The 71,709-nt window shown below is 39.0% G+C and overlaps 3 protein-coding genes, 1 long non-coding RNA gene and 5 other non-coding genes across 10 annotated transcripts; 6 read left to right on the top strand and 3 right to left on the bottom strand.

Annotated features, from left to right (window-relative positions):
* The first annotated feature begins 42,981 nt into the window (after positions 1-42,981).
* Positions 42,982-45,756, top strand: c9h11orf65 (chromosome 9 C11orf65 homolog). Of its 2 annotated transcripts, none has more exons than XM_087846028.1 (9): positions 42,982-43,067; positions 43,847-43,928; positions 44,024-44,116; positions 44,188-44,241; positions 44,356-44,565; positions 44,742-44,872; positions 45,090-45,260; positions 45,364-45,419; positions 45,587-45,756. In XM_087846028.1, the coding sequence occupies exons 1-9, from the start codon at positions 43,063-43,065 to the stop codon at positions 45,673-45,675; spliced, it is 891 nt and encodes a 296-aa protein (XP_087702154.1). In that variant the 5' UTR covers positions 42,982-43,062; the 3' UTR covers positions 45,676-45,756. The 2 variants fall into 2 exon arrangements, with proteins under 2 accessions (XP_087702154.1, XP_006809482.1); XM_006809419.3 differs by having other exon boundaries at positions 45,621-45,710.
* A 499-nt stretch (positions 45,757-46,255) lies between these two features.
* On the bottom strand, positions 46,256-46,327 carry trnac-gca (transfer RNA cysteine (anticodon GCA)). The gene has a single exon. It is a non-coding gene; the product is annotated as a tRNA-Cys (tRNA).
* A 166-nt stretch (positions 46,328-46,493) lies between these two features.
* On the top strand, positions 46,494-48,067 carry LOC102785961 (proteasome maturation protein). Its single transcript, XM_087846031.1, has 6 exons — positions 46,494-46,600; positions 46,920-47,017; positions 47,147-47,207; positions 47,401-47,502; positions 47,590-47,683; positions 47,779-48,067. The coding sequence occupies exons 1-6, from the start codon at positions 46,523-46,525 to the stop codon at positions 47,844-47,846; spliced, it is 501 nt and encodes a 166-aa protein (XP_087702157.1). The 5' UTR covers positions 46,494-46,522; the 3' UTR covers positions 47,847-48,067.
* Positions 48,068-49,022: 955 nt separating this feature from the next.
* Positions 49,023-49,094, top strand: trnap-agg (transfer RNA proline (anticodon AGG)). Its single transcript has one exon. It is a non-coding gene; the product is annotated as a tRNA-Pro (tRNA).
* A 7,039-nt stretch (positions 49,095-56,133) lies between these two features.
* LOC148101321 (uncharacterized) lies at positions 56,134-58,235 on the top strand. The gene has a single exon (XM_087846025.1). The coding sequence runs from the start codon at positions 56,197-56,199 to the stop codon at positions 57,871-57,873; it is 1,677 nt and encodes a 558-aa protein (XP_087702151.1). The 5' UTR covers positions 56,134-56,196; the 3' UTR covers positions 57,874-58,235.
* Positions 58,236-66,032: 7,797 nt separating this feature from the next.
* Positions 66,033-67,639, top strand: LOC148101319 (uncharacterized). Its single transcript, XR_015719616.1, has 4 exons — positions 66,033-66,301; positions 66,706-66,828; positions 67,149-67,246; positions 67,375-67,639. It is a non-coding gene; the product is annotated as an uncharacterized LOC148101319 (long non-coding RNA).
* On the bottom strand, positions 66,496-66,567 carry trnac-gca (transfer RNA cysteine (anticodon GCA)). Its single transcript has one exon. It is a non-coding gene; the product is annotated as a tRNA-Cys (tRNA).
* A 976-nt stretch (positions 67,640-68,615) lies between the features above and the next one.
* Positions 68,616-68,687, top strand: trnap-agg (transfer RNA proline (anticodon AGG)). The gene has a single exon. It is a non-coding gene; the product is annotated as a tRNA-Pro (tRNA).
* An 878-nt stretch (positions 68,688-69,565) lies between these two features.
* On the bottom strand, positions 69,566-69,654 carry trnat-agu (transfer RNA threonine (anticodon AGU)). Its single transcript is given in 2 exon segments — positions 69,566-69,601; positions 69,617-69,654. It is a non-coding gene; the product is annotated as a tRNA-Thr (tRNA).
* Between the last annotated feature and the right edge of the window lie 2,055 nt (positions 69,655-71,709).

Below are 71,709 nucleotides of genomic sequence, written 5' to 3'. Positions count from 1 at the left end.
GCAATTTTTAAGAGGTTTTGAGCAACAGTTCTCCAGGCTTTCAACGATATTTTTCCTTTGGACACTGGCTGCTTTTTCTTTCTCTGACTGTGTGTGAAAATAGTCACATACAGTGGGGCAAAAAAGTATTTAGTCAGCCACCGATTGTGCAAGTTCCCCCACTTAAAATGATGACAGAGGTCAGTAATTTGCACCAGAGGTACACTTCAACTGTGAGAGACAGAATGTGAAAAAAAAATCCATGAATTCATATGGTAGGATTTGTAAAGAATTTATTCGTAAATCAGGGTGGAAAATAAGTATTTGGTCACCTCAAACAAGGAAAATCCCTGGCACTCACAGACCTGTAACGTCTTCTGTAAGAAGCTTTTCTGTCCCCCACTCGTTACCTGTATGAATGGCACCTGTTTGACCTCATCATCTGTATAAAAGACACCTGTCCACAGCCTCAACCAGTCAGACTCCAAACTCCGCCATGGCCAAGACCAAAGAGCTTTCGAAGGACACCAGGAAAAGAATTGTAGACCTGCACCAGACTGGGAAGAGTGAATCTACAATAGGCAAGCAGCTTGGTGTGAAAAAATCAACTGTGGGAGCAATCATCAGAAAATGGAAGACATACAAGACCACTGATAATCTCCCTCGATCTGGGGCTCCACGCAAGATCTCATCCCGTGGGGTCAAAATGATCATGAGAACGGTGAGCAAAGATCCCAGAACCACACGGGGGGACCTGGTGAATGACCTGCAGAGAGCTGGGACCAAAGTAACAAAGGTCACCATCAGTAACACACTACAACGGCAGGGAATCAAATCCCGCAGTGCCAGACGTGTTCCGCTGCTGAAGCCAGTGCATGTCCAGGCCCGTCTGAAGTTTGCCAGAGAGCACATGGATGATACAGCAGAGGATTGGGAGAATGTCATGTGGTCAGATGGAACCAAAGTAGAACTTTTTGGTATAAACTCAACTCGTCGTGTTTGGAGGAAGAAGAATACTGAGTTGCATCCCAAGAACACCATACCTACTGTGAAGCATGGGGGTGGAAACATCATGCTCTGGGGCTGTTTTTCTGCCAAGGGGACAGGACGACTGATCCGTGTTAAGGACAGAATGAATGGGGCCAAGTATCGTGAGATTTTGAGCCAAAACCTCCTTCCATCAGTGAGAACTTTGAAGATGAAACGAGACTGGGTCTTCCAACATGACAATGATCCAAAACACACCGCCCGGGCAACAAAGGAGTGGCTCCGTAAGAAGCATTTGAAAGTCCTGGAGTGGCCTAGCCAGTCTCCAGACCTCAACCCCATAGAAAATCTGTGGCGGGAGTTGAAAGTCCGTGTTGCTCGGCGACAGCCCCAAAACATCACTGCTCTTGAGAAGATCTGCATGGAGGAATGGGCCAAAATACCAGCTACTGTGTGTGCAAACCTGGTAAAGACCTATAGTAAACGTTTGACCTCTGTTATTGCCAACAAAGGTTATGTTACAAAGTATTGAGTTGTATTTTTGTTATTGACCAAATACTTATTTTCCACCCTGATTTACGAATAAATTCTTTACAAATCCTACCATGTGAATTCATGGATTTTTTTTTCACATTCTGTCTCTCACAGTTGAAGTGTACCTCTGGTGCAAATTACTGACCTCTGTCATCATTTTAAGTGGGGGAACTTGCACAATCGGTGGCTGACTAAATACTTTTTTGCCCCACTGTACACTCCCTGTATGTGACTATTTTCAGCCAAATGCTGTTTTTGGTGTTGTCATTGTTGTTTGCTAAAGCACCTACCACTGACCTAAGTGTAGCAGCCTGTTGCAAAACACATAATTTGTTCCACTTTCTGTAGCTAAATCTATGAAAAGCGCCAGCGACAACAGTATAACAGACATAAACTAGTGTTTTTGTATCAACAAGCTGAATCCCAGTGTTAATAGCTGAAAACGTGGTGCATCTTAGCAGAGTGTGCACTGTGTCCTTAGAAAATCGGAGGAAAAGTGAAGGACAAAAAAATGCAGCATGCCTAAAAAACTATCTACAGCAGACGAACAGTATCTGAAAGTCATGTCTTAAAGAAACAGGAGAACCCTGCTGACAATCTGAGTTCAGTCGATAGATGAGCCTGATGAATACTGGATCTAGATGTTTCATAATGCCTCTGTAATCCTATAACACTAAACCTTTAAGCCTGATTTAAACAATAAACAGTCCAGAATTGTTATTGTTTTTTTCCCTGTTCATTGCTGTATTTTTCTTTCCTTTCATCACCACAGTGTCCTGTCATGTTGTAGTTCCCATGTGCTGGCGGTATGGATGGATGAGGTCAAAATCCAGTCACTTGCATTTAACTGTAAACGTTTTTCTCACAGTGGTCACTCTTCCGTCTTCATTTCCGATCAGATGTGTGCTGTTCAGAAGGAACAATAATGAGTGATAATCACTACGCTCATGCTGTTAAAGAATAGTGTGTGTGTGTGTGTGTGTGTGTGTGTGTTTAGTCACATAATGAATCAAACTTTACCCTTTCCCATGCATGCTTGGTTCAGACGACCCTTCAGTGACTACACACACTCACACATGTTATGAACTGATAGACTGTGATGAAAAGTAACCCATGAATTTATAAACATCAAGCATTATTTATTCGATTTTACAAGCCCCACTTTTCTCTTCTTACGCTTCAGCTGGTTTGACCCTAATGACTCGTGTTTTGCATTTTTCACTTGGAGCAGAAATCTAAACCAGCTTGATTACAGGAAACATGTATCTAGAGATTAGTTCTCATCAAAGAACATTAACACTAAAGCATAGTCGCAAATTCCCATTTCTTTTACGAGTGTGCTTTGTAACAGACTTTACACTGAATCTAGTCTATTAACTCAGTCGTAGTTTGCCTTTTATGTTGTGGGATGAAAAGTGGTAATGTGGGCATCTCTGTGCGAACATTATTACGAATAAGACAAAGCATTAGTGTGACTCTAGGGAGAAATCAGATTTTCAGTTCTAATCTTACGAAAAATAGGTCGATAAAAGGCATTTCATTATGAGACCAAAGTTATATTTCAGTGTTGTGCTGTGTATTACAGTAATCCTTCAAGTAAACGCCCTCTAGAATGACACGTACAAACATTAAAAAAAGATATATTTACACTATTTGGCTTCAATAAGTCTAGCAAGCACAATCATCAGCCAACATTATATTACTTTACTGTATTGGCGAACTTGTTATTTTCTGTGAATAGGATTAAGCATGTTCACATGAAAGAGGCACTGTTGCTGCCAGATGACCATGTTATGTACAACCTGTCATGATTCTCAGGGACTCAAACATTGACATTTTATGAAGACCACAGCAATCTCAGAGGTATTGGGTGCACTTGGGAGTCATGGCAACCCTGCCAAGAGAGAACCGTCCATCTCTTCTGTTGGGCTTCAGCCACACTGGGGAAAACAGTGGTTGTAGACTGCAGCATGACCAACATTAAAATGGCTGTGTACAATGAACTTGTATCCCTTGTATCTCCATCACTCGCAGCAAGTTACCATCTTCAAAGTGACTTTGGTGCATCAAGATAGCAATAAAATGGTATTAAGACAAGTCTGCTATCAGTTTGCTATGAGTTTGTTATTGAATGAGGTCAAAATGGCAATTACAGTACATAAAATCTATTTTAAGCAATATAGCAATTAGGTACAACAGATTGTCAAAAATTAAAAATCTTTTGCCATCTGTTGTAAATCTGTTGCCTCCTGCCGACAAAGGAATTGATATTCTTAAACTTACATTTCAGCCAGAACCTCACAAATTTGATGAGTGGGACTCATCTGCAAAATGTCTTACTGAGACTGAGTGCACTGTGTTGGCAATTTGTCTCTGATTATAAATTATATGGCAATTATTTGCTTAGAATAAAAACACTATTATCCACATTGAAAGGAGCCAGTTGAGGTGGTTTGGGCATGTGACTAAAATGCCTCCTAGGTGCTTCCCGAGTGAGGTGCTCCAGGCATGTACTACTGGGGAGATCTGGGAGCTGTTGGAGAGATTACACTTCTCGACAGGCCTGGGAATGTTCCCCTTGGATTGGAGGAAGTAGCTGGGTAGAGAGGGGTCTGGGTTACTCTGCTCAGGCTTCTGTCCCTGTGACTCGGCCTTGGATAAGCAGAAGTTGAGGGATGGATGGATGGATGGATATTTGCAAAGCTTTACAAATTTAAGCACCACTCTCAATTGGACTGCACTAGTTGATGTTTGCAGTCAACTGGTCACTCACTTCTTGCAATGAGTCAAAGCTGGGTAACCACTGATTTTTTTCCCCAGTCACAAGGAGGTTGCCATCCAATTTTTTTCTCTACTGTGGCGGAGTCATGAAACACTCATCTATCAGGATTGTTTGGGATGTGCAGCCTGGCTGACTGTGACTGAGAAATGGAGTACACCCCTGACAGGTCACCCGCTTATCACAGAGATAAGGCAGACACACAGGCAACCATTCACACCTTTAGACTCACCACTGTTCTGGCTGCAAGCCCTCCTGTATGAATTGGAGATTATGTATCGGAATTTCAGGAGCGGGACCACCCCTCCAAACAGGCTTCTTCTGGTTGTCATCTATATAGGTTCCCCCAGTTCTGCAAGCTGTTCATTCTACGTGCCCCACCCTCCCTCCCTTCTTGTTTTCAGTTCTTTAACTTCTTCATTTCTATTTAGTGCACGGGGATCTGCCAGGCCCAGGCGCCGTCGCCAGTCCCCTTCGAGGCCTTCCCCAAACCGCAGCTCCATTCATGTCAAAGCAGTCACTTTTACCTACTAAAACACTGTCAAAGCTAAATGAAAACATGGCCACAGCTAGTGAATCCCCCTAAAATGCCAGGAGCTTCAATTGTGGTGTTAATCCCAGGACTGTCCCATAGACTTTTTTTCAGACTCTGTGTTCTGTTTTGGATTTTCCTCTTTGCTTTCACGCTCTTTAGTTTTGTATAGTTAGGTTTGGGCTGGAATACAGCAGCACCGCCTGCACACATAAAAATTACCCTGATGTAATACAACGCTGATGCAAGGGGTAATCTCCATATGGCAGACCGGCTTCGGCATAGGCTCGTATTTTATTTAATTATTTTTGGTTGTTTGTTTTGTTTTAAACTAAGTAATAAGATCTAGATCCAGTTACTCAGACTGACTGTCTGATCTGTACCTGCAGCACAAGTTTACTTTTACCTTTTTGCTGAGCTGTGACAAACGGTTGTATCCACATGCGAGTGATGGACTTCTGCTGCAAACGTAACTGCTAAAAGAAGAAGCTATAATAGCTATGATGCAATAAAACTTCTTCTATTCTATTTTTGGTTCTTCCAACATGAAAAAAGTACAAAGATGGAAATAAGAATGCAGTTTGGATGGATAGCAGATAAAAAAAGAGGAGAAATATGAAACAAAGTTCCGAGTTCAGCAAATATTTTGAGTGGAAAAATGAGCGCTAGACAGAACAAAAAAGACAAACAGTGTTTGTGTGTGTGTGTGTGTGTGTATATGAAGCCCTCCATCCAGCTGGCTTTTCTCCCCCAGTTTTTCCAATAACCATTCATTCTCCCGCCACCTCTGAACATTTTTCTCTACACAGCTTGCATTATTCAGTCATTATCCCCCTGCAAAATATGACTTATGAACACCATTGTGACAAATGCTTCACAACACACCCAAAGGAGTTCAGCCAGATGGATGTGAACCCACAATGCAATGAACCCACAATGCATACAGTTTGGAGTGAAAAATGACACGACATTAAAGTGTCTCTCATTTCAGATTTAAAGATGGAGATATTTACATGTTGCTGGTGATGCTGCATCAACAATAAACTGCTTTTTAAATGATGCTATTAAATTGATTGAACATCTTTTTTAATCATTGTTCCTTTATTGTCTTAATTGGCTTCTGTCTTCAGCTTTTATCCTCTTTTTACAAGGTTTAAAAAACTATAATATAAATCTCTTTATTCAAGCACTGAGATGATGATGAATCTTGTCTCTTAACAACGTTTCCTCTGTTATGTGCAGAGTAATGTGATGTGTGGAGGTATGACAAGCCTCTGCACATCAGGTTGTGCAGGGCCGCTCTGTCATCCTCGATTCCTCTTCCCTCTTCCTCCTGAACTCTTTGTCTTTCTCTTAACATGTGCAAATCTTCTAATCCCTCTCTCTATCTGGAGCTGGATTTCCATGTGAGTGTGTCATGCAAATTATGATGAACGCAAACTGACAAACTGCAGGATTCTGGGGATGAGCTAAAAAAAAAAGCCTGCGTTTTTCTTTCGTTTGTTTTTTTGCTTGTTATATATGGTAATATGGTAATATGTTATGCCCTTGTCACAACCCCTGAATGTCTCAAACAGTGTTGGTCAAGTTACTTGAAAAAAGTAATCAGTAATTAATTACTGATTACTTCCCCAAAAAAGTAATCCCGTTACTTTACTGATTACTTATTTTCAAAAGTAATTAATTACTTAGTTACTTAGTTACTTAGTTACTTTTTAAAAACATGATTTACAACCTGAATAGGCGATAAAGCGATAGATCTTTCAGCCCAATTCTACTTTTTCTACATAATCCATCATACAAAATGTAATCAAATGGAAAAGTCTCTTTTTAAAACTTGTTTTGTTAGTTTTAATCTTTTAACTTTATGCATGAAGCAAAATTTTAATTATATGCACCATTCTCTGACTGGAAGAAATTAGTTTAACATTTAAACCTATTTTCTGCACATTCCAGCACATAATATATATATATATATATATATATATATATATATATATATATATATATATATATATATATATATATATATATATATATATTGTTTACCTTCACTCTTTCAGATGCAAGTAAAACACAGCAGAAAATAAATAAAGTCAAAGACTAGCGGTCCTTTTGCTCTATTTTCACCTGTAAAGCAGGAGTAGGGTAGGCGGAGGGTTATCCTGGTGCAGGTGTGCCACAGCGGTCAGTGGAAGGATACCGCAGTTTCTCTGTGAGTTTCCCATTACGTCGTAGCGCACTCGGTGCTTGCTTGGAAGTTTAGGGGTTTTTTTTCGCTGTAAAAAGAAGTTTTCTTCCCACGCACAACGGACACTAATGTTTTTGTCACTTTTTATGGAATCAAACTCAAAGTAAGGTCAGTACTTCCACGCTTTAAACGCTGCACGCTCATACTCTCTCCAGCACTCGATATATGATCCATTGTTGATCTGCACACAGCTGTTGTCACACACGTCGCACTCGCTTACGTCACTGTCATGAGACATTGTCGCAAGAAAATCACGGTTTTAGTAACGCAGTAACGCAGCGTTCCTACGGGAAAGTAACGGTAATCTAATTACCGTTTTTGCAATAGTAATCCCTTACTTTACTCGTTACTTGAAAAAAGTAATCGGATTACAGTAACGCGTTACAAGTAACGCGTTACTGCCCATCTCTGGTCTCAAATTCTATTAACTTTATTGTATGAAGTTAATAAACTAGAGCTGATCTAGCTGTGTATATGTATGTAATGTAATGTAAAGCCAATGTGGCTGAAGCTCTGTGGCTAAGTTGGATAAGCAGTGTATACCAAAGCAGCGTGTCATTTCAGTACGCTATTCCATCTAATGTAAGACCTGATTATTTCATATTCATCAGTATGCATACTAACTTTTTAATGGTTAAAAATGACTTAAAAACCCTAGCAAGCTTCTATGTGAATAAAATAAAGCTTATTTATATGCTTCATGTACAGTGCTCAGCATAAATGAGTACACCCCACTACATTTGTCAAAAACCTTTAGTTTCCTTTCAGAATCAACATTTTCTATGAGGTACTATAAAACACTCCCACAAATGTGGGGCATTGATTGCAAACAATATTTGTTAATTTGCACACACAAAAAAGTGATTTTCCTAACAAATTCATTCAAGCCCATGTCGCAAAAATGAGTACATCCCAATTATAGTCTTGGGAGAAAAGCCACACTTAAGACTACAAAATTCAAATTAACAGGCATTCAACCACAGGTGAGTCTAATGATTCATTTAAGAGGTGTCCAGCAGACAGGTGACTATAAAAGGGCATTACTTAACAAAGAAAAGCCCTTCACATTTCATGCTGTCAGCAATGGCTCCACATGGAAGAGAAATGTCACAAAATCTGAGAAAGGAAATCATTTCTTTACGAAAAAAGAAGGTGAGGGCTACAAGATCAGCAAAGCTTTACATATCAGTCAAAATACTGTAGCAAAAGTGATCCAAAAATTTAAGAAAGATGGAAGTGCAACCATCTTACAGAGACGTCCAGGCCGTCCACAGAAGTTAACATCTTGACAGGAGCGTCTTCTGATGAGAAGGGTTGAAGAAAATCACCATGGAAGTTCACTGCAGTTAGCTAAAGCAGTAGAAAGCTAAACTGGAGAGACCGTTTCCTGTGACACAGCGCACACTGCAGAGGAATGGCATGTATGGGTATCGTCCACGAAAGAAGCCTCTCCTAAAGCCCAAAAAGATGAAGACTACTGGAACTCTATGCTCTGGAGTGATGAGACAAAGATCACTGTTTTTAGAACTAAGGGTTTCAAAACTGTATTGCGTCATAAATGTGAGGATTTTAAAGAGAAATGCATGGTGCCTACAGTGAAACATGGTGGTGGCAGTGTCCTTATGTGGGGCTGCATGAGTGCTGCTGGTGTTGGGGAGCTGCATTTCATTGATGGTGTCATGAACTCTACTGCTCTATGCTGCCATCACTCTGTGCACTTGGTCGTCGTGCACTTTTCCAACACGACAATGATCCAAAACACACATCTAAAGCTACTGTTGCATTTCTGAAGAAGAACAGGATGAAGGTGATTGAATGGCCAAGTGTGTCTCCTGATCTGAACCCAATCGAACACCTTTGGGGAATTCTGAAGTGACAAGTTGAGCATCACTCTCCATCCAGCATCCAGGCTCTAAAAGACGTTATTCTTGAAGAACAGAAAAAGATAGATGTTGCAACATGTCGCCAACTTGTTCATTCCATGCCTAGAAGAGTTGGTGCTGTCCTTGAAAATCACAGTGGTCATACAAAATACTAGATGTAGTCGTTTTTGTTGCTTCAACCAATTTGAGTAAAACTGAAGATTTTGTGACGTAAGTTATATTATTAACCTTAATTTCATGTTATGGAGTTAAACAAATGTTCAATAAAACTCAGCCTTGTGAAAATTTTGGAAATTGTTCTTTTGTTCATTGAGCTACTAATTAAATTAGTACTTTTTAAAGTGGGTGTACTCATTATGCTGAGCACTGTATAAGAGGCTAGTACAGATGCTCCTGAAGGGCTGGAGCACCTGAAAAAAACACCAACTCAGCTCATTTAAAGACAACTGGTTTTCACCAAAGTGCTGTGCAAAAGATAAAACAGATTAAAAAAATATATAAGGGAATAGATAAGAAATAAGTAAAAAAAAAAAAACATGTTAGAAGGTGGAAACATTTATACAATTGTGGCTGAAAAAGGCACAAGAGACACAATAAGGTAATCAGACAGACTCAGATGGTCTCCCTGACTTCACATCTAGAGCAGGGGATGGTCAGAAGCATCTAATTATCTGACCTGGAAGGTAAGCAGGGATTTAAGAACCAACCTGAAATGATTATTTTAATTTACAGTGCATGCGGTATGTGGTATCTGCCACTCAAACCAATTCATTAAAGCTATTAAAACAGTGGTTTGCAAATTTCAGCCTTTAATTTCAGACTAAATGAGAGAGACAAAGGCAGCCTTTCATTTCTATATTGTTAACATGAAATTCAGCCCTATTTACACTTCACGAATCTTGAAAACTTATTTCATGAATTAGAAGAAAAGGCTTATAAGACAGAGTAATTGAGAAGGCTGTGAAAATAGCCACCCACTGTCTGGTTTTCTAAAGGAACAATAATGTGCCTCCTCTGTCTGTCTGAAAAAGGCACTTAGTCACTGCTCTCTGCCTTATTACAGAACTGAGAAAAATACACCTCTTGTGGTTTCTACATCATATAGTGTGAGCAGCTTTTCCAGTCCTTGTTAAGATATTATATTTTAACAAGGACCATTCTGTGTGGATATGGCACTAATCTAAACATTTAATCTCTGGCAGGTCATAAACATGAAATAGAAAGTTCACCCTCTTTCAATTTTAAGGTTTTATGTCTCTGGACATAATGAATCTGGTCCTTAGCGGGTTTTGAAATAACATAAGTACAACCTCAGATGAACAATCACATATTACATGTTAATAATTTAACAAAACTAAGCCAAAATGCAGAAGCAGTGTGTCAAATGCACACTGCTACACATTTATTGCTGCTAAGTGCACCTTTACTGCTTCCACAAGAATTAAGAGGGTAAGTAGCAGCCAGGTGCTGCAGTCTGTAAAAGCAAAGTTTTGGCAGTTTGTTGATCTGGAGCATTCAGGTGTATTAATACAATGTCAAGAAGGAAAGACATCAGCAAAGATCACAGAGGAAAAAGTTGTTGCTGACCATCAATCCGGAAAGGGTTATAAGGCCATTTCCAGGCAATCTGAAGTCCATCTTTCTACAGGGAGAGCAATTATTCACAAGTGGAAAACATTCGAGACAGCTGAGTCTTCCCAGAACTTGATATCCAAGCAAAGTGACCCCAAGGTAAGACCATGTAATGCTCACAGAAATTGCAAAAACAGAGGATCTGAGGCTCTACAGCCTTCAGTTAGCATGTTAAATGTTAAAGTTCATGACAGCACAATTAGAAAAAGACTGAAGAAGTATGGCTTGTTTGGAAGGGCTGCAATGAAAGAAAAACAAGGCTTAGGTTTGCAAAGTCACATTGAAACAAACAAGAAGACTCCTGGAACAAAGTGCAGATTTTTAGCAATCATACACATTGCCACTTTGGTGAAACTAAACACATCATATCAGCTGTCAAGCACGGTGGTGGAGTAGTTTGTTCTACCCGCACAGTACCTGGGAACCTTGCAGTCAGTGTATCCACCATGAACCTTTCTGTATACCAAATGTATTCTAAAGTCAATTATGAGGCTGCCTGTTCAACTGCTAAAGCTTGGTCAAAACTTTTAGTTCTGCCTGCAAACCTCAATAAAGTAAAACAACGTAAAGACGTGTAGCCAGAATCTCTCTATAAAAATGTGAGACCCTGATAAAGTCATAGCCATAAGCTACAGAATGATGGCATGAAGTTAATTTTGGACACACTTTATCTGTGTTTTAGTTTAGTTTTTATTAAATAAGTAATGACATGATGTGTTGTTGCTTAGTATATAGCCTGATTTGTAAAACCTTGAAAGATGGTATACCCTCGGTGTCCAGTTATGTTAGTTTAATTTTTTTATTCATTTGTTTTATTCGGGTCATATTTAGTTCATTGTATTAACATAATAAAAACAGCAAACCCACCGAGATAAAGTTCAGCAAGCCTGACACTTACTCGCTTCAGGACACGGAGTATTTCTGAAGTCTGGCGTAGTGCAGACTCAAATGAGGCATATTTAACCAACTGTCTGAGGATTAAGAACTAGAAGTTCATAATTCATCATTAGTGGGACAATCAAAGAAGATTTCAAACGTCCCACAGGGATTTGTTCCTGGTGTTTTAGAGGCTTTTCCACTTCACAATCCAACATCCAGCTATTAGAACAAACAGCAAGAGGAAATCTATTATGAAGATGGCAGGTTCAACTGAGAAACTGAATTATAGCATACTGACAATGAGTCATCCTCATTAGAGACCATTACAATTTGGTTGGAGGCAGAAGATATTTAGCTCAGCATAATTAGTGGAATATCAAACACAGCCACAATAATCTTTTCAATGAACAGATTCAATGATTAGTTTTATATTAATTTACAAATTTTCATTTTAAATAAATCTGTGATCAGTAAATGGTAAATAGATTGGTTCTTTTTCTAAAGTGCTTTATAAGCAGCTTGAGCTTGACCAAGGCAAACATATAGGATGTCGCCTCCAGGCCTATATATTGTATACTTTGTCATGCAACAATACATAATTTGAAAAAAGTTGGCAAGTCTAACTACTGAATAGAGAATTGTCCAGTTTAATTAAAAATTAATTTGACCTATTTATTGTTAAATATTAAACATAAACTCTAAAGATTTGTGCACCGAGGAAATGGTTCAACAAGCAGTAGGAATTGAGCTCTAAAAATGCTTTTAATATAAAAGGATCTATATAAAAGATGGACGTGGCCACTGTGACATCACATTGGGCTAATTGAAGCTTCATACACTGGAAGACAAGAGTGGAGTGTTACATTATCAGTTGCATACAGTATGTCCTAATTATTTGGTAAGTAACAGACTCAAAATAACATCATTCAGCCCAAATACAGCTAGAGCACAGACTTATTTACCACACAGCAGGCCATTATCCTCTTATGATGGAGGAAGGTAGATAATTAGAACATGCCAGCTTCATAGCTTAAGTTGTGCAGTTTAATGGGAAATAGGGCTCCATAGTGTAGTGGTTTACACATTGAGCTGGAATCGAAGGAGATTTGAATCTATCTGGGGTTCTGTCAGGATGGGTATCTGATTCTAAGTCAAAAGATGTGGAGCTACCTGCTGTGGTGAGCCCTTGTGAATAAGGAGAGTACCTGTTGGAGATAAAATCATTGGAGATTGATTGATTCTGGAGCCTCATATGGCTACTAGAGGAACTGCAGGCTTTTGTAATTTTGCATTGGCTTCATTTTTCAACAGACGTTGCCAACTGATTCATGACGTAGTACATTTAGCTGCTTGGTGGTGCCTAACATGTAATCCTCACAATCCTCACACACAAAACTGTCCTCATAATGATCGTCTGCAGATTAAACCAGACCAGTCCAAGTCAGCACACTTTGCAGAATCAGGTTTTCTGACTATGTCCACATTCCCACAGCTAGATACTAACTGGCCAAGTGCTACAGAGTTAAAAGTGTGATGACAACCGGTACTTCCTGTTATGGATAGCACCTATGTAGCTGCAGCCAAGAATGATGACCTGCTGATATTTTCCATAGAGAATATGTGTTGGCTATGTGATTAAAAAAAGACTTCACTACCAAGAAAATTCCCAAACTTCCCAGTAGCCACTCTATTCCTGTTTGTGATCAAGAATGTGGAGGAGAAGCTTCTATTGTTGTTGAGGTTGCAAAAACCCTTAAATCATGATCTTATCTGAAAGCCAATAAACAGCAGCTGAAAGCGAGAACATTAATAACAACAACATGTCAGCTATCTCACCTTCCCCTCACTTTCAACCAGTTGCGACAGATGGCTGTCCGTCCTTGAACCTGGTTGTGCTCATGCTAATGATAGCATTTTGCTAAAAGTCACATTTGTTAAGTTATACTTGAATTTCCTTTGTACATCTTACCTTATATCCTTTGCTTAATTTAAATTTTAAAGATTTAAATATCCCTTGGTGACTAATATAAACAACAGCTTTAGTAATCATGGATAAAACGGAGAATTACAGAAATGCGGCTAACAAGGTTATACTAATATCTTTAGTCCTGTACAGGTGAGTGTTATCCTGCCTCCAACTCTGCAGTGCACTAAAACTGGAACTCATACTGTGACACTGATAGTCGCCAAGGGGGAGCATGTGTCTCTATGAAAATATCACTGCAGAGAGAGACTGAAAACTAAATGTTAATGTGAAGCACACTCAGCTGGCCTTGGCTTTGCCTCGGGGGCTGTTGGGAGTAAAGTCCAGTTATTAAAGCATAAACAAAGCTTAATCTATAAACAAGAACAAAACAAATAAACAGCTGTGCCTCAGATCTCTGCTTTGTGAGCTTTGCATAGGATCATTCAGGACTCGTGGGCATTTTTAGGCTATTAAATTCCAGCATGAAAGTCTGCTGGGACACTCACTACATGAGGAAAAATCTGAAGCTATGCTGCAGGAAGAAACAAGTTTAACAACTAATAACAACCTATGATTGAAAACAGAATGAACCTATGATCTGTGTGAGACCAGCTACAGCAAGTGAGTTGCTGTATAACAGGCCCCATTGATTACATGTGAGGCTGGTGAGAAAGCAAAGTTACAAATACGTGTTGTGTGGCTGTGCAGTAAAACATTTCAATTGATCTGTCTGGACCTCAAACAATAATAAAAATGAAGAAAGAGTAAAGATACGGTTGTATATGTATATATACACACATATGGGTAATTATGGATTTCTTTCTTAAGACTGTGCAGGACGAAAAAACCCTGGTAAATCAATAAATACTGGCCAAGTAACCCCATCCACTGTGGGAGGGTTTCAATCAGCAGTTTATAAAACCTCTGATGCCTCACTCTGCTTTAAAAGGCTGCTCACCCACTTTCATTAATTTCATATCATTAGAGGGACAATCAAAGGAGATTTTAAACCTCCCAACGGGGACCTGCAATTTTTTTCTTCCAACATTCGGGTTTGTGTTGTGAAGTGGAAAATTAACCAGAAAGTGCATTTCTTAGAAAAACACTTTCCAAAAAATAAAAGGTTATTTTGAGATTCTGTCCATTAATCCATAAAACATGGATGGAACATTGTTTAAATTACTGATAAGTTACAAAATGGAGTTCTCAAGTGGTTAAACAGATTTGAATCCAAGCTGCAGCATGCTTTCCTAAAGGGTCTCATCTCATATCTGCACTTTAATTCAGTGGCTTTAATAAAAATAATAGAAAATCCGGTGTGGTAAACGTTTGAATATTTAAAACACTGTGTAAAAGTCTTGAGTCAACCATCATTTCTTTATATTTTGCTGCAAAAATAGGAAATACTTTAGTAGCTGCAATTTTCTGAAACATTCAAACATATGAAATACAGCATAAATACAAATACAGCATTCTGTTCTGTTTTGTGTTTTTCCTGTCCAAGTATGCTGTTACTGCACTAGCTGTGTGTTGGGAATCACTGAAATGCTGGAACCTGAATCTGTTGCCAATCGGATGCTACACACCAACATGGAATTGAAGCGTAAAAGGCAAAAGAGAGTTTGGATATTCTAACAACCTTGGTATGTCCAACTTTGTTCTTCAACACAGCATGAACTCTTTAAGCAAGCTCTCTTATAAATTCTTTAAGTAGTCTTCAAAGTAGCTCTCCAGGCTTTTCAAAAGCCACTCAAAGAACTGCTTTGGGCGTTGGCTGCCTTTTGTCCCTCATTTTCTTGTCTTCCTGACAGAGAATGGAATAATAGTGTTGTGGTCTGGGCTCTGTGGAGGCCTATCCATGACTGAAAGTATTCCATTGTGTGTTCTTCTATTCAGGGATGCTTCTACTGCATTGGCAGTGTGTTTGGGATCATTGCTGACAAAAAGCCACTGGCAGTCAAACATATTCCAGATGGTATTGCATGTTAAATCAAAATCTGATGATACTGTGTTCAAATTTTCATCAGTTTTGATAAAATCCCCACCAGCAGTGACTGAAATGCTGCCCAAACCACGACAGAACATCCACCTTGTTTTATTGATGGTTGTAATCACTCACTGTTCCACCTCTCTCCTGGTCTCCTCAATACATAATAATGATAATTTGAATTAAAAAAATTACTAAGAACTATGATTTTCAGCCCTTTTCTTCTGTAATTTAGTGTAGCTCAGTCTTTTCTCCTTGTTTCCCTTCTTTAAGAACGGCTTCCTGCAGCCACCCTTCTGCTGAGACAACTTCTGACAAGACTTCAGCGATGGATCAAGTGCAGGGTGAGAAACATCCCTCGGGTCCTCTGTCAGATTTTCTTCCATTGCTTGAGGATATTACTTTCAGATTCTGATCTTCATCTGTAGAAAAATGAATATTCAGAGTTTTAATTCCAATAAAGAGGTAAAACTGTCAAAAATCTAGTTTATTAGATGGGAGTCACAATTTAATCTTAATCATGGCACAATCAATACTACAAAATAAAATCATTTTGGTTTGCTCATGGCTGTGATAGAAGAGAATGGATGGGTTTGCTCAGGTTAGATTTAAGAGATAGTTAAACTACTCATAAGGTAGTAACAAACCTTAAACGAATTCAAAATTTTGACTCAAAGAAAAGTTGAACAAAATGATCTGACAGTCTAATTAAATACTGAATTACGGTGTCGATCTACAAATGTTAATATCTTTATGTGAATGACATTTCAGTTAATTATTTCTGGCATAAATGGGCTTCCATACATATCTCAGGCCAAATCCTAAAACACTGCCAACTCTTCATTTTTATTTCCATTCTCAATGCTCCATCTTCCATCTCTTACTCCATCCAGTAACACACACAGCAGCGTCATTATTCAGAATTTTGCTAGCCACAGCTGCAAACTGGGCTCAGGAGTGATTGTGGGAGGTCAAATGAAGATGCATGCACCACATTTCCTCATTTACAGCTGAGGGTACATTCATGTCATTAAGCTCAGCTGAACATGCTAACAAGCGAGTGATCTGTGAGCTTTGCCGATGTTTTCTGTAACTCACAGAAAACGTCACATGAGGTCTGACACATGTCAGACCTCATGTGACGCTGTCAAGTTCCTGCCTACATGTCTCGCTGTCAGGTTCCTGCCTACACAGTGACTGAGACTCCTGCAGCTCTGTTAGGATATTAATCAGATTATATAATAAACACAGGAGCAAACACTGCTCTGCATGCCTGAGTATGAAGCTGCATGGTGCTTAAAATTTAAGGAATCTGGAAGATAAACACTACTATCCCATAAATGCTAACCCATCTGGCACAGCCTTATGAGCTACTTCTGTGCTGTTTGTGCTGTAAAACCACAGCTCTCTGCTTGTGCTTACGCAGTTATGTGACTCAACAGGAATTCATAAATAAAAAGATACATCCTCAAAAACACGCTTAAACATCTGAGAAAGATTTTCATTGCTTTTATTTGAGCGGGTCTAAAACCAAATGAGAGAAAACAAATGTCTCGAAACTGATGAATTATAGAGAGAGCCGTTCTTTATTTTGCTGTGATATTTATGGGGCTGCCTTTGAGCGAGTGAAACACATCACACATTTCAGCCCCGAGAGAGCGCTCACCTGTGGGAGTGTTAAACCCACTGAAGCCTGACATAATTATGACAGATGCTTTGCAGTCTAAACTTGGATCAAATTATTCTGCACCCTTTGAAATTATTCAGCAGCTAACCTCACACTGACTACTCTCAGGAACAATAAGCGAAGGTTGCGTGATTAATGTGCAGGAGCTGCCCAGAGGCATCACCGGGGCGGCGCGCCGCGATGACAGCCGTTTCGATTCAGCCTCCTGTACTTCGTGTAGATACAGCACCCTTTGTTTTCAGATGAACTGCAGTATACATACTATCCTGTCTTCCACACAAGCGATCAGTGTAACAGTTCATTTCAGGTTATCTCTATTGGCTTTCACTGCTGCCCAACTTCATTTAGGTTATTTTCTACTAATAGATCTTAGTGTTGGCCTCAGACGACACAAGCATTATGGAGAGAAGTAATTGGATTAAAGGGACCCATTCAGACAAACAAGACGCATCAGGGGAGAGGATTAGGAGAGATGATGTTGGGAAGGAGCAGACAGAAGAAAACAGAGAAGAAGCGACGTGGAAGTGCAAGAGAGAATGAGCGGGAGAGGTGGAGGGGGCAGCGCGCAAGACTGTCACAAAAAGGAATGATGGAGAGAGGAAAAGAAGAAGAGTGGGTGGATAATTATACGAATAAAGGTGGGAAAGAGATGCGCAGACATTCGGTGGGTGGAGGAAGATGCATATAAGATGCTGTTCTTACTGCAAAGAGGCATGTAGAGATTAGTTTGTCATCCAACTGTGAAATTATAGCACTGTGCATGTTTTTATTATCTTGTTTTGGTACGATAACACAAAAGTAAGTTTCAAAGGTTTAATTAGAAAGGCTGTTTTTATTTCCTGGGTTAAAAATGAATGTGATAAGAAAGCTGGTGTACAGTAATGATGAAACAAGACTCGACTTTTTGTTTTGCATTACAAGAAAGAGTTTAGATAGTCTGTGGCATTTACTTTACTTTGCAAATATATATATATACTCACAGGGCTTCCTTTGCAGCCAAGGGGTTCCTGCAGTGCTCGACATTGAACTGGTCTGTTGTGATGTAGACAGGGTGTGAACATGAAGCTGTCACACTTAGATCTAAACCATGACCAGAAGTGAAAGATTGCGATTGTAGTGTAGCTGGGTCCTTCATTAGAAATAAAGTAAATAGCTCAGTTTTCAGAGTTGATCAGACTAAAGCTGCTCTCCCACACTGAAAGTAGCCAGCTGATGTGGCTATTATTCCTCCTGGACACCTGCTAGGTAAGGTGTTTCTGACATGTCCACCTGGGAAGCGGCTCTTTGGGGCACACCCAGGAATCTTTGGAGAGATTACGTCTCTTGCTTGGTTTGAACTGAAGAAGGCCTGGCTTCTCTGCTTAGACTGCTGCCACAGTGACCCAAACCCAGACAGAACATGGATGTAAGGATGGCCATTCTGTAATCACACTACCAACACTACTTGGCAATGGAATTTCAATTATTCAAAGAGGCGAGTGAAACTGAGAAGATTGTGTTGCAGTTAATGGTAATACATGCTGGGCAACATTTGACTGAAATTACTGCGACGCAAAAAAGGAAAAGTATGTTGGAATCGACTGAACCTAGACACAGATGGCAGAGCTGTCATAACAACAAAATGGCAAATGGTGACAATTAAGGGCTGCAAATTATTTGCATTATAAGGACGCCAGACACAATGACATCTTATTGGATTCTGTAAAATAGCGACAAAACAAGGCTAAGAAAGTTCAGTTTGACTGAACTACCAATTAAATACCTTTAAGTGGGTGCCCGGGGCAATTTTATATTCCACTTACGTAACTGCTACATGTACTCTGACATTTAAAATAAATGCTCCTTTAAAAACTGCTAGAGACAGACGCATTATCATAATTTTTAGACCATAATTCGTCATTAAAAGTCTCTCTGTGTTTTGCCTGTTAAATCTAATGCCTAACATTAGACACCAGCACAGTGTTAGCTCAGGCTGGCCATGCTGGAAACTTAGCCAGCAGTCCCAGTAGATCAGCTGATAATAGCCCACGATTCATCTGATATTCTTTCAAATTTGGACAAAATTTCATATTGGAGGTGTGCTATTTAAGATAAAGATTAAGATCCTTCCTGATGTGCAGTGCAGTGCATGCCACTTTACAACCCGCCTCAACCACAGACCCTTCTTTCTTTCTGTCGCCCCTAATCTTCTTTTAACTGAAGTATTTGTTGTTAACATTATCTTGAGTTTAACTGAGGGCATTATTGTTCCCACAGCATGCCTCCAAACAGCAGAGCTCTGTTCCCTATCAAAGTAGAATCAGCAGTTTTGTTTTGTAACAAAATGTATATACATTTAAATTGTTATCCTCCCAAAGCCAAACTTCAAATACCTGAATGTCAATGCTGACTTTTAATTACGCAAAAATATGGATGGATAAAATTATATTATATTACTGTCCAACAACATCCATGCATTATTAATGCAACTTCTGCATCAGTAATCAAATCCATTTTTATAGCAGCAGCAAATGCAAATGCACTAAACTAAACAGAATGAAGATATCGTGATGCTTTTTTATCACACAGTGGGGGCTGCATGTTGACTACATCAGCAGTTTGTATACATGCATGTGTTGTGCAGCTTGCACATGTCGTAGTCTGAATATTATAAGAATAACAATTTTAACATTCTTATAGATACACACTAGAATTCAAGGAGCCACAGGTCTTGGGTTCAGTGGCAGAATGGCACGTAACTTAATTTTTCTATGATTAAAAGTATATTTTTAATGATTTACTCAAAAGTTGTCGTAAAGAAAGAGGTAACGTTTGATTTAGGTTAGTGCTACAATATGTTTACACTGATTTATCATAGCTTGTACTCATATTACACATCTCTTTATACAGTTGTTTTATGGAAATTTGTGATACGTTTTATGGAAAGCACAGATCCTCAAAGCATTAAATAAAATGTATTTATAAAACATGAATTACAGTGAAGGTTAGTTTAGGTTTAATTACGTTTAGGGTAAGCAAATAATATATATAGTCATGAAGTACGTGTGTCTCGAGCAGGGAAGCCCTGTCAGTATTTGGTTTTTATCAAATCTTTCCAGCTCCGGTTGTTTACCATTGACTCAGCAAGTCAATAGCTTCCTCTTCTATTGTCTGTGAGTGATGACAGTTTTCCCGCGGTCTGGACTGCAGTCACACAAGAGGGCTTCCTTGTCATTTCCAATTTTCAAGATTGTGATTTTAAGAAGAAAAAAAAAACATAAATCTATTGAGTGGTTTCAAACCCAGTGTCTCAGCTCAGAACAAAGTGTCAAATAGAAACAATAAAACGATCCTTTTAACCAGCTCTATTTCCTGAATGAACTTCTGTGTGCTATGAACTTAGATTTTTATAACAAACTTCCACTGTTCACCATGTTTCCCTGTTATTTTTCAGATGCCTTTGGATTTAATTGCAGCCTGGATCATTGATTAGCTTCCTGGGAAAAGTCGATTTCTTCGTCCACAGTGACAAATAATCAGTAATTTAAGTGTTTTCAGAGCTGACACATACAGAGTTTGGGGCAAGGACAGTCCAATAACATAGCGATCGATACTGATCCATTATCCTTCCCCTGTTTCTTGACAGTTTGAGTGGATTGGGTGATGCAACCAGCTCACCTTGAAATTCATTTAAGGCACCTCCAGTCAATTAATTTAAAGCTAAATGTATTTTCAACAGATTAAAGTAGCATTATTCATATTTTAGCCTGTGTAAAAATGATAAAGTTTTGATCCATATGTGTAAACAGTAATCAAATATTGCTTACTCATATTCTGTGGTTCCTTTTCAATTCATAAGTACAGAAAAACTCTTAATATTTTATTATATATATATATATATATATATATGTATATATATATATATATATATATATATCCCATTTACCTCAAAATTTTGAGGTAAATGGTAACTGTCATGATTGTTTGCTGTTGTCAGAGTTGACCTCTGCACAAAATATCTCCTGGGTTGTACCTTTGAATTTGTAAGCAAATTCACGAACTGTTGCAAACTGAGTCAAAAAGTTACAACTGTATTGGTTTAACTGTTATTGTTATAGTGTAGCATCAGTATGTGTTCATCCCCAGGTTATAGAAATCCATCCTCAGCACTGCATACATAGCAACTACTGTTATTGCTTCAGAGATTATGACCCTGACAATGATGCATAAAGCAAACTCATCTTCCTCCTCTGTTCTCTTCAGCTTCTGATCGCTGCCCTCTATTCACAGTTGCTCAGCATTCATATAATCCAATCAGAAATCTGTCAGCACATTTGCTAAAAATTGCAGAACGCAGCACATCATTTCCACATCTCTGACACACTCTCCAATTTCCTTCATATTCCACTGATCTGTCTAGAAAAGCTTCACTTCAGTAATAGAAAATGTTGAGTATCATCCAGACAGCAGATTCAGCTAAAGTCAAAATCATTTTTTCTTTTGATTTCAATTCAAAGTCTGTAGGGATTTGACGAGGTTGTATAATTTTTCTACATGTCAGCTGTGGTCAGGACCCTAGGTCAGAGTTAAGTTGCCAAAAGCATATACGCTTGCTGCCTACCTGCTGATGTAGAAGGTTTAAAACCTGAAGCATATTCTCTGTTTTTTATATTTTTACTTTGGAAAGAACCTCATAAAGAATTCAGAAAGGAGATAGTGAAGAGGCTGGTGGGCTCACTGGAACAGCAGCTCCTAACTCTGTACATCAGCGATGCAAACACCATCAAAGCAGCAGACAATGTACCTTTGTAGTCTACACAAAGGGGGAAGACAGACAGACTGTGTTTGAGCTCAGGGAAGACAGTAAAAGCTATTAGAAATGTCAGGCTTGAAATGTAATACTGATCCTTTCATCAGACTCACACAAAAAAAGAAAATGCATTTCCCCAAATATATGAAAATACATCAACAGTAATCTGGTGAGACTTTGTAAGATTGCCTGTACGATATCCCCACATACCCTTCTTCCTGTTAAAACAACATCCTACATTACTGTGCATTGATCAGCAGCCATGCAATTAAATTAGTAATATATTAGAGAGTTGGTTTAGCCACAACAGGAACTAAATGCTATGTACTTAATGTGTAATGCAAGATAATGCATGGATTAATTCAGAAATTTGTCAAGCATTTTTGCCCATTTCAGGAATATTTGGTTGCTTGCTTGCTTTTGACTTGGCAGAGAGAGATTTGAACCTTTCTCCCTGGATCTTATAAAGCTATTCTTTGCCTTGGTTGGGTCGTTCGTATTACAAATTGTTCATCATCCATCACTTCTTGCAGAATAAAGGCTGGGTAGCTCCCGCTGCCACAGTTGCTGTCAGGTTTATTTAAACTGCTATGAAAAGGCAGAGACAGCTGACCTTTCCCCATGCTGAGGAATGTCTTGTGTGTTTTCACACTGTAGAAAACTGTTATTTATAATTGACTGAGATCCTGAATTTCTTAGATATGTAGCTACACATCAAGTGTTTTTTGTTCTAAAAAGATATACTTGTACTCTACCCTCCACATTTACCACATGAGGAAAGTTTTGTCCTTGAATCAGAAATCTATCTTCAGTCGACTTGCCTCCACCTCTGTCTTCAAGCAGCTTGCACTTTTAAGCTGAGGTCTGCAGGGGTCACTTTAGATTTTCAGAGGGACACACATTTATATTTATTTATCACTGCTCTACTATGATATATCTGCAAAAGCTTTTCAAGGCAGAAAAGATAAATTAACCACTGACCAAGTCCAAGGAGCACATCTTTTTCTAAGGCAGCAGGCAGAGAAAGAGTTTGGTGAGAAAAGTTCAGAAGCAGTAGCGACACACTGACTTTCAACCACTTTCACAGATTTGGAATAAAACAAGTCAAAGACTAACAGAAGAATTGGCTCAAGAGTTTCAGAGACAGAAGACTGGGCCTGATGAAGATTCAACACTAACTTAAAGATTTAGCTGTGATTAAATATAATTATCATCACACAAAGGACTTGATATACTTATATCTATATAATAATTAATCGTTTTTGTCACAACAGATACAGACAAAAAAACGACATCAGTTCATCCAAAAAGACTCATCAAGAAGCCTAATAACGAGGGACTTTCTAAAGTTATCCATTATTGCGGGGGCAGAGGGTCAGAGCCTTTATGAGAGCTTCAGACAAGGTTATAATTATTCTGACATGTTGATTGGCAGCACCACCTCCATCCGTTTGCTGCACTTCTGCCACCACACTCAGAAGAAGGGTTTGAAGCATATGGAGTGCTGATGTATGTGCTGTAAGAGCACTTTCTTCAGTATTGCCTCTTAAATTTTTAATCAAAATGGACATATTCAAATATGCCTTTAAAGACCAAGTCCTCGCCTGTCTTTGCCGATTCACTCTGTCTTGTGAGGGCAGAGCTATTAGCTTTCTAATCACATGGCAGACACACACAGACACACACAGATATCAAGAACTAATTTGCGTCTATTTTTCTATTCCCAAAATGATTGCAGTACCTGCTTTCAGTAAAAAAGACTGCTCATAGGATGAAGGAGACCATGACCAAGTGTGAATGAGACAGAATATCACAACAACTGTGCACAAAAACTCATAATCCACAAAGGATACCTCCTGCTGATTTTCATAATCCCAGATATTTTCTCACCATCAGCAGGTGCCAAGCTAACAAACGTAACAATGTAAACAAATAGGCTAGTAGAAATGTATGCATTTCTGCTAAGCAGATAAATTCTGTTATTTTACAGCGCTCTTCTGATACTTTAGCTGTTTTGTTTTGTTTTTATGGTGCAAAATTGATTAGTGTGAAAGTGATCTGGAATCAGAATCAGAATACTTTATTGATCCCAAGGGGAAATTATTTTAGTTACAGCGCTCCAGTACAAGTAGTAACAAAGACAGACAATACACTAAGTAATGTATAACTTTAACCTTCCTCTCGTGTTAGGGTCGGCACCGACCCATTTTAAATTTCAAATGCATAAAAAAATCACAAACATTTGTTTATTGTATCAAGGCTTTTTGACTTTGTCAGGAACTTCTATTTCTACAAAATAAAACAAAAAAAAATATTTTCACTAAATTATAAAATGCCCTAGTTGAAATTATGACCTTTGTGTTGTTAGGGTCGGTTTCGACCCAGGTATAATATTATGAGTATAAAAACAATAATTAAAGCCAAAACTGAAATCATAAGTGCACTGTCAGCTAAAATACTGACAGCATGCTCCTCTCCTAATCATATGAGCTTTAGGGGATTTTTATTTTGCGTGTTTTTTGCAGTATACCTGCACAAAAACAAAACAAAATAAAGACGGGACATATCAAGACATGTGAGGTGAATTCACTCATTTGAGTGGCCATTTGACTTCCAGAGTGCACATTGACAATTTGCAGCATACAAAAATGAGAAGAAGATTCACAGTGAGCCAAGTTCTGCATCATATTTTTGGTGAAAATGAAAGAGAGGACACAGAGCAGCATAGCGATTCAGATGGGCAGGTTTCTAGGAGGAAGACAATGTGGACTATCATCCAGAAGACACAGACACATCTGATCAGAGGTGGAGGTCGCTGGTGCTGAAGCTACTCCTGCAGAAAGATTCAAGTCCAAAAATGGTAATATATTTTGGAGCTCAGTACCTCATGATGTACATGGCAGGGCAGCTGCTGCAAATGTCATCAAAATGACCCCTGGAATCACAAGGTTTGCTCTGACCAAAGTCAGTGACATCAAGAGATGTTTTGAGCTATTTATGCCATTGTCACTAAAAAGAATCATCATTACTATGATAAACCTTGAAGGAAAAAAAGTCCCTGGCGACATGTGGAAAGATATTGATGAGGAATACCTGGATGCTTTCACTGGTGTTCTTCTTCTTGCTGGAGTGTACAGATGCTGCAATGAGGCCACTGATAGCCTATGGGACGCATCGACAGGCAGAAATATTTTTTGGGCAACGATGTCACTTCACACATTTGATATCATTTTGATTCAGGAGTCCTCAGATTTGACAACAGAGAGACCAGACCGAGGTCTGACAAGCTTGCTCCCATCAGGAATGTCTGGGAGAGATGGGTGCAGCTTCTTCCACTGATGTTCATCCCGGGGCCAGAGGTGACAGTGGATGAACGTCTTGTCCACTTTTCGAGGAAAATGCCCCTACCAGCAATACCTACCCAGTAAGCCAGGAAAATACGGCAGAAAAATCTGGGAAGCCTGTGATGCAAAAACCAACTATGGCTGGAATGTACAGATTTTCACAGTCAAAGCTGTGAGTGGCACCCCTGAGAAGAAACAATGAAAATGTGTGGTCCTTGATATGACCACTGGACTGCAGGATCACAATATCAGCTGTGATATTTTATTTTATTTTATTTATGACCTCAGACAAGAACTTCACAAAGGAAACTTCACAAAGGTGAAGCTGTATCATTGGAAAGTGATAAAAAGCCCACAATTACCCACGACTATAACCAAAAGAAAGGAGGAGTGAACTTTTTCTTTTTTTCAGTTTATATTAAAGGTCTACTGCTAAAAAACAACAAAATTTCTTTGTCTTTTCTTGATGTATATATCTATGGGTCGAAATTGACCCATAGATATATGTATATATGTATATTGACCTCTTATTTCAGAGATGTGTCCTATACCCCTCAGTAATAGTCAGGTAACACAAAAACCTTTTATTTATTAATATGATTCTCTTGAGGTTAATTTTACAATTTTTTTTCATGGATAAGGAAGCCTAACAAGATAACCAAGAGATGAGAAACAAATTGGATGATCACTTATTGTTTTTAGTGTATTTTATAGCTGATTTAATTCACGGGTCAAAACTGACCCGTTAACATAAGAGATGACAACAGAAAGCTAACACAAGAGGAGGGGTATATATACATATAAGTCACTTATTGATAAGTAGTTGAATAAGAAAGAAGAGCATGTGCAAAAAGGGTGTAGCAATCTCACTGCAGTGCTCCTGTGACTGACCAGCATGTCATGGAGTGGGTGGGAGGTATTATCCAACATTGTCTTTATCTTGGACAACATCCACCTCTCAGACACCACCTTAAGGGAGTCCAGCTCCATCCCCACAACATTACTGGCCTTACGGATCAGTTTATTGAGTCTGTTGGCATCTGCAACCCTCAGCCTGCTTTCCCAGCATGCAACAGCATAGAGGATTGCACTGGCCACAGCAGACTCGTAGAAAATCCTTTGCATTTGTGTGTTTGTGTGTGTTTTTAGCCCAGTTCAGTTTATTGTCAATGTATACTCCAAGGTATCTATAGTACATAGAAGTACATATAGAAGTGCATGTTTTACAAGAATGGATTAGATCAACATCAGCGATTCACTTTTCAGCTAGTCCAATCATCAGTTCAAAGTTAGTCAAATGCAGTTCACAGAATATTATTCAGTCATCAAACTACATTGTTAAATGAAATCAACACTTCAGGGTCTCTAATTGTGTAGATAAGCTTTTTAAGGTGAGCTTGAATAGAAAGAATGTATGAAGAAATAATTATTTGACTTTTGATGTCTGTGGGCAAGATTAAAAAAAGGTAGATTAATGGAAACTTGATCTGAGTCTCTGCAGCTCTTAGAAGTGCAGCGAGTACTAATTTCACTGCTGTGAGTTTCTTTGGTTTAATGAGGTTCCTCAGTCATTAAATGGAGATTGAATATCATTTAGGTTGCTGTGGATTCATTTTTAGAGCAGTAAGATCATCATCATCATCTGGAGTACCAACATGGAAAAAAAAACCAGTGAATAATATGAATATGAGGCACTTAACTCGGGGGTTCCCTCAGGTTTACATGTATTATTTAGTGCTTCAAAAGCTTTAAAACTGTCTACGGTTACATTTTTCTGTATTTTTTTTTTATATATCTCCAGAAGCAACTTTTCACACTTGCAGGAGGAAACCGAAACATAAGATGCAGGAAAGCAGAATAAAGTCTCAAACACACAGTTGTAAGAAAAGGCCGAGGTCATGCACGGGTCGGCAGGCTGGCAACGTGGCAGACAAACAAGTGAGGACCAGGCAAAAGTCAAAGTCCATGAAAGTGCGAGAAAGTCATGCATGAAGAGAACACTTGGAAACATGTGTATATAAAAAATAGAAAACTGGAAAATACAAGGAACATGAAAATGTGATGGAAAGCTGCTGCACTTTCTGTAGTCCAAACAAGAGAGGGTGGGAAAAAGGCTGGAAGTGAAGTGACAGAAACACTGACTTCAAAATGAAACAGGAAGTGATAAAACAAAAATGTAAACCATGGGCAGTTGTTGCTGATCACAGATGTTTTAAACACAAAGCACATAAAATTGACAACAAGCCCTCACATACTCACTGCTGACACAGCAGAACAGAAGGTAGCCAGTGATGGGATATAATGACAAAAAATATTGTCATAATCTCCTCTGTAGGTCTGGAAGATTTATTTGTAGACTTTTACTTCACCAAAAATGTAAAACTAACTATCTAATTTGTTGATTTCCTTCAATTAGGAGATTCCTGGTTCTCTTAATTCCTCCTTGTCCTATAGAGGTCATAAATTATTTGCTACCACTTAAAAGTTTCCTCTTCCTTCATATAGAGGATATGTGTCAGTCTGTGAACTTTGTTAGCAGTAGAGTTTATCATCCTCCAGATTGTAAACTCATTAACATGCCAGCACCACCTGGAGTCTTACAAAGATGTGTTCCTGTTTCCTTTAATATTAGCCTCCTGCAACTCAGACTTGTCTTCCTGTCTTCGTCTATAAAGAGAGCAAACATCTGTGTGTTGGCTGAAGGAGCTTTTTGGGAAGTTCTGGACTGACTGCAAAGCTATTAACAGGCTTCCCAAATAGGGCTGTGCTGCACGTGCCAGCACCGAGACACCCATCCTGTGGAAACTCCTGCTGACTGTGTCAAGAGTGATGCCTGAGAAATCTGCGTCTGTAGTCTCTGTAGAGTCTGCAGCTTTTTCCACTAAACTTGAACTCGTTCATTTCTGTCTGCAGATTGAGTTGGCATATTAAAAATCTGTTTACAGTCTTTTCAGAGGGCTGCTTGGGGCAATCACATCATTTATGCAAAGCCTAATCTCACAATCAGCATTTACTCAAAACCTTTACCTGAGGTATATCAGAGTTTCTAAAGTGTTTTCTTCTGATTGCACTTTAAAATAAATCATTCCTGCTTGTCCTGAACACCCTGAGACGCCAGCGGTTGTCCCCAATTGCACTGATTCTTCAATTAGCACAGCGGGAAAACACAACACAATCAGTATCTCTATTCAGACTTTTGCATTGGTCACAGGAGGGGAACACGACATTGTTTATTGTTGTTAAAATAGCATGCGACCCAGGGATAGGGAACGTCGACTGAGATCATTTCAGCTTTTTTTTAGGCTTTTTCGAAGCCTTTAAAAAGAGTTTGAATAAGTGAGATAAAATTAAACAATGGAGGGAGCCAGGAGCCAAGCAGCTAAAAACAAAGGGGAAAAAATCTGGACATAGGGTGTGTGTGTGTGTGTGTGTGTGTGTGTGTGTGTGTGTGTGTGTGTGTGTGTGTGTGTGTGTGTGTGTGTGTGTGTGAGTCAGTTTCTTAAGGTCAGTGGAGAAAAATCGCAAAAAGAAGAAGCACCTGTTCTTTTTCATAACACACATTTGCACTGCTATCTGTGTGAGGACTGGCAGTGACATAATGCATTAACTAGCCCTGAAACTTTATTACAGCTGAATGTCTAAAACTCACCCTTATGTGAACCTGATTCCAGCCTTGAACTTAAAACCAAGTCTAAGCCCTTCAAACAGCCTTTGGTTGTTATAAAAGAGCAAAATGTGCCCAGTCAGAGTGCCTCATATTCAGAGGGGTTCTCACAAAGATACATATACAAGCACACACAGTTTAGAGTCTTTTTTACATGTACGTGGCCCAGGGCAGGCCTCCATGGGGGGCACACGAGTGACATGAGCATGCAGAGGTTTAGCGCTTTATCTGTTTTGTATTCTCCAGTTTGCTGGAGGATATGCAAAAAAAAAAAAATTCTATAAAAACACTTGTAGTATAAGATGACAAAAGCCTGAAAAGCCACTGTTTACACAAAGTAAAGGGCTGTATTCTGTTAGCTATATTTATGATCATTATTTGTCCATGGTGGTAATGGCTCCACGGTGTGCTGGTTAACACACTCACCTACAAACCAGATCTCTGGTTTGAGTGTTGCAGGGCTCATAAACCCACCCTCTAGGGGTGCACAAGCGAGTATACTGCCAGTCAGTGGATTAATAGAAGAGCGGTATTAGTAAAATCAGCAACTGATCAAATGTGCAGATGCATCTGCTGTGGCAAATAAAGGAGCAAAAGTTCTTTATAGTTTTATTTTTCCATGAGTCTTATAAATGGACACACACATATAATGAATAGAATAGAATAGAATAGAATAGAATAGAATAATCCTTTAATTCTCCCACAAGGGGAAATTTGGTTGTAACAGTAGCAAAGAAAAAAGCACATATACAAACAGAAGAGGACACAGAACAGAAACAGACACAATCTTTAGAGAAAAAATATTTACATAGTTACAAAAACAGAGTACTGTACAGTTTTTATTAATTAAAGTACAAATAAAAATGGCAAACCCAGGTTGTAGTGTGCAGACAGAGCAGGGTACTGGAAGATGTTTAAATAATTAAGAATATTTAGAATATTTAGAAATAGTACAGATTGTGCATTGTACCTGTGCATTAAAAAGTAAACTTGTAACTTCCAATAAGTTAGTATATATAAATTAAGAAAAATAATGCTATACAAAATTCTTTACTTAACCTTCATTTCTGTAGATTTTGGAAATAGGGGCAGAGATTTATTAATATTTCTACAAACATACATGAAAATGGAGTATGTAAGTATCATTGCACATTCTGAGGAGCTTGAAGGTCAATATTAGGTATGACCACCTTTATTCTTCATTACAGCCTCAAGTGTTTAAGGCAACCTCTCTTATAAATTCTTTAAATAGACTTCAAAATAGTTCTCCAGGCTTTATGAAGGACCTTCAAAGCTCTTCTTCAGATGTTGACTACCTTTTGTTCTGTTCTCTATCGACAGAGAGGACAGAAAATGGAATAACAGTGTTGAGGTCGGGCTCTGGGGAGACCAATCCCTGCCTGATACAGTTCTTTTGTGTGCTTTTCTATGCAACAGTGTCATGCAAAAAAATGGAGTTGTTATCAATCAGAAACTTTCCAGAAGGTGTTGAATCATAGATCAAATCTGATAGTACTTCCTGTTTTCATAATCCCATCAATTTTCTTAAGATCAACACCACTGGCTGAAACAGCACCGAACCATGACAGAGCCAGATAGCTGCCCCTGCTCCCTGTTGTACCTCTCTCCTTACCTCCTACATACAAACTGATGATGGCTTTCAGGTCTTGCATTGGGTTTTTGCTGATTTTGTTTTCCAGCTTCTTAAGGACATGACACTCATTTGCTGATTTTTGCCCGATTGTTCTTCTTTTGTCCTCCACTTGTCCAGTTAATGTTATGTGTTTTTGTGAAATTGCTGCAAAACGTTGTCTGTTATCTGTGTACAAAAAAATGGGTTTATCCCTTGAGTTGAATGCCATTTTTATGCTTGAATGATTCATAAGTCAATGTTAAAAGCTTAACGAACAAAAGCAGTCCTCTGAAAATGGCCAGGTACAAGGACTGGACTGAAAATTAGTGAAAAAAGCAGCCAAAGAAATGTCCAAAGAAAAACTTTGAAAAGCCTCCTGAAAACCTGGAGAACTATTGCATGAGGCTACTTTTAAAATGCTCCATGAACCTTTTAACTATCAATTATTAAGTAAAATGGATGTGTGGCTACCAAGTTCTTTGAAAAAATCAGAGAGGTGCACAAGCTTTAGCATCACAGCTATGCAGTGTGGCAGAGATTTAGAGTTTGATGTGCTGGATGGCTGGAGGCCGATATATTTTTCCCAGGCGCTATGGCTGTTACAGGCCAAAGATGTGTGTTACAAATTGGCTGCACAGTAGGTGTTAATGTGAGAGCAGTTAGATTCCCAACAACATGGCAGGGGCAGACTCAAAACCATATTTGGAAAAGAAGGCAGACTTGGAGTCGTCGCTACGACTAGGGCTTAAAGTTAACTTTATTTTAGACTTCATAAACCTGGCCTTGTAAATGTATGTACTGGAGACAGTGAACAGTGGGCTGCAGTGTCTTTCAGTACAATGGAAAGTTTAACAAGACAAAACAGCATGCAACATTGCTTCAAAACAGCCACTAATAATGCATAACTCTAAGCCTTCATCAAATTTAAATGCGAAGCATTGTGCCCAGCTTAGGAGGTAAGTAAGTGAAACATAGGACTTAAGAGAGTGTTCACGCCACGGTCCTGAGAACAGGAAGTCCAGCTGTAATTCACAATTGAAGATGTGTTTTTTTTATTATTATTATTTGTCAGAAGAACTAGCAAATGTTTGGAAGCCGAGGACGGGACGTGTCAGTTTCTGCCAGGGAGCAACTTCTGGAGCCAGGGTTGTTGAAACGACTCGATGACAATAAAGACAAACATAAAAAATGTTGTAAAGTTGTTTCAAAAGACGGAAAAGGAGAAGGAAAATCTGAAGAGACCAAAGCCATTTTTGGTACCAGGCTATAAACATTAAATATAAAGTCGGGCATTTCCAACATGGAGCCTTAAGAAATGAAATTTCTTCCAAGGTTTTTCTTGGGGTTTTACTAAACAAGGACGCTTTCAGATTTCAGCTGGATTTAATTTGCCACGTCATAGTTTCATGTCAACACTTCTATTTGTAGCCAACACCTGATGCACAGATATACCCAACCTCTTTGACAAAACTGTGTCTGAGGCACAGCTACAAATCCATCATCTTCTTAAAATGAGAGAAAACACACTAAGAAAAAAAGTTCAAAATTCTGTCTTTTCTGTAAGTTTTTCATTATTATTATTTTAAATTGGAGTTTAATTTACCTGATTTTGCAAAGATGCTGGTGTTTATTGTGTGTTTGTGTGTGTGTACGGAGAGACAGGTGGAATAATTTGCACATGTAACAAGGATTAAATAGTTTAGTAGAATAACAGGCCTAAAGAAAAAAGCTAAAAAAAAAAAAAGTACAAAGTGCTCTACAAAGCACACAATCCCTGTATCATCCATCGCTGCACGGGCTTTTCTTAATTAATGGTATTTTTTGCCTTCTGCTGACTCGGGGAAGTCAGGGCTCTGTCTTTGATTCACATGTTCCAAATTTTGGTCAAATATTTGCAAAGCTAAAGCGTAATCTCAAGTGAATACTTAAACTACTTCTTTCTTTGAATTTTTTTGTTTTATACCTGTTGTTGCTGTGATCTCCTATTTGGGAGATGAAAAGTTCAGAAGAATATCCCTTCAGGAAGCAGTAAAGCACACTGTTCACGCGGTCCCGGTCCTATAGGAAACAATTTCCAGTCATCTTAAAAATTAGAACAACTTTTCCTCCAGGTAAACGAGACACCCCTGTGATCATGCACATTGCACATGCTGCATGAAACAGTTTACCTCATATTACTGGCCGGCAAATTATCTAAGTATTAATCTCTGTTGAGCTAATATTTGTCATCAACATGCATTATAATGCAAGTCTTACAAAACTGTTCTGCTCTAAATGAAAGCCATTTCACACAGTGTAGAAAATGCTTCAATATGCATTCAATATAAATCTATACAATTCACGATGTCACACCTCACTGCTCACATCTATTTAAATGCCCCGAGGAAACTATTCCAACGAGCCATTCGTCAAACATAATGAATTGTCAGATTTTATTAAAGGAAGTGGTAACGGAGACCCTCAGAGGTTATGTTACAGGCGGATATCTGTGTACATTCAATTACATTCTGATGGAAAACAGGAAGGCTTTGCCTAATGAAGCCTCGAATCTTGTCGGGTTCCTGCTTAAATGAATTATAATAACAAGACAAAAAAAAAGCAGCAATCAAAGATGGGCTTTTTGTGGGTTGTAATGCTGCAGACATGTGTGTGTGTGTGTGTGTGTCTGTGCAGTCTTGTCAGTATTTAAGTGTAATTCAGAACAATCTTTTCCTGATTGCACACACCTGATATGAATGCAGAAACAGACACAATGGCACTTGAAGCTTTTTTGAAACCACTTTGCAATTGATGATTAGATCTACATGCAATCTGGATGTTCAAAGAAAATCTTGTTCTGTTTGGTTCACACTTCGGGCCTTATAGCATACTTGTCTGTCCATCTGAGCGTCTTGTACCGCACATTGACATTTCATATCTTTAGCTTTTTGTCATTTACAGCCCTCAATCATGTTGAAAACACCTATTGTTGGAGACCACGCTTATCGATGGTACAGATTACTTGGTCACTATACACAAACACTCTTAACTCGTCACTAATGGAAAAAGCATAAAGAAAGAAAATATGTAAACAGGATCTGTCAGCGAGAACTGGACTCAGAAACCAGAGTGTCGACTGTTTACTAAGAGCAGGAATGAAATAAAGGAGAGCAGATAAGCAGCTAGAGAAGATAACCTTTCAAATATAACCAGGAGCACTGCCAGAGAGGCCCAGGTGAGTTCAATAGGATCTTGCAGTATTTGTTTGTTTGTTGAGCAGATGCTCTGGAGGGGTAAATGGCTGTCAAGTAGAAGTCCAAGATGAATGGGTGAGCAGCAGTGAGAAGTGAACAGGCAGGTGGAGAAGGGGAAGTCCTTTCCTTTGCAGGTCCCGAGAGCAACTGACCGGTTCAGGCAACAGTGACTGGTGGTGATAGCAAAACTCCTCATAAAAGCAGGAATCCAGGAAAACAGGTTTACACGATGATCAACTACAAAGGAGACTGAACAAAGACTACAAGAACCGTCACAAAGAAGCCCTAATCACACTATATAGGCATTAACCATCTGGTAAACAGCGGTAGCACCATCCAGTCTTTAAAGCTTCTCTGTCTCACGGCTCTGGTTCTCCTGGTGGATTCTCCTTGTTTCTCTCTCTCTCCCTTTGTTTTTGTGTGTATGTGCAGTGTTGACCGTGGGCTGGACTCTTCTTGAGTCTCTGCCCTACTCACCTGTGATTGTTCCTCCACTGCAGGTGGAGGAACAATCACAGCCGTTCTTAAGGCACAGAGAGACAGCTGTTCATGGCTGGAACATTAACCTACACTGTTAGCGAGACCCCGGCTCAATCTCTAGTTGACTTGTCGTGTGTTTCCTCGTGGCTTCCCTCGGTGATTGTTTGCCTTCCTTCTGTTCAGGTTGTTGTCCCCTTCGTTGTGTCCCTGGAGTGAGGTGAGCGAGAGAGTTTCCCCTCAAACCGTGAGAGTGTGCGTGGGTCTGAGGATTGGATGTTTGGACTGCCATCTGACCTCTGGATCTCCCCCACATTAACCCTCTTCTGTGTGGCCTGTGATTTTCTCTTCTCTGTAAATAAACAGAAAGGACGGATTCTAAAAGTCTACAGTGAGCTATGTAGCTAAGCCTGGCATAGCTAGCAAACATCTATACACATGGGCTGTTTGTTGTGAACATATGCATAAGGGGGAAATAGTTTGTTACATGTGTTACTGAAAATAAACATTTAACAATAGTAAAACTGTACCGTCGTGCAGGACGTAAACTGTGAAGTAAAAGGTGAATCTTTTTATAACGAATCAATAAGAAGCCAGTTTAAGGTAATATAATAAATCTAATGAATGAATTAAAATGTGTTGTATTTTGACTCAGGAGGGCCACAGGATGACCACCACTGCTCTCAATCATTTTTTCTTTTTATAGAACAGCAATTTCTCCCTTGCAGCAATCGGAAACGCAGCTGGCATGAAACCCAGAATGACAGGGTCAGCAGGTGGTTCAGGGAGAGACACAGAGGGGAAACAGGCAACCAGAAGGCAAGCTTGATAACAAGCAGAATGGACAGATAACAGCTGGGCAGAGAGCAAGCAGACAGACAGAGGAAGTGTAGGTAAAGAGTGCAGGATCTTTGAGATGAAAACCAGAGGGAAGGTATTCAGTTAAGTAACGGCAAAAAGGCAAATGAGTTTTCAGCTCTCTGGTCTTTTCTAATGTGAGATGATGTGATACGCTGCAACAAAGACAGAGGAGAGAGAGGAAAGCAGCAGTGCCATTAATGGAGGCCCTCCATCAGGATGAAAGAGAGCTGCAGTTGCCTCAAACCGTGGACGCCCACACAGCGCCACAACTTCCCGGTGACAAGAAACTTGGGACACACAAAGAGTTGGGGTGGGGAGGGGGGGGGGGGGGGGGTGACTCTGCTGTAGAGTCCTATATATCAGGGCCAGCAGACAGAAGAACATAATGAGAAAACAAAATAAGGTTTAAAAAAAAGAGTTGGTAGGGAAAGAAGAAAATGAAAGGACAAACTGACGGTGTTTACAGACCTCACTGTACAGTATGTTTTCTGTCTGCACCCCCCGAGTCCATTATTTCTTTTATTGGAAGAAGCCATTTCTATTGTCCCACATATTGATTTATGTGTGTACATGCTGAAGTGATCTGATAAAGTACATTCTGTGTATCTATGACATTTTAGAGGTCAGCGCAGCACCGCCTCATCTATTTCTTGTCAGTTCGATTTACAGTACATCACTGGAGGAGTTCCCATCAAACCCAGACCTTGTTTATATTTTCCCTCCTAATTTCATGACAATAATAAATAAAAACGGGGAGTGTTTTCATTTTGAAACATGAAAAAACTGCTACGCATTCATTTAAAGACCAAAACAAATGTCTTACAGTGTGCGACGTTAGCTGGGCTGGTGTGAGATGTTGAAGCACAGTACAAAATCTATTTTTCTTCCACTCATAACATCTGATAGAGCCATGAGGGTCACTGAATCACTAAAAATCAATCTCCTCCTGCAATCAAGTCCTTCTGCCTTTGTGAGCATTATACTTCATATCAGATGCCCTTACATATGCAGCTTGGTCTGAATACAATGAATAAATGTTTATGAATCGTCCCATAACTCGCAGAAAGACAAAGAATATTGACCTTGGGAAAAATAAATCTCCAGCTTATGCATATCAGTTATTTGAAGTCTTTGGGGAAACTAGCTTCGTGAGATCTGTGACACAGATAGTTCAAAGCATTTTTTAAAGACTTTATTATCAATTGTCTTAGCAAGTGAGGTTCTTTCTAGAGATGTCCCAACTAAACATCATCATCCTACTGCAGCTCTTATATAAGCAGTTGCACTGCATCTTTTAGCTCATTCTTTGGGTTTTATTGCTCCCTGTTGTGTTTTAATTCCCTCTAATCAGACAAGTGAAGTAAACATCCGGGTTTTCTTCCCCATTAGCTGGTTTGACAAAACCACATACCCCAAACCACATCGGGCTGTGTGCCCTGTGCTCACTCACACAAAGGGTTGGACAGGAAGGACTGGTTGACTCTTCCACACAAAACTGACCAAGTGCCTCCCCGTGAGCTTTATTCAGACAATATCAGAGAGTGGATGATAAAGACATATAAAGGATATTAAAAGTTGGCTGTTGTATTGTGTTGACGAGGACACAACCTCAGGACACAAAGACAGGTGATGTAAAACAAAAGGTGAGCTGTTCAATTTCAAAAAACAAGCAAGAAATCTATGAGAATTACAAAGAAAATATCATCATCACAACAGAGTGTATTAACGCACAGTCTGGCAAGAGCCAAAAGATAAAGACAGGACTATTTATACACGCTGCACTGATCAGGGAATGAGACACAGGAATGAGACACAGGTGAAAGCAGTCGCACAGAGGCATGGGAGGGGATGAACAGGAAGCCATGTGAAACATTACATCAAAGAAAACAAGCCTTCAAAGTAAAACAGGAAATAACCAAATAAGACTGATGCACACATAAAGACAGAAATTCCCAAACTCAATCCAACAAGTAATCAAACACACTCCTTAGAGCACTAACGTGGCAGTAAACACAACCAGAAAGCACATAATGCAAATGCAAAGAGCTACAAAGCAGCTCAAAATCCAGGGACTAAAGTACATTAGAAAAGGCGGTAAAGGGAAGTATGTTTGTTTGACCCCTCAGAGCAGTGGTGTATTTTGATTACAATGTAGCAGCTGCACATTGAGCTCTGAAATTTACTTGTTGACATTTTTAAACATTAAGATCTACTCAGTGGTATCAGATCAGCTAATTAGGTATGCACAGTATGAACTGAGTCTGTCAGGTGGAAATGCGACATACACAGCACAGCTTCCTTTGATGCCATCAACAATACATGACTTCACAAGTTACCTTTACATACATATATCTATATCTCTATATCTATCTATCTATATCTATCTATCTATCTATCTATCTATCTGTCTATATATATATATATATATAGACAGAGAGAGAGAGAGAGAGAGAGAGAGAGAGAGAGAGAGAGAGAGAGAGAGAGAGACTGGATATAGCTTAATACAGATCAGCATTAGTTACCATGGTGATCGAGCCAGGTAAGAAGAGAGCCACCTTTGTGACACTGAAAACCCGACATACCTCAATAAGCCATCAATCTCCCTTTGTAGTACACTCCTCTGGTTGTCTTCAGCTCCAGCGGGCAACTGCCCAGCATCAAATGGCTGCATAATGGGATATTTAGCAGAGGAAGACAGAAATAAACAGAGGCTGAATGCTGGACACAAACCTGCAGTAGAGCATAAGGTCGGAGTGCATAGTCTAGGCAACTATTTGTTAGCCAAGTGGATCGGGTAATAGTGAACGGTCAGTATGCTAGTTCATTCAAAGTTCAGCAAATTGTGTGCTTGCACAGACAGATGCAGTCCTTCAGGCTATCCAAGTATTCCAATACATTTGTATACATAGTAGGGCTATGTATGTGTGTGTGTGTATGTGTGTGTGTGTGTGTATGTGTGTGTGTGTGTGAGAGAGAGAGCAAGAGATTAGCAATCCAGCAGATTAACTAACTAACTAACAACAGTAAAAGATCATTTTAGCTTTACCCTACTATTTTTTGTGTGTGTGTGATGGTGAGAACATTTACTGAGTGATGAAGTAAAAGTTGTCCTCGTGACACTGGCTGTGATCCATAATACAGTCTGGAGTGGGGACAGCCTAATTGTCACGTACAAACACGACAGAACAGCAAACCAGTTAGCTGCGTCATGCACATGTGCAGCATGAGCATACAGTGTGTATACAACAGTAAACAGAGACACAGAGAAGTATGCAAACCCTCGTGTATGTTTACAGATGCATCATCCAAACATACCCACACACATAATTAGTCCCACAGTGTTTTCTCTCTCTGTATTATTCATACAAACTTTCTACATTAATTATTAACTGTAAACCAAGTATTGTTCTTCATATCTGAAATGTTTTCCACCAAGCTTTAGCCATAGTTATAGTTGTTATATGGCACATACCAGTCTCGTGATCTTTTTTGGACATATAATTGGCACAGGCAGTGAGCTGAAGACATCCTGTGTCCGCCATGAGGACATTTTTAATTTCAGCTGTTGTTCTGTATCTGATATTGTTTAGTGGTTCAGATTTTCTTTTTTGTGCATCGTAAAAAGTCTTTACTGATCGAACAGATTTGGTACTAACAATCTGCACTACAGATTGCCATCATGCCAACTCATTGTCCTCTATTGTATTTTACAAAGAGCTCTAATGAGATACAATAAGGGCTCATTGGTTTGCTCGTGACTGAATCCAGCTGACTGCCTTTTCTAACCACCTTAGACAAAGCAGCCTATCTGACACTCACTGGTTTCTTCTGTGGCAGCAATGTTTCTTTCTTGCCTCATCAAAGTAATACTTTTGTGTTTGTCGTGCCTGAAAAGGTGTGTGGGACTTAAAACAAATAATACAGCTTTCACAGCACATCACTAATTTGAAAATGTATTCCAATATAAAGATATCAAACACAGAAACTGAAAAAAAAAACTAATTTATATTAACTGATTTTGAAAAACATCTCTGATAATACACGTTATCTATCAAATGTGTGATCTTGGACTATAACACATTATTCAAATATATATATTCCTGTGGCTTGTATTGTTACTACATTATTGTGTATTTATCCCCTTTGGTATTTGTCTTATACTGCCCCCTACTGTTTGAGGTATTAACTATTCCCCTGTTCTTGTGAGTGGAACAATTTTCCCTGCCACAGAACACAAAAATGCACTTATCAAATTTGTGGGATTTTAACAGTAGGGTTGTGACATAAATGGTGTAATATCGATTAAAAATGTAATCAAACACTGGAGTTCCCCTCCAGTGTTTGATGGTGGAGTTGAAATGTTCCCATTTTGATGAGGGTCTGAAAAGAAGAAAGCAGTTCCTCAATTGGCTGTCATCTCTCTGGGGCCCTGGCACTGAAATACTGATAACATCTGGAGCCAGGAAAGAAAAATTAGTGAAAGCTGTGGGAGAGAGAAATATGAAAAGCTGAAATTGGCACACCTAGTTAAAATGCAGGAGGTTGACATAAAAATGAGAACATGAACAAGCAATCTGTCCACATGTCTGTCCACACAGAAGGACATGGCAAATACCTCTGTCTTTTGTTTAAGTTGGGGTCAGCAGCATGATTGTGACGATAAATTTGCACCTTTCAAAACAGAATAAGAAAACAACTTTCAGATGAAAGTTGTTTTTAACAAGAGCTTTGCTACAGTGTGTTTGAGTGTCTTTAATCCTTAGACTGTGAGCTGCACAAGTGAGCAGTGCAAACAACAAAAGGCCTGACCACCTTTAATTTAGCCAAGATTTCAGAACTGTTAGCAGGGCTCTGCCAGAAAATCTCCAGCAGCAGTCGGACTCATTAGCAGAACCCACACATAAAAGCAGGAGCTTGATCGTTCAAGTCAGTAAAAACAAGCTGTGAAAGGCATTAGATAACACTGAAGGGCAACAAGGATTAGTGCAATGTGGCTAGTCCCCTTCAAACGTGTTACAAGGCTTGTAGAAGCCTTTCAAGTTAAGTTATAGTATTACGATGTTTCACCTTCTGATGCTTGAATAACAAGCGCTGCAATAATGCAGCATAAAGGAGATAAAAGAATGTATGATCGTTTCTAGATTAAAGGTTAAAAGAACTGGTCTAGTACTGGTTAAATATTTCAAGAGATGAAAAGAGAATGGTAATGCTGCGAATGTTGGGCCAGTTGGCGTAATACTAATTAATTCTGATTTGGAGTCATTCAGCTGCAGGAAACTATTGGACATGCACTACTGAATTTCATCAACACAGAACATAATAGATGACACGCTGGTGGTATCAGGACATGAAGCTCTTTTTAATCCTCTTAGTAGCAGAACTCTATTATATGTTTAAGTCTGATTTGACCTAGTGGTTAAATTTATATAGGAAACATAAAGGGAAGATAAAAATAGACCCCTATGGCCAAGTATATGTAGAGATACAAATATATATGTCAAATATATACATACACTCCCAGTAATACTTATTTTGGTTTCCATTAGGAAGTTGCAAGTCAGTGTGATTCTGGCAGGATAATTGACCGCTCTTGGCAAAATTAGTAGAGTTCCCAGCTTTTAAGCCCAGTCCACAGATTTTCAGTACAGTTGAGGTCGAGTTTTGGTGAGGCCATTCAAGAAGCTTAAAGTTGGCCTTCTTTATCTATTCCAAGACCAGTTTTGATGTGTGTTTGGGTTCATTGTCCTGTTGGAGCACTCGGTTGTGCCCTAGTTTCAAGCCTTTTGCTGCTGATATGAGTTGTTGAAGTTGATAGAATAATAAAAACGTCCTCCTTCTTCTTTGTTATATTAATTTTTTGCACTATACCAGTACCACTGGCAAACAAAACGCCAGCTCCAGTGCATGATGCTACCACCACAATGCTTTACAGTTCACTTTACAGATCACAGTGAACAGTAATACTGGTGTTCCAGCAGTTCGTGACAGGTTTTCAAAATAAAATCATAGATAAAATTGTTAGCTGAATGGTATGTTTAAAATTACAAGAGAAAGCTTCTTTGAAATAACATAATTATTAGAAGTTTGTAAATTAAGAGTGGAAATGCTCCTAGTCAAAGAGCAGACTACAAAAAGCTTCTTATTTAGTATTCCGACATAGCAAAAATAGGTTTTTGTGCTTTTTAAAGTCATTAACCATGAGGTACTGGGGTGAATTAATAAGGAGCATTTTAGATTCAGTTTGTAGAGATAACAAAATTATTATCACCTAAGCCTGCTGACATATAGTCTTGCATCAAGATATAGATATTTTTTCTTCATTTTGACAAACAATACATACTCAGGAATCCAAACTGTGTGGAAACTATCTCCAATTCCAATTTCCCACTCGTGGGACTAATAATAAAGGTATCTTAATATATCTTGAGTATTCACCCTAAAAACCAGCCTAGCTAATATAAAAATATCTGTCCTTGTTAGGAATCATAGTGACAGCACATCCCCCACAGAGAAAAGAAATAGACTCCTGCTTTGAATACATGTGAAATGAGTTTTGCTACATGCCCACAGGCTTTGGTTGGGAAATGCATTCTGTGCGTATTTGCATAAAGGACATCTGTCTAGTTAGCAATTCATATCTACAAATGTTCTCGTCCACAGCTATGTGGACAGTTTATCTGGAAAGCAAAGAGGACTGCAGTCTGGGTAATATATAGACCACAAATGCATGTTTGAATATTCAGCAGCTAATAAATATAGAAAGAGTGCTGAGAAATTCTGCCCGCCTGCAGGCAATTCACTTCTTATTTAAATGTTTAGTTGAAACTGAAGGAGCAGAAAGTGAAATATAAATGTCTCGTCTTTATGTGTGAATGTGACTGATTCGTTTGGGTTTGGTGGAATTGGTTTGATAGTGTCGAGACAGTGACTCATGACAGCACTTGCACCTGTCTTTGCACCGTCAAGATAAAACAAGGCAATTCTGCAATTTTTTGGCTTTTGGGTTCCTAAATTTCCTTCAGTATGCTGTATTTGAAATAAAATCTCATGTGCAGGCTCTGGGCTCTGGTAGACTTTTAGTGCTAATGCATGAAGTCACTTCAACATTAAGAGCTCTGATTTGCTGCAGTTTCTTATTACCATGGAGAAATCCCACACAGCTGGGTGATGAATCTGTGCCTCGCTATCTGACAAACTAATTGAGTGGGTGGACTAAGAAACACAGGGTCTTGCTGCCTGGCCTGGCTGTTCAAGTCAAGAGGCTGAGAGAAAAGAACATTACTCATTAGAGATTTGAAAAGTTCCTTTCTGATTCAGTATGTGTATGTGAGTGCTGGTACCGGTATTGCTCATTTTGTGGGGACAAATCCATTCAAACAGTCATATTTAATGGAAAGTTGTGAAATTATATTAAGAAGACAGTTCGAGGTAAGGATTTGGCATATAATATGGTTAGAGTCTAAAGTTTCAGAAAATATATGCATACTAAAGATTAATGTCAACCATAAGAGTGGTGGAAAAACCACAGAAGCCGGGGTTACTTGTAAAAGAGCGCCATCTAATGGTCAGTGATATTAAAACTACACTCATCTGCCACTATATTAGGTATGCCTGTTCAATAAGTCGTTAATGCAGATATCTAATCACCTAATCATGTGACAGCAACTCAGTGCTTTAGGCTTGTAGACATGGGCTATTGAAGGTCAAACTGAGCATCTGAATGGGGAAGAAAGGTGGTTTGAATGGCTCTAAACGTGACGTGGTTTTCAGTCTTGGTCTTGACTTATAGTGAACTTCTATGTCCTGCCGTTAAGTAATACAACTGAGCAAAAGAACATTTTATTTTGAAAATATTTCCCGGAAGACTAATTAATGTCAGGCTACGTTGCCAAGTAACCTACTGAGATATTTTCAAAACATCTGCTGCCATCAGCTGATATGTTTAGAGAATAATTGGCAGCAGTCATGAGGTGATGTATATTTTACATCACAATGACGTTTTCATATGATAAGAAGTCACGTGTGTATCACACAATGTAAATACTGTATATTTTATTTTCCTGGCTTAAGTTAGCTAACGTTAGCTGTTTGATGCCTTTGTTCCCAGATAAATTGCAAACTTTAAATCAAGTTGTTTTTGTATTGTATGTAGTGGGACAACATTTTTTATGACTTTTCCATTATGCAGAAGTTTTTATGCCGTTTTATTGATACATACACACACACAGAAAACCCAATTTGTATTTTATCACAGTAATATGCTATGTCAGAAATTTCTTGAGTGAGTTATTATTAGACTTTATGTTGGACCTATACCCCAAGCTATCTGCATAGTATTACTAAGGCTATTTAATAGGCAACAAATGAGCTGCTGTGTATGATATTTTAGAAAATGACTGCACATTTTTATATTTAAAGTCCTAATCTATAAAATAACATTTAACCTTAACAGTTTGTTAAAAGTAATGGAAAACATACATTTAAAAATAAAAAAACAGCTTAATTCCTCCTAAAGAAAAAAGTGTGGTGAATTAGCTTTATGAAGTCAATTAAAATGACTATAATTTGAATGAAATAAAAGTGCATACCACCAGATTATACGAAAAATAAGTATCTAAATCAGAGTAAATTTTCCCACTGTTGGTTCTCTCATCAGTAGAACTCATCATAAGACACATTATGCAATATATTGTAATGTAAAAAGTAATCGGTCTCTTTGTCCTTCCTTCTCATGTTTCCTCTTCTGTAGCTTGCAGGAGGACGAGCCCCAACAAGGGACCCTGCAGGAGGTGGCAGCCAGAATAATTCAGAGGACTTGGAGAGGATATGTGGTAGGAACATCTACTACTGCTGCTATGGGAACACAGACTCACATATGTACACAATTGTAGGAACAGCTTTTTTTTTTAATCTACCCAAATTGCAGGCCAGTGAAGTCTTCAGGTATTTCAAAGAGCTGATTTTCTACTTCAAACAGCAGGATCCAAAGACCATCCTCAAAACTGTCAATCCTCGAGAGGTAATGGAAATTGCAACCCCTATGAAATAAAACCAAATCAAACTAAATGAAATGTGATTTTGTTGTGGCAGGCCGAACTGCTGGATGCTGCAGCTGGAGTGTTTATCAGATTTCGACTTGGAGGGGTAAGAACTCAGAGAGAAAATAGTATAGGTCAGGAATAGATCACTCAGGAGCTATATGAATATAATATTAGAGACATGCCTTCCTCTCTAAGGCTAACCTCTCTGCCATTTTAGATCAACTTTCCTCCTGATATTTATTACAAGATCTTCACCCATCGGCCCATTACGGATGTGTGTGCAGGCAGCCCAAAAGACTACACCAAGCAAAGTCGTAGGAAGCTTGTGGCCCAGAAGACCAACGAAGGCCCAGCTGTCGCAAAGGATGACCGATCGGGTTGGTACAAGCGCATGGAGAACAATAGTTGGAGGCTGTTCTGTAACAAGGTGAGGAACAAAAATGATTTTCTGTTCCGCTTTAGTCAAGTTCTGCCATTTGTTTAGAAACAGGGAGCCAAAGAGCTACAGCAAGTTTACAAATGCTGTTTAAAAAGAAGCCTCTAAAAGCTGAAGTTCTGCAAGTCTGTTTTGGTTTTTTTTTTTTACTTCGTCTTCTCTCTTAGGTGGTTTTGGCATGTGAGCCTGCAGAGATCGGTGCTTACAAAAAAATGGACTTTCATTACTCCAAGTTGCAGCGGAAGCAAGATTTAGAGAGGTGGAGGAAAAGAAAGAAAATTGAATGGCTGAAGCAGATGTAAGTGCTTTATGTTTTTGGGAAATGAAACAGTTGGCGAGCAAACCACTGTAGCATGATCACAATAATGTACATGCAATCTGAAGTTTGTGTCTGTTACTTATTAATAGTGATAGAACCCTCCCCCATATAGAATCACATCTTTGCTAACAAACACATAATGATGTGTTGTTTTAATTGTGCTAAATGAGCTGTCACTTCTGTTCCTTACATACAGGTATAAAGAGGGTCGTCTGCAGGATCATGCAGAGCACAGACACATGGCGGCCCTGGTGGAGAGTTCCGCCCAGGAATTGATGGAGACCGTTGAAAAGAAAGGAGATGATGAAATACTGGAATGGGAGCTGGATGAGCTGCTGGCCTGGACCAACACGCTAAACTTCGAGGAGTAAGGCACTCTGATTAGAATGTTTGTGGCATTTGTAATCTTTCTTATAATTTCCTGCATCATGGGGGGCCCGAGTATGAATTTTCCTCTCTTGCCTGTGCAGGTATATGGAGGAATGGAGACATTTGGCCTGCAGTTACTCCTCTGAGCTGAGCAAAGGTAAAAAATATTCCCTAAATACTGAATTCTGTACTGCCATCTGATTTTTTTAAATTGACAGCTAACATGGCAACATCATGTATGTTGCTTTGGAAGTCTTTGGATGATCCTCATAATCCAGTCTCATGTTATTCTGTCTTCCTTTTTTCTTCATCACCTTTTTCTCATATCTCCTACTGATGGCCCTTCTGACCTGCCCAGGTTAGATCCACATGAGCTGGCTGATGAAACAGCAGAAACAGCAGAACAAACATGATTTATGTTAAAACTGTGCAGTCTCGAAGTGGAGTGTGCCACACTGTTATTGTCGCAGTATTCACTTTAATAAAGTCGGAAACACGCAGTTATTTACAGTCTTTGTTAGTCTGTCATATAAGTCGACATCACTGTGTGCCATTTTTTGTTAGTGTGTAGACTATAGTTTGTTACAGTAACATTGTGTTAAACCACATTCAGAATTCCAGACAGTCAGACTGACAAAAATTGCTGCTGATGATGAACATCTGCAAATCAACATACAGCTAAAATCCTGTGTGTTTGTATCTTGACTGTTCAATTTCAAATATATGCTGGTGGTATATGAAGGCAAAATGACAATCCCAACTGGACCTAACTGTATTTATGCCTTTTGTGTTTCTGAACTTGATATCTGAGGGTGTTCAGCTCATTGTGATAGCACACTGTACCACTGTAGAGAGAAGTGCATTTTAAAGGTCAGTCTTACTTGTATTCTGGCTGTTATTATTATTATTATTATCATTAAATTCCAAAAGCTTGACTTGTCATTAAGGTGACAAATTAAAGTTTTGCAAATGACTAACGCAAAACTGAAAAACAGGGGGCACCCGGATTTGAACCGGGGACCTCTTGATCTGCAGTCAAATGCTCTACCACTGAGCTATACCCCCTCACGTTGAGCCTGGAGGACGCATATGTATTTATCATGATCATAACCATTCCCCCACACGAAGTTGGCATAGAGTTCATGTTTATATCTTCAATTAGGTGATAGCGAATTGATTTCGTATACTTTACATACTGTACAGCACACCATTGTCTGTTTAACTGGAAAGACGTGATTCTGTACATAACGCTATCAGCGGATGTGTCGTCATCAAAACGAGACGCTACCGGATACAGCAGTGTATCGAAAGGAAAGGGGAACAAACGAAGTGACAATGGTATGATAGCGTTTTTAATCCCTATACCATATTTTTAAATATCTTAAACCTTGTTGTTGCATACTCTCTCTGCTTTAATAATCTGGTGATCATTTGAAGTCTCGGTGGTGAATTTGTTTGTCTTTAACCGTGCCCAAACTGAGTAGCTGTGAATTTGATTAGTCACTCGAGCTAATGCCAGCTAGCGCTTAGGTTAGCCACAAGGTCCCTTAGATAAATACAACTTCCAGTATTTGTTGCTATTAGCTACATTAGATAGCCATTAGCTAAGTGTTATCAAATGTAAATGGTTTATGTATGTCTTTGATGTGGACTACAGAATTCCAGAGGACTTCGCTCTCAGCTTAAGGACAGTGTACCTGTGGCTGGGTTCTCTCCACAGGGAGCTTACGGAGTGCAGGACTCCCTCCGTAGTGGGTGAGAAACTGTTAAAAATAAAACTCTGTTGCATGCTAACCTCAAAAAACACATTTTGTATTAGCCTCCAAATAAAGAACAATGTGCTTTTTGCAATACTGTTTTTTCTCTTCTACTTTTATTAAATAGATTTACCAGTGTTAAGAATGAACTGCTTCCAAGCCACCAGCTGGAGCTGTCAGAAAAGAATGTGAGTCATTAAACCAATTAATGCTGTCTTCATGAAATGCTTAAATGGTATTTGTGTTTTGTGCTTGGTTTTACTATAAAAATTACTTTTTTGTCAAATGCAGCTCAGTTTAATCACAATAGACACAACGTGCAAGTAGTAAAAATACGTTTCTGTGGGTATCTCACTGTTTTCTGTGTTTCTCCATGAGCAGTTCCAGTTGAACCAGGATAAGATGAATTTCTCAACACTCAGAAACATCCAGGGTCTTCACGCTCCTCTAAAATTGCAAATGGAGTACAGGGCGGCCCGACAGGTAGCTGCAGTCCTTTTTCAGGTGTTCTCGTGTTTTGTTTTTCTTTTTTCCTTCTCAGTCCTGACACCAACTTTTTCTTCCCTCCAGATCCAGCGTCTCCCATTCCTACAGAGCTCAAATTTGGCTCTCGATACGCTGCGAAACAGCGATGAGTCCATTGGATTTGAAGACATCCTCAACGGTGGGAACCTTGTCCTTCCTTTTTACACCTTCAGTGATATGTGTGTTGACGTGAAACCATGGCTTATACTGTGCTTTTGTCTTTTTCCTTTGTAGATCCAGCCCACAGTGAAGTGATGGGTGAGCCACACATGATGGTGGAGTACAAATTGGGATTGTTGTGAACAGAGTTGTGCACACAGATCCATATTATTATTATGTTTGAATACATTTGTTTATCAACTCCATAACCAAAGTTAGTAGTTGGTGGAGAGTTTTAGTTGTGGAGTACTTTTGAGCAGGAAATGGGTGTGTGTGTGTAGTGATCTTGAAAAAAGTCACTCACACAGGCTGCTTTTGTATGATTTCATTTGGTTATTTCTAATAAACTTCATGACTCTCCTCATTGTCCTGGTTCATTTGATCAGTTATTGACATTTTTAGATGAGCTTGCGCTGATAAAATTACCTGGTGATGTGTTCAGAGAGAAGGTGTAACAAAGCCTCACTCTACCCACTCTGAGTATGTTCACCTGTATAGCTAACATTGATTCGCCAATGCAACAGGTTAATAAAGAGCAACACTTGTATTTTAATCCATGTTATTCTTCACTTCACTCATTCTTCATTTGCCTAACTTGAAGTGTCCTTAAAAACTCATTGATATCTAAATCGTTTGTTTTTTCATCCCACAATTAAATTCTTCAAATATGTTATTTAAGTCTAATTGCATGTTTATATGACTGTACTCTCCAATTAGAGCTTAAGGAGCTGTTGGCAAGGCTCTCCACTCTCTTTTAAAATTTGCACTGTGAAGCCCGAGGTTGTTAACATTAATAGCAGGGTGGAAATCACTGAGTTTGAATTTATAATGGCTGCTGCTTGGTGGCATGGGCCGGTCAAACATCTGCAGCGAGTTGAAAAAACGCAGAGTATAGGTTTGTGATTGATGCTTTTCTGGGTGATGTATGACGTTCATGTGAAAATGTGCTAAAGAGAAATCCTACAAATGAACCCTAAAAAGGCACATCTGTGAAGTGAAAACCATTTCATATATCATGATGCTCATTGAGAGAAGGCTGAGGGTTTGTGGCACTGTGAAATAAGCAAAGCATGGCTACTTCCAGGAATCTAAAATATAAAACGTATTTACTTATTTATCATTCTTTTTGATGGTACATGATTCCATATTTCTTGCTTCATTTATTTGACGTCTTCAGTTTGTATCTACAATATAGAAAAACCCTGACAATGTGTGTCCAAACTTTTGACTGGTAGCTTTCAAGAAAATCTTTCATACATGCCGCTTCATTTGCTCTGATATGTAACTTTCGGAAAAAGACTTGGTGCATTATTTTGTGTGGCTCGTTGGTCTAGGGGTATGATTCTCGCTTAGGGTGCGAGAGGTCCCGGGTTCAAATCCCGGACGAGCCCATATGTTGTCTACAGGACCAAAATATTGTTTAGCCTCTATTTGATCCAGCAATCAGTGAGATGTTCTCTACAGCTGCAAATCACACATGTTCCCATAGTAACTCATTTAGGGGCAGCTAAGAGATCTGATATGAATGACCTCATTGGCCTTGGCCAAGTAGAAAACATCCACAAATATTTCCAAAAATCTAGTGTTGTGTTCGTTTTTCATTTTCAAATATTGAATAACAAGACAAAACTGCAAAGCTGAATTAATTATTTTCACACTCTTAATTAACTGAAGCCTTTCACTGAACTACCAAACAAACAACTTGGTACTCTCTTTCTGGCCAGTGTCATTGAAGTTTTTAAATAAACTATAAACATGTGATGAGCGTCTTTTGAAGTGGATTTTAATATTACGCTGCAGCTGAGAGAGCACTCTGGTCAAATGTCAAAATGGTCTCTAAGTTTACACGTTAGTTTTGACTGCTAATGAAAATATTTTTCTTTACAAATAACTCTCGCACTGAACTAACAGCCAATCCCTCAACAAGTTTGTGCTCTCTGCTCATATTGCCTTCATATTAAATCATTTTGTGCTTTTTAAAGAACTTATTTTAACATTGCACTCAACAACAAACAAATCCTCCATAACAACAAACGTAACTTCAATGGCGAAACTGCATTATATTTCTTCAGGTCAATATACGGGCCCCAAGTAGGAGTGAGGTAAGCCGTGAGTTTGAGACCCTTGCTAAAATGAAATGGTGGAGAGTCCCAGGTATTTATACACCAGTGGGATGTGTCCCTTAAAGGGATCCGGACACTCATCTTTCAAAGCTCCTTAGACTAACAGGCCCTGGATGACTGAGAACAGACAAAACTACTATCTTTTAGGCACTGCTGGGAGTTGAACCCGGGATCTCCTGTTTTCTAGTGTAATACTTACTAGACAGGCACTTTAACCAACTAACCCACAGTGCCACATACACACAGGTGAGTGACTGATGAACACTGAGAAACCCTCCAACCGTTAAATAGATTTGAGCCTAAACAGAAACACATGAAAGGCAGTCTTGTTTCTTATATTAATCACCAGAGGTTGTCGCATAAAAAGAGACGATGTGTTTAAAACTCAGGGGTTAAAAGTGGGACGGTGTTTTTGTTTTTGCTAGCTAAAGGTTCAGCTGCTGTTTTTCACAGGGACAGAGAAGACAGGGAGCTAACATCACATGGAAATGGAGAAAGATAAGAAAGACGGGACAGGAGAGGTGAAAGTGGTTCACAATAATATCACACAGATGTACATAAAACATACATCATCATCATACAGCACAAATCCATTTAGAAGCTAGTCTAAATAAATGAGTCTTTAGCTGCTTTTTAAAAAACCTAAAGATAGAGTCAAAGTATTCCACAACCTGGGGGCCACCGCTCTAAAAGATCTGACTCCTTTGATCCTAAAACGTGTTTGTGGGACCACCAACAGCCTTTGATTAGATGATCTCAGGCTGTGAGAGGGAGGGTGGGGTTCTAACAGATCAGAGATGTGTCACAGACACAGTTCTGGTGAACTCGGGGGTCCGTGAGCAGGATGGACCATTATTGGTATTATTAGTATTGTTGTTATTGTTGTTGTTATTTAGGGATGTGTGTTGTTCTGCACTGTGCTGTGTTCTGTGTTCCACTCACTATATGTAGAGGCAGGGTGTGGGTGTGTACATGTGTGGCTGGAGGATGGAGAACAGCCACATGCGGGCCTAATGGGTGTGGCCCGGCAGAAGGACTGGCCACACACCTGTTGGCGATCAGGGCTCGTCGGGGGAGCTACTTAGGAGAGTGTTGGAGCTCCCACCGGCGCGGGTTCATTGAGTATCCTACCAAGTTAGTGTGTCTCAGCATATGTCAGTGCTGTTCGTGTATGCCCACCAGAGTTAGTGTTGACGGCTACTTCTATGGTTTTTCTGCAGGAGGAAGAGTGGTCCAGAAAGGCAGCACGCACGGGGGTGCGGAAACACAATAGCGGGGAGCACGAGCACGAGCACAGACGTCGGAGGGAAGCACACACACGGGGTTCAAGGGAACAACGGGGAGTTATTGTGTTTACAGCTTTTCACTGTAAATAAAGAGCACTGTTTGCATCGCAGAGTCTGCGTTTTGGGTCCTCATTCCCCATATCCCCACGGTCTGCCTGCCAGACCGTGACAAGATGTAGGCAGGAGCGTCACGACTCAGAGCTTTAAAAGTCAGCACTAAGAGTTTGAAATGAATTCTAAAATGTACTGGAAGCCAGTCTAATGAGAAGAAAACCTATGTAATGTGCTGTCTTTTTCATGTCATGTTAAGAGCCTTGCAGCAGCAGCATTTTGGACTGACTGGAGACAGTTAAGATTCTTTTGGCTCAAACAAAGAAAACAGCTGTTACAATAATCTAAGCAAGCTGAAATAAAAGCTTGAATAATCATTTCCAATTCAGATTTAGACAACAACAGTCTGGTGAGGAGTAGTTTGGGAGACCGTGGGAGACTTCTTCCCTGATGTTGATGAGAAAAGGTCATTGATAAATCGATAAACACCTGTGAAAAATATCATTACAAAGGTTGGCATATGAAAGAAAGAACGTCTAGGGTCAGATCTACTCATGCCTGCAGCAGCTAAAAACCTTCTTTTGACATTAAAAAGCTGTTGGGTTTGCTAAAGAGGCTCAGCGTCAGCTTGTGACTGAAAGTTGTGAACAGGAGTATTTTTGCAGCTGGACTTTGATTCCAAATCTTAAACACTAAATGGGATTTGAGCCTAAGAAACTCAAACTGAGGATCATCCACAAAGACCAACAAGTCAAAGAAAACAGGCACGTTCTCATTTTTACAATCTCACATGCCAGTGCAACAGGGACTAATATCAGGTTTAAATGTCAACATAGTATACTCACCTAAATCCGTCTCTCAGCCCAGGAAGTCTGAACAGCCCCTGCTATGTAGTTACCAGCACAACAACCTGGATGTGATCCTGATCCCAAAGCTCTACTAAGGGAATAGTTTAAGCTTTTAGCCAATTCATTTCTGTGTTCGGGATTCCCAAAGTAATTCAGAAGGATCAAGGCTCTAATTTTACTTCTAGATTATTTGCACAGGCTCTCCAACAACTTCATTTTAAACATAAATCATTGGTGTGTCATCGTCAAAGTAAGGATTCATTAGAACGCTCCCATCAGCATTTAAATCATTGCTGCTTGTTGCACCGAACTGAAGACTGATTGGGATGAAAGTTTGCCTTGGCGCTTACTGGCAGCCAGAGTAAGTAAGTTAATCCATTTTTTTTATATAGCACTTTTTAAGACATGAAGCTATTAAAAAGTGCTTCTCATGGGAATATAAAAGCGTATCAAACAAACAACATATTACACACGAACATTACCCAAATGCCTGTCTAAACAGATGTGCTTCAAGCTGTTTTTTAAATGAAGCCACAGAGTCGATGGTGTGTAGTGGGGGAGGTAAACTGTTCCAGTGTTGGAGCTAGGGTTTGAAAAGCGCGATCCCCCTTTGTTTTCAAACGGGTCCGTGGAATAGTCAGAAGACCACTATCACTGGCTCTGAGGATCCGGTTTAGAGAGTTTGAAGGTTGAAAAAGCTCCGCGATATAGGTGGTGGCCTGACCTTGTAAAAATATGAACATAAAAGTGAGGATTTTAAACTGATATCTGCACCCAACCAGACGCCAGTGTAAGGATTTTAACATGGGAGTGATATGGGACTTCCAGCCTAATTGCAAGCGACAACGTAATTCAAACAGAATTCAAACAGTTTAACAGAAACACATGAAAGGCAGTCTTGTTTCTTATATTAATCACCAGACGTTGTCGCATAAAAAGAGACGACGTGTGTCAAAGTCAGGGGTTAAAAGTGGGACGGTGTTTTTGTTTTGCTAAGTCTCCACGACACTCTAAACTTCAGGCTGCTCATCTACAGTCAGCCTCCTCCATTGCCCCTTGATGCCCACTCACACTAGTCAGCTTCTTGCAGTTACCCCACAGTGGGTGGGGTAACTGCAGAGTTACTCTAGTTTTGCTTTTTCATTTTTTCCATTTTTTCATTTGTTTTTAATTTTGTCTAGTTTCACTTACTTTCTATTGTGAGTTTATGTATTTTAGTTTAGTTTTTATTGTTTGAAATTGTTTTGCTTTTCATTACAATTTTCAGTTCAATTCTATTTTATTTATATAAATAAAATTACAAATCACAGCAACAGTTGCCAAGGGGTGCTTTAGACTGTAAGCTAAAGACCCTACAATAACACATACCCCACAGTGGCCATGAAGAACTCCTTTTTAAAAAGACGAAACCTCCAGCAGAACCAGGCTCAGGTAAGGGGCTGCTGTGCCAGAGAGCAAGAGAATAATAATAACTAATAATAAGATGCAGAGTGGCGTATAAACACATAGTCAGAAAAGTGACATGAGAAGAATCTTATTGCAGCACAACTAAGGGAGAATTCAGGGTTCCCTGGTCCAGTTCTAACTTTATGCTTTATTCAAAATGAAAGTTTATGTTAAAGGAATTCCCTGACTTACACTGTCTTTGTGTCTTTGTTTAGAAGCAGAACGACACAGATGGATCCACTTCCCAACCCTGTCATCGCTGTGGTGGTGGGAAAGATATTTCTGTTCTAAAACCTTTGTGCATACAAAATAATACGACAGGACTTGAAGGAAAGTAACACATTTACTCTCATTTGGGGCGACTGAGGATGGATCAGATGAGTTTCACACCTACCTTGTGTCCTCATACCTGGTGGTAATGGACAGCATGTTGACTTATCAGCACTGGGGTCTTTTGTTTGATGGTTCCACAGTGCCTCCTTCTGGCCGTGAAGAAGCACCACACCCCTCTACTCTTTCCATTACAGGGAATGTGTAGAAAGCACAAACCTTTAATAATCACAGCTGAGATCATAAAGTGTAGTTATCCTTCCTTCCTTCCTCTTAAGCACTTAAGGGTTGCTGGAGAGGGGGTTGAAGAGTATCCCAGCTGTCACGAGGTAAAACTCAGGGTACACACTTGACAGTTCACCACTCATGATCACATTCCCAATAGATTATTGTAGTTCCCAAAAGAATCAACAAATAACCTAAAAAAGCAAGTTGTTGGACAGTGAGAGGGAGCCGGAGCACCCTCAGAGAACCCAACATGCAAACAACAGATTCACATGCACGACCTTCTTGCTGTGAGGCAACAGAACTAACCACTGCATCGCCATGCTGACCTTAGAGTGCAGTCCTGTGGTGGAAGATGTAACTGTGGGTGCTTTAGATTATATTACATACAAACAAAAAGTACTGGTTTATTATATCAGTGGGTAAAAGAGTCAAGATTGGATCTAAAGGATGTAAATGGACACGCACAGTGCATTTCTGCTCAGTCTGAACACTCAACGCAGCCTCATTCGCCCAACTGAAACTCAGCGTTCAGTATCTCCTTTTTTTCACCAAAAGACTTTCTCTGTATCTCTGCTCTGTTTGTTTTTGACTTGAAACACTAAATAAATGTTTTACTACACATCTGTCTCGATTGTTTAATCAGCTGCTGTAAACTGTCCAAATTTAAAATGCTACATTTAGTAGTTTTATTATTATTATTGTTATTATTACTGGTATTTTTTACATAATTATTATTATAAATTTGTTGTTATTCTAGTATTCTAGTACTAGTTATATTATATTATTATTTAAAATATTATTGTTATTATTATTGTTGCTGTTAAGTAAAGTAAGTGTAAAGTAAGTGTATTGCATTTGTGCAGTGGTTACAGTGGTGACACTTATTAGACTCTGTAGACTGTGCCCCAGTTTTTCAGGGTCCTTTTAGGTGCAGTTGTTGCAACCACTGTCAATGTGACACCATCACAGAACAAGTTTATTAAACCAGAAGAAGAAAGAGAACTCTAATATGATGGCTGCACACCAGCTGGACCATTATAATCACATCACATTACTTCAAGGACTCCAACAATGTTCATACAGGGAGGATAAATAAAGTTTTTGATTATTTATTATAAAAAAGAGATGATAGATATATAATGCAGCAGGGACTCCACCAGCTAACATGTCAGTTCATTTGACACATTGATTTATTTATCATTTCTTTTTCTCTCTCAGCTTTTCAGCTCCACATTTTTGCCATTTCTTCCACACTTAACTCTTTTCTACAAGGTGAGCCCACAGTGAATGTAGGAGAGGGCAGGTGGCATTAAGAGATTTAAATGGGCAATCTAGGGGCCAGTTAGTTCTTCCTTTGGTGAAAGCTGGGCTCTTCAGTTCAGCATGGTACAGCTCCAAAGATTCTGCAACATCAAACCCTCTGTTTGCTAATGTTACATCACCTGGGCTGAGGCAGTCCAGGTAATTTCAAAAGTTTCTTTTTTTGTTTTTAAACTTTAGATATAAACAAAACAAGAAAAGTAACATTTGTCACTCTCTATCTTCACGATGGAAGATTCATGTTCATCTCAAAAGTGTTAGCAACAGTTCTAGAAAAGGAGACAGGTTTGTTCCAGTTTGCAGAAATGTTATTATAAATGTTCAAACTACTGCACTGTAAAATCTAATTAGTTCCCAGAACTCAAAAAACTATGCAAACTCGTTACCTCCAAAAAATTGAGTAAAGTTTATTTAAGATGACTGTTAGGAGAACTTATTCATTGCAAGTATGCAGTACTAAGAATAACTTGATGATCCTGAAGGTGCTTTATGAATTGTTGACCCACTGACAAACATTTTGAGTTCTACTAAATTAAAAAAACAATTTGTGGAAACCTGATTATTATTTAAAAAGAATGATTAACAACACTTCTTGTAATGTTGTTAAAATCAGCCCAATGTTTATTTTCAAATGCAAAAAGTAAACTACACTGCCGCCATGGCAACTATGACACGTTTAGAATCTTATGACCACTTTGTCCTTTGATCCTTTGATCTTAAAAAACCCTCAAACAGAGGTGTGACACAACCACTTTTAGTCCGTTATTCGCAGCATTTATGTTCGCAGCATTCAAACGTTCGCCAGAGAAATCTTTTTAAAAATTTCAATACTTTTGAGAGTGACGGTTTACAGATTCAAACATGTCTCAGAGAAAAAACAATAAAGAAATCCTTGAAGAGAACGAACACCTGAAAATAAACCAGAGAGACATGCAGTGCCAACTCCAAGACATGCAGGAGAAAAACAGAGCGCTGCAGGCAAAGCTTGATGAAAGACCGCACACAAAGGAAGAGTTTCTTCAAGAAAAAAGGCTACAGGAGATAAAACAGAAGGAAATGGATTTCAAGCTTCAGGACATGGAGAAACACAACAAAGGCTTGCAAATCAAGCTTAATGAAGCTCTGAAAAAAATTAAAGAACTCCTCCAAGAAAAAGAACAACAGGACATGAAGCAGTGCAAACTCCAAGGCATGGAGGAAAAATGCAAAGCGCTTCAGGTAAAGCTTGATAAAACACTGAACAAAAATAAGGAGTTGCTTCAAGAACAAAATCAACAAGAAATTAAACAGAAACAAACGGACTGCAAGCTTGAAGACGCGGAGGAAAAATACACAGCACTGAAAATAAAGCTTGATAAAGCACTGCAAAAAAATAAAAATTTCCTTCAAGAGAGAGAACAGCAAGACATGAAACAGAAACATCTGGATTGCAAGCTTCAGAACATCGAGAAACACAACGAAGGCTTGCAAGTAATGCTTGATGAAGCTCTGCAAAAGAATGAAGAAATCCTTGAAGAGAACGAACACCTGAAAATAAACCAGAGAGACATGCAGTGCCAACTCCAAGACATGAAGGAGAAAAACAGAGCGCTGCAGGTAAAGTTTGATGAAAGACCGCACACAAAGGAAGAGTTTCTTCAAGAAAAAAGGCTACAGGAGATAAAACAGAAGGAAATGGATTTCAAGCTTCAGGACATGGAGAAACACAACAAAGGCTTGCAAATCAAGCTTAATGAAGCTCTGAAAAAAATTAAAGAACTCCTCCATGAAAAACAACAACAGGACATGAAGCAGTGCAAACTCCAAGGCATGGAGGAAAAATGCAAAGCGCTTCAGGTAAAGCTTGATAAAACACTGAACAAAAATAAGGAGTTACTTCGAGAACAAAAGCAACAAGAAATTAAACAGAAACAAACGGACTGCAAGCTTGAAGACGTGGAGGAAAAATACACAGCGCTGAAAATAAAGCTTGATAAAGCACTGCAAAGAAATAAAGATTTCCTTCAAGAGAAAGAACAGCAAGACATGAAACAGAAACATCTGGATTGCAAGCTTCAGAACATCGAGAAACACAACGAAGGCTTGCAAGTAATGCTTGATGAAGCTCTGCAAAAGAATAAAGAAATCCTTGAAGAGAAGGAAAAACTGGACATTAACCAGAGAGACATGCAGTGCCAACTCCAAGGTGTGCAGGAACAATACGGAGCGCTGCAGGTAAAGCTTGATGAAACACTGCACAAATATCAAGAGCTGCTTCAAGACCAAGAACAACAGGAAATAAAGCGGAAAGAAGGCAAACAAGCCAAATTAGAAGAAGTGGAGAAAACATGCAAGAAACTTGAGCAGGAGAATACAGAAACAATCGATCAGCTGAGAACCCTCATCCTAGAGAAAAAAGTGCTCGTGGAAAAGCTGATGGAAAAGAAGAAGAAACGCTTCCGCTTCTTCTGGAGGAGGGACACTCCTGCTTTTTCTACTTTTTCTACTTTTTCTACTGCTGATGTCACCTCATCTCCCTCCACCTCTGTTCCATCTTAACTTTCACCTCTCCTCTCCCTTTCTCTCCCTTTCCCTCCTGACACCTCTCCCTCCCCTGTCTCCCTTTAACTCCTATCACCTGTCCCATCTCCCTCCCCCCTCTCTCTCTTTTCACCCTCACCCCCCAACCAGTCCCGACAGTTGACTGCCCCCTCTAGAGCCTGGTTCTGTCATAGGTTTCTTCCTTTAAAGGGAGTTTTTCCTATCCACTGTCGCACCTAGTGCTTGCTCAGAGGGGATTGTTGGGGTTTTCTCTCCTCTATCTCTTTCCTCCTTTCTATCCCTTTCCTTTACCTTCTTCTTTACAACCTCCCCCCCCCCCCCCCTTTCTATTTCCTCAATAATTTAATAATAAACACAATTGGCAAAATTTTAAAAAGTCAGATCAATGTCTTCATTCAAGAATTAATTGTCTTTGTTACGGGGTCATGTGTATTTTGTGTTTTCCTCGGGCTGGTGATCCTTGCAGTCATTGAGCACAGGAGTCCAGATTTTTAGTGTTTTAATCACATTTAGTGTTACATTTTAGATCACAACAATAGGATATCCACAATTTAGGATTCAGACATTTGTTTTTTTCAATATCGTAATCATTCTATGATTGAGTCGTTTACAGAACCAGCAGTTAGCAGCAATAACTTCAGTTCATCGACATTTGCAAGCATTTCTTTATACACAGCATTTCTGTCAGGTTGAGGTCTGGACTTCCATACAGTAGATTTGCTGCTGTGTTTGGGCTCATTATCCTGTTGCATGGCCTAATTTAGGAGAAGCTTTAGCTGTCGGACAGACGGCCTCACATTTGACTCTAGAAAACTTTGGCATACAGAGGAGTTCGTCGACTGCAAGGTGCTTATTGCTTGTGTCTGCAGAACAAGCTCAAATCACCACAATTGAACCAGCATATGTTAAGAAATAAATATATATTCTTAATGCTTATTTTCTGATTAGATTGTTTTATGGGAGGCCCAGACTTGACTAGGTCACAGGCTGAGAGGAAACGGCATGTTTCTGCAGAATATGAGGACCAGACAGAGTGAAACTAAGTTCAGACAAAGGGTGACAGGTTGCCCTGGCAACAGACTTAAGAAAGGGGAAGTTATTGCAAGCTGCACAGGAAGTTTTAGTGCACAGGCATATTAATAAATCAGACACAAAAAAAAGAGGAACTAAGTAAACTGAGTGTGTGTGACATGCAGCGGAACTATATAACCATGCTGGCTTCTAATGTTTTCAGACTTGAGCTGGCGTTTCTGTGCTAAGTCTCCATTTTCCGGAAAATGTAAAATTAAAGATAATTTTTTGAGTTAGACCACTTTGAGCCGTGTCTTTTTTGGCCGTTAAAGAATACAAAGAACTTGATTTAATACATACTTGACAGTGGATTTGAGGTGTTTGTGCTGTGTTTGATTTTGGCTAAAGTTACTGCTGTGCATTATGGCCAAACCTCCACTTTGGTCTCATCTTTTAAAAATATGTTGCTCCAGAAGCCTTCAAGGGCAAATTTGCAAACCTCAACTGAGTTGTTGTGTTCTTCTTAGAGACAATAAGCTTTCTCCTGGCGGCCCTTCGAAACCAACCATACATGTTTTGTCTTTTTCTAATTAAACTGTCATGAATGTTTACATTTAACATGCTGTTTAAGGCCTGCAGAGGCTCAGATGCAGCTCTTGGGTATTGTGCAGTTTCTGTGAGCACTGAACAGTCTTTGGGGTGGATCTGAATGCTCCAGACTAGCAAACTTGCTCACGGTCAGTTAATCAAGTGCATAGAGCTCTGTGATGAATTTTCACATTTACTCTGTGAATCTTCATTCTTCTAGCTAGTCTTTACTCTTCTAGAAGCTTTCTTTGCTCAGACGTCTGCAGCACTGAGTCTATGTCTTCTCCACTGCTATTCCAAACATGGTGCTGATGCAGGGGTCATTAACACAGTAAGATTTAAGTGCACAAAATGTTCACATCATAATAGTAATAATAATTAGAGGAGAGTATTATGTAGTCCAAGAAGTGTGTGGAGAAGAGAGTTCAGTGTGGAGGAGGGAACCATGGTGTTCAGGAGTCAAACTGCTTTGGGGGAAAATGCTCTTGCACAATCTTGCTGACCTCCTCCTGATGACGCAGAGTCGTCTTCTGGATGGAAGGGTGGTAAACAGTTTGTGGGAAGGGTCATGCGGGTCAGCCATGATGCTAGTGGCTTTCCCAGTGAGGTGTAAATAACCTGTAGACTGGGTAGAGAGCTGCCAATAACATGCTGTGCTGTCCACACTATCCTCTGCAGGGCTCTGCGGTTGGACGCGTGGCAGTTTCCATACCAGACTGTGATGCAGTGGGTTAGGATGCTCTGCATGGTACCTCTGTAGAAGGTGTTAAAGATGGGTTTGGGGATGTGCACCTTCTTCAGTTGCTGCTGAGCTCTTTTTGTCACTGATTTGGTGTTGCTGGTCCAGGACAGGTCCAGGGGCGGATCTAGAGAAATGTTCCTAGGGTGGCATGGAAATCAAATGGGGTGGCAAAATCAAAGCCTTGTTTTAAACACATATGCAGGTGTTACATATGGTTAAGTATATGTTTCATATAAATATGGTCTATAACTTAATTATTTTCTATAGCCCACATAATTAAACAATTCTGTTACATAAAATGTGTGAATTTGTATTTTATGTGCTATATAGCCTGTATAATAAATAAATATGTAACCAATGAGTATAAAATCCAGAAGGCTACACAATTCTAACTTAAGCTTCATACTGTTTTTTGTTAGAAACACAGTCAAATTGTTACTGACTACTACTACAGTCAGAAATATGCACTGTCACAAACAATGATTTAAACCTAATTTTTCATGATTTGTTGGGTTAATATTTTGAGGTCCAAAATATAATTGGCCATTTTTGGCTACTTTTGATTGTTTTTGTTTAGTTTTTTTTCACCTCGTCTTTCTTGGCATCATTCTTTTTCAGCACAACCTCACATGTCCGAATTTACAGTTATTTATTCATTGACAAACTGTATTAACACAACTGGTCTGAAATCACACAAACACATAAAATCCTAGTAGTAGTTATATTTTCTTTTCACTGTAAAAAGTACTAACAAGTTTAGTAAATTATTTTCATAACTTGAAATGCAAATATAAATTGTAAATTAAAAAAAAAAAGATTCAAAACTTTTGTAAATAATAAAGTTCTAAACAACTATTCATCTAAAAATGCAGCCTGTGCATCTCGTGTTTTTTTTTTTTTTTCTTGTAGAGCCATTTAAAAATACTAAGACTTTGCTTGCGAAATTTTGAACACAGTAACACATCTGGTCGATTCTAAGCTAACCAGTTAAAAATAAAGAAAAAGCAACTATATGTGCTGTTGAAGATTTATCTGGGAACATAATATATGACATGACCCTGAAAGAATAAACAACATCTTTAGGGATTTCTATGAAACTTTATACTCACCACAAATAAACCCACTTAAAAATGATATTGATCATTTTTTGGACAACATAACTCTTCCAAAATTACTACACAGTCAAGAATGGTACTGGATTTGCCGCTGACACCAGGTGAACTCCAGGAAGCCCTGATAAGAATGCCCAATAATAAGGCTCCAGGTCCAGACGGCTTTCCAGCAGAAGTGAGTGAACTTTGACAGAGTGAACTTGCAACCAAATTTGGTTTTAGAAACTCTTTCATAAACTGGTTAAAAATATTATATAATTCCCCAACAGCTTGTGTCAGAACAAATGACCAAACATCCTCCAGCTTTTGACTCTTGAGGGGCACCAGGCAGGGATGCCCACTCTCCCCTTCACTGTTTGTAATTTTTATCGAACCACTAGCAGCAGCAATTACAGTAATTAGGGGCATAAAATGCAAGAATGTAGAAGATAAGATCAGTCTTTATGCAGACGATGTGTTGCTTTTTCTCCAAAACTCACAAACCAATCTCTCTGGGGTGATTACATTGATAAACTTCAATAAACTGGTCAAAATCTACAGTCTTTCCAGTTAATTGCTCTCTGCGTAATTCCAATGTCTCTTCTGTTTTTTCTTTTCTCAACAGGTGATCCAGGTGATTGTTTTTAAGTGCCCTTTCTCACTGTCCCTCTTCCCCTCTGTTTTCTTTCTCTCCCTCTCTTTCTTTCTATGTTTCTTTCTTTCTCCTTTTAATGTCCCCCAGTCATGTCTGTCCCATCTGTAACAGCTGAAAATAAAATAAAATAAATACATAATAATAATAAAGGTCAATCAAATGGACCAATATGGCAAAGCCATAATGATCCACTTGGTAAAGTAAATCCGTTGGGCATCTTTCTAGGCCTTTAGAAAATAATTCTGATGGAATCAAACAAAAAAAAGAAGCTGTATGTGAGGCATTCAGGGAACACTGGCCATTTATGTGGAGAGAAATCTGTCTCAAAAGTCTTACAAATGATACTCAATTGTATATAGCATTTGTATTCTATTTATTCTACTGTATATAGTATTTTATTTTATTCTATTCTATTGTGTACAGTTGCGTACAATATCTTATTCTTATCTTATTCCAGTGTTTTTCTAAATTTCCCACGTGTGGGACTAATAAAGGTTATCTTATCTTATTTTATCTTATCATAAACTAAAATTTTAGAAAAGTGTTCAGTGATTGATAAGTAACTTTTGAGGACTCACAAGTGTGCGCTTCGATCCACAGACAAAAACAAAACAATGTTTTGTTTGACAAATTCTATGAAACATTCACGCTCCAGTTTGTTTGTTATTCAGAGATTTCATGGCTTCATGGTGCAGATGAATGACTTTTTGCACCAATCAGGCCGGGTTTATCTGCAAAGCAACACAAGTTATTATGAGGTTCATCAATCAACCAGTAAAAGATCTAACCTTACTGAGTGGGACCAAGTAGCTATCTATACTTTTCCTATGAAAAAACCTTCTAAAGCTGTCTATAGTTTTACTTTCAGAGTTCATCAGTAAACAGTTTGAATGCCTGTAATTATCAGGCTGTACTCAAGCCAGTTAATTGGTCTGAAAACTGCTGTGACTCCAAACCCAAGTACCCTCCTGGGAAATTATGGCTAATGTCACACTTGGATCTGCTGACAGAGAAGTGAGTCCGTGTAACCTTTATTAAATCAGGCAAAACAACACATACTTATTTACTGTGGCGGCCTGCAGAAAGCAAAACAATAAATAAATGGGGGTAAGGGTAAGCTGAAGCCATCTGATGTTTATGTTCATGAATATTACACACGGAAACATTTTGACTTTTTTTTTATTGTTTACTAAAATACTTTTAAATCTCTAGTTTTAGTTTAAGAACCATCTAGTCCAGCAGGTGGCGGTAATGCACGTTAAAGCTCTAACCGCCAAAGTAAAACCCAAAAGAAGAAGAAGCCGCAGAGTTCCCGCTTCATTGCGTTTGTGTTTTAGTTTATTTTTCTTCCTCATCTAAAGTGAAGCACTAAGGTAACTTTGATTTGAGTTCAGTCAATCTTGAATTTAGCTCCTGAGTGAAGTTGCTCTCCTCGGTCTCTGTTGTCAGTTATTTGTGAACCTGTTGAAAGAAAAAGCCTCTACATTAAGTCAACCTGCTATAAACTAATTTACAAGAAGATATCAACAAATACTAATGAAACACTGAGAAGACAACAGTGTTATTATTAGAAGAAAGCTTTTAAATTAGCTAAGTGTAATCAGAGTTTCTGTTGTTTTATTAGTCTGTTACTAAGCGCTAGTTAGCATCTCTGTGTCACTTTGTGGCACCTGCACAGTTTTTGAATGCAGCGTGCTATCCAAGCTAGCTAGCTAGCGCCACCCTTCATCCATATAAGGTCACTTCCGACTACAAAAAATCCCAACATGTTGGCGGTAAAAGTGCTATAATGAAATTCATTAATGAGAAATATAAAAATAAATGTATTCCAGGCTAAAACACAGCTGCCTTTGTCAGCGCAAAGTTGTGTTGTCCCACAGGGCATGTGATTGTAAAAACCGGCCTCACTGTGAGACGCCTGTTATTAGAATCATTTCAAAGATGATTTGATCAATTCTGATCAGTATTCAGTAAATGAGTCCGATTAACTGTTAGCAAAATAATAATGATAGGCCAGAGATACCAGAGATGCATTTTCAAAACTTATACAGCCTCAAACCCTAAGAGGGGATCTGTGTTCTTATCGCATTTAAATGTACTGCAGATTTTTTTAAAGCTCCAAACAAAACTGAAATGGAGGAACAAAGATATATAGAATAGAATAAAATAGTCTTTTATTGTCTCTGTACATATTCAACTAAATTGTGGGTGCTCCACACCAACTGTGCATGGAAAACAATATAAATAGTAAGACAGTAAGAATAAATAACATATAAGAGGAGTATATACAAAGAGGAGGAAGGCACACATTAGAGGACAGAATGCTTGAAAGTAGTGCAATGGACTTGATACAAGTAGAGAATTGGAGTGTGACTGAGTGATGAGAGTTACTCAGATCATGGCTTTCTAAACCCACTCAGATAGGATAATCTTCCACGGCACACCTGATCAGTTCTCACGGCACACGTATATATGCCGCAGCACAGTGGTTGGGAAACACTGTACTCGTTTATGCAGCTCCATCGATTGTTCTGTTTTCGTTCTTTGCCAGGGCCTTTTTAAAGAGGAATTGCTCTCCTGGTACTGGTGTGCCATACTGCTGAATTTGGTATCGGTGCTCAAACCTTTTGTGTCTGTTTTAAACAAGTTGCCCACCCAGGGAGGCTAAAATTGTTATTTGTGCTCTCAGATGAACATATGAGACACTTTGACTCTTCAGTGCAGTGTGGAGCCTAACAAAGTTCTGTTTTGTGTCCCAGCTGATCAGCAGGAGGAGAAGAGTCTGACGGAGCAGCAGGGGAAATTTCAGCTACTTGGACTCAGCTCAGCCACTGCAGAGAAAACAATGAGTTTGACAAAGAAGGTGACAGATACTAGTGTTAAGAAATACTCCATTAAAAGCTGAAGTACTGATATATGTTTTATGCTAAACTAATGGAACCTTGTGCTATATTAATGTAATGTAAAAGTAATGTATATAATGCCTACATGACTTTGCCTCTAAAGAGGAAAATGGGCAGGGAAGATGTTAAAGTGGGATTCAGCAGGACTCAACCCTAAAATCAGCTGTAGTGGCTCAGTGTGGGGAAAAGAGTCACAGCTCACAATCATTTCTATTGAGAGCTCCAGTAGATTTTCTTAATGTACAGGCTGTGATCAGCTGACCTGCTGCTCTCTGTGAATTCAACCAGATGTTAGCAGATGTTTCATGAGTTGTCCTGGCTGATTTCCATTCTCTACACTGACAGTACACTGTCTTTATATTAGACAATATACTGTTGGTATGTGGGTGGAGCTCAGTGAATGAATGTCAGCATCATGAGCTTAAGTTTAAGTGCATCTCTGCTACACTTGATGTAATCTAACTCTGACATGAGCACCACAGTTTCCGTGCACCAGTCACACACTGTTCATTACTTTAAATCCATCACAGTACAGTAAACTTGCCTGCTTGTCCTGTACTAACCTGCTGAGGATTTTACTGCAGTCTTTGAATCAAAAATGTTATTTTTTTTAGGTAGGGATTAAAAGCAAAAAAAAAATCCTCAGGTTACAGTCAGACTCTGACATCATCCTTCACTGAACCAAGCTAGTAATTGTCACATTTGATTTATTATTATTGAAGAAATTAGACAATTATAGAAATTGAAAATAGAAAACAGCAACAGGAAATATAAAAAAGTACAGACCTGGTAAACATTTATTACTATTCTGAGTGTGTTAGCATTAATATTTGTGCACAAGCAGGAGGGATGGGCATGATTTTAGAGTGTTTGAACAGTCATTAGTTATCTCTAACACCAGGTTGGATGTAATGTGTTACTACTACCAGTAGGTGGGGATAAGAGACCTTTAAGGTGTTTGGTTCCACACTCCACCTTCAGGTTTAAAACTAGTGTTAATGGAGGGAGTTTGAAGCTTCAGTTTGTTCAATGAATGCATTTCACTCACTGCCTCTGTTTGTATCTCTGTCACTGCAGGACCAACATGGACCGAGAAGTCAGCGCTCTCAGGAGGCCGACAAACCTCACAGAAGAAAGAGAGAGAGAAAAAACACCTGTGACGAGTGTGGGAAGGATTTTAACTCGAAGTCTAAACTAAAACAACATCAGCTCATCCACACTGGAGAGAGACCGTACCAAAGATGTGTACTAGTGTGATCAGTGTGGCAAATACTTTACAACAGACGCACAGTTACAACGCCACATGTTTACCCACACTGAGGAGAGACCTTATCAATGTGACCTGTGTGAGAAGACTTTTAATGCACCTCGTCACCTGAGACAACACCAACAGATCCACACCAGAAAGAGACTCTACAAGTGCAGTTACTGTGAGGTATGTATTTTTATTTTCCTCTTGTAAGTTCAGTCTGACTGTTTGGAACAAGTCTGCTCATTAAATTGTGTTAGCATGTTAGCACTTCTACTGCACCGAAGAGTAGCTCTGAGCCATTATTCAGATTTTCATTTCAGTTATGATTTTTGTGACAAATTAAAGTTTTGCAAATGACTAATGCAAAACTGAAAAACAGGGGGCACCCGGATCTCAACCGGGGACCTCTTGATCTGCAGTCAAATGCTCTACCACTGAGCTATACCCCCTCACGTTAAACATGGAGGACGCATATGTATTTATCAGGATCATAATCATTCCCCCACACGAAGTTGGCATAGAGTTCATGTTTATATCTTCAATTACGTGATAACGAATTGATTTCGTATACTTTACATACTCTACAGCACACCATTGTCTGTTTAACTGGAAAGACATAACGCTATCAGCGGATGTGTCGTCATCAAAACGAGACGCTACCGGATACAGCAGTGTATCGAAAGGAAAGGGGAACAAACAAAGTGAGAATGGTATGATAGCGTTTTTAATCCCTATACCATATTTTTAAATATCTTAAACCTTGTTGTTGCGTACTCTCTCTGCTTTAATAATCTATGTGATCATTTGAAGTCTCGGTGGTGAAGTTGTTTGTCTTTAACCGTGCCCAAACTGAGTAGCTGTGAATTTGATTAGTCACTCGAGCTAATGCCAGCTAGCGCTTAGGTTAGCCACAAGGTCCCTTAGATAAATACAACTTCCAGTATTTGTTGCTATTAGCTACATTAGATAGCCATTAGCTAAGTGTTATCAAATGTAAATGGTTTATGTATGTCTTTGATGTGGACTACAGAATTCCAGAGGACTTCGCTCTCAGCTTAAGGACAGTGTACCTGTGGCTGGGTTCTCTCCACAGGGAGCTTACGGAGTGCAGGACTCCCTCCGTAGTGGGTGAGAAACTGTTAAAATAAAACTCTGTTGCATGCTAACCTCAAAAAACACATTTTGTATTAGCCTCCAAATAAAGAGCAATGTGCTTTTTGTAATACTGTTTTTTCTCTTCTACTTTTATTAAATAGATTTACCAGTGTTAAGAATGAACTTCTTCCAAGCCACCAGCTGGAGCTGTTAGAAAAAAATGTGAGTCATTAAACCAATTAATGCTGTCTTCATGAAATGCTTAAATGGTATTTGTGTTTTGTGCTTGGTTTTACTATAAAAAATTACTTTTTTGTCAAATGCAGCTCAGTTTAATCACAATAGACACAAAGTGCAAGTAGTAGTGATCTTGAAAAAAGTCACTCACACAGGCTGCTTTTGTATGATTTCATTTGGTTATTTCTAATAAACTTCATGACTCTCCTCATTGTCCTGGTTCATTTGATCAGTTATTGACATTTTTAGATGAGCTTTCGCTGATAAAATTACCTGGTGATGTGTTCAGAGAGAAGGTGTAACAAAGCCTCACTCTACCCACTCTGAGTATGTTCACCTGTATAGCTAACATTGATTCGCCAATGCAACAGGTTAATAAAGAGCAACACTTGTATTTTAATCCATGTTATTCTTCACTTCACTCATTCTTCATTTGCCTAACTTGAAGTGTCCTTAAAAACTCATTGATATTTAAATCGTTTGTTTTTTCATCCCACAATTCAATTCTTCAAATATGTTATTTAAGTCTAATTGCATGTTTATATGACTGTACTGTCCAATTAGAGCTTAAGGAGCTGTTAGCAAGGCTCTCCACTCTCTTTAAAAATTTGCACTGTGAAGCCCGAGGTTGTTAACATTAATAGCAGGGTGGAAATCACTGAGGTTGAATTTATAATGGCTGCTGCTTGGTGGCATGGGCCGGTCAAACATCTGCAGCGAGTTGAAAAAACGCAGAGTATAGGTTTGTGATTGATGCTTTTCTGGGTGATGTATGACGTTCATGTGAAAATGTGCTAAAGAGAAATCCTACAAATGAACCCTAAAAAGGCACATCTGTGAAGTGAAAACCATTTCATATATCATGATGCTCATTGAGAGAAGGCTGAGGGTTTGTGGCACTGTGAAATAAGCAAAGCATGGCTACTTCCAGGAATCTAAAATATAAAACATATTTAGTTATTTATCATTCTTTTTGATGGTACATGATTCCATATTTCTTGCTTCATTTATTTGACGTCTTCAGTTTGTATCTACAATATAGAAAAACCCTGACAATGTGTGTACAAACTTTTGACTGGTAGCTTTCAAGACAATATTTCATACATGCCGCTTCATTTGCTCTGATATGTAACTTTTGGAAAAAGACTTGGTGCATTTTTTGTGTGGCTCGTTGGTCTAGGGGTATGATTCTCGCTTAGGGTGCGAGAGGTCCCGGGTTCAAATCCCGGACGAGCCCATATGTTTTCTACAGGACCGAAATGTTGTTTAGCCTCTATTTGATCCAGCAATCAGTGAGATGTTCTCTACAGCTGCAAATCACACATGTTCCCATAGTAACTGATTTAGGGGCAGCTAAGAGATCTGATATGAATGACCTCATTGGCCTTGGCCAAGTAGAAAACATCCATAAATATTTCCAAAAATCTAGTGTTGTGTTCGTTTTTTATTTTCAAATATTGAATAACAAGACAAAACTGCAAAGCTGAATTAATTATTTTCACATTCTTAATTAACTGAAGCCTTTCACTGAACTACCAAACAAACAACTTGGTACTCTCTTTCTGGCCAGTGTCATTGAAGTGTTTAAAAAAAACTATAAACATGTGATGAGCATCTTTTGAAGTGGATTTTAATATTACGCTGCAGCTGAGAGAGCACTCTGGTCAAACGTCAAAATGGTCTCTAAGTTTACACGTTAGTTTTGACTGCTAATGAAAATAGTTTTCTTTACAAATAACTCTCGCACTGAACTAACAGCCAATCCCTCAACAAGTTTGTGCTCTCTGCTCATATTGCCTTCATATTAAATCATTTTGTGCTTTTTAAAGAACTTATTTTAACATTGCACTCAACAACAAACAAATCCTCCATAACAACAAAAGTAACTTCAATGGCGAAACTGCATTATATTTCTTCAGGTCAATATACGGGCCCCAAGTAGGAGTGAGGTAAGCCGTGAGTTTGAGACCCTTGCTAAAATGAAATGGTGGAGAGTCCCAGGTATTTATACACCAGTGGGATGTGTCCCTTAAAGGGATCCGGACACTCATCTTTCAAAGCTCCTTAGACTAACAGGCCCTGGATGACTGAGAACAGACAAAACTACTATCTTTTAGGCACTGCTGGGAGTTGAACCCAGGATCTCCTGTTTTCTAGTTTAATACTTACTAGACAGGCACTTTAACCAACTAAGCCACAGTGCCACATACACACAGGTGAGTGACTGATGAACACTGAGAAAACCTCCAACCGTTAAATAGATTTGAGCCTAAACAGAAACACATGAAGGGCAGTCTTGTTTCTTATATTAATCACCAGAGGTTGTCGCATAAAAAGAGACGACGTGTTTAAAACTCAGGGGTTAAAAGTGGGACGGTGTTTTTGTTTTTGCTAGCTAAAGGTTCAGCTGCTGTTTTTCACAGGGACAGAGAAGACAGGGAGCTAACATCACATGGAAATGGAGAAAGATAAGAAAGACGGGACAGGAGAGGTGAAAGTGGTTCACAATAATATCACACAGATGTACATAAAACATACATCATCATCATACAGCACAAATCCATTTAGAAGCTAGTCTAAATAAATGAGTCTTTAGCTGCTTTTTAAAAAACCTAAAGATGGAGTCAAAGTATTCCACAACCTGGGGGCCACCGCTCTAAAAGATCTGACTCCTTTGATCCTAAAACGTGTTTGTGGGACCACCAACAGCCTTTGATTAGATGATCTCAGGCTGTGAGAGGGAGGGTGGGGTTTTAACAGATCAGAGATGTAGGCAGGAGCGTCACGACTCAGAGCTTTAATAGTCAGCACTAAGAGTGAATTCTAAAATGTACTGGAAGCCAGTGTAATGAGAAGAAAACCTATGTAATGTGCTCTCTTTTTCATGCCTTTGTTAAGAGCCTTGCAGCAGCAGCATTTTGGACTGACTGGAGACAGTTAAGATTCTTTTGGCTCAAACAAAGAAAACAGCTGTTACAATAATCTAAGCAAGCTGAAATAATCATTTCCAATTCAGATTTAGACAACAACAGTCTGGTGAGGAGTAGTTTGGGAGACTGCGGGTGTTCATAAAGTACCTCCTATCTCCTATTCCTAGACTTCTTCCCTGATGTTGATGAGAAAAGGTCATTGATAAATCGATAAACACCTGTGAAAAATATCATTACAAAGGTTGGCATATGAAAGAAAGAACCTCTAGGGTCAGATCTATGGAACGCCAGGACTGCCATAATGAATTAATTAAATACACCATTAAATAATTAATTAAATGTGGCAATAATTAATTAAAATTGAAAATAATTAATTCAATAAATATTTAAGACACATTTAATTAATTAATTATTGACACATTTTATTAATTATTGACATATTTAATTAATGTCACATTTAATTAATTATTTAACGGTGTATTTAATTAATTCATTATGGCAGTCCTGGCGTTCCATACAGATCTACTCATGTCTGCAGCAGCTAAAAGCCTTCTTTTGACATTAAAAAGCTGTTGGGTTTGCTAAAGAGGCTCAGCGTCAGCTTGTGACTGAAAGTTGTGAACAGGAGTATTTTTGCAGCTGGCCTTTGATTCAAAATCTTAAACACTAAATGGGATTTGAGCCTAAGAAACTCAAACTGAGGATCATCCACAAAGACCAACAAGTCAAAGAAGACAGGCACGTTCTCATTTTTACAATCTCACATGCCAGTGCAACAGGGACTAATATCAGGTTTAAATGTCAACATAGTATACTCACCTAAATCTGTCTCTCAGCCCAGGAAGTCTGAACAGCCCCTGCTATGTAGTTACCAGCACAACAACCTGGATGTGATCCTGATCCCAAAGCTCTACTAAGGGAATAGTTTAAGCTTTTAGCCAATTCATTTCTGTGTTCGGGATTCCCAAAGTAATTCAGAAGGATCAAGGCTCTAATTTTACTTCTAGATTATTTGCACAGGCTCTCCAACAACTTCATTTTAAACATAAATCATTGGTGTGTCATCGTCAAAGTAAGGATTCATTAGAACGCTCCCATCAGCATTTAAATCATTGCTGCTTGTTGCACCGAACTGAAGGCTGATTGGGATGAAAGTTTGCCTTGGCGCTTACTGGCAGCCAGAGTAAGTAAGTTAATCCAATTTTTTTATATAGCGCTTTTTAAGACATGAAGCTATTAAAAAGTGCTTCTCAAGGGAATATAAAAGCGTATCAAACAAACAACATATTACACACGAACATTACCCAAATGCCTGTCTAAACAGATGTG

The sequence above is a fragment of the Neolamprologus brichardi genome, chromosome 9 (genome assembly GCF_056152115.1).
Source record: "Neolamprologus brichardi isolate AB-2024 chromosome 9, ASM5615211v1, whole genome shotgun sequence".
Lineage (NCBI taxonomy): Eukaryota > Metazoa > Chordata > Actinopteri > Cichliformes > Cichlidae > Neolamprologus > Neolamprologus brichardi.
Note: the sequence above shows the minus strand (reverse complement) of the source record. Positions and strands in the feature narration are given on the sequence as shown.

Bases quoted from the DNA above. Each gene is read 5' to 3' on its own strand.
- LOC148101321 (XM_087846025.1), top strand. From the start codon at position 56,197: ATGTCTCAGAGAAAAAACAATAAAGAAATCCTTGAAGAGAACGAACAC.
- c9h11orf65 (XM_087846028.1), top strand. The intron at 43,929-44,023 runs GTAGGAACATCT...CCCAAATTGCAG, and splicing joins GGACTTGGAGAGGATATGTG to GCCAGTGAAGTCTTCAGGTA. The intron at 44,566-44,741 runs GTGAGGAACAAA...CTTCTCTCTTAG, and splicing joins GGAGGCTGTTCTGTAACAAG to GTGGTTTTGGCATGTGAGCC.
- LOC102785961 (XM_087846031.1), top strand. From the start codon at position 46,523: ATGTGTCGTCATCAAAACGAGACGCTACCGGATACAGCAGTGTATCGA. The intron at 46,601-46,919 runs GTATGATAGCGT...TGTGGACTACAG, and splicing joins GAACAAACGAAGTGACAATG to AATTCCAGAGGACTTCGCTC. The intron at 47,684-47,778 runs GTGGGAACCTTG...TTTCCTTTGTAG, and splicing joins ATTTGAAGACATCCTCAACG to ATCCAGCCCACAGTGAAGTG.